The sequence below is a fragment of the Squalius cephalus genome, assembly GCF_949319135.1.
Source record: "Squalius cephalus genome assembly, chromosome: 4".
Classification (NCBI taxonomy): domain Eukaryota; kingdom Metazoa; phylum Chordata; class Actinopteri; order Cypriniformes; family Leuciscidae; genus Squalius; species Squalius cephalus.
Window position 1 is genome coordinate 29,836,810 of NC_137125.1, and position 68,364 is coordinate 29,905,173.

Consider the following 68,364-nt stretch of genomic DNA (forward strand, 5'->3'; position numbering starts at 1 on the left):
TATAAACAGTATTTTTTTTATATTTTTCATAAAAACGAACTATAAAATAAATTATATAATGTAGGATGATGTTTAACCCTCTGGGGTCTGGGCTGTTTTTGGGGCCCTTGAGATGTTCTGACATGCCCTGACATTTGTGCTTTTTTCAGTTGCTTATAAACATATTAATGGCAAAGGTGTAAATTCACTCTATAAAGCACAAACAGGGCTACCATAATATGTGAGCCATGTGTATGTACATGTTTTCATTTTTGAGAGAATAATGTTTATGCGTGGTTATTGAAAAAAATAAAAAATAAAATTTCTGAAATAAGGCCACAAAACACATAGTAAATATGTGTCAATAAGACTTTTGACAAATGGATGTCCTCGCGTAGTGTTTTTTCTTCAAAATTATGTGAAAATAGTCTTGCTTTATCGTTCACATAAAACCATACATTGATTTAAATTGATGTAAAACAGGTTTTGCTTGGAAAGCCAATATGCGAGGGGGAGGAGTAGTTTACACCTTAGATTACAATGCCCCACCCACTCTGCATAATGACTCTGCATAATTAGCCATTCATTCAGGTGTGAAACTGACTGAGCCACAATGCAAGGACAAAAGATATATTTAGAAGAAGCCTTATATTGACCATTTAAGATTTTGCTTACATCTATCTTGTAAATATGTTTTGCTATTTTATTAAAAAGGTTACAATTACAACAATAATTACAATTTCAACAATATTTCAAGTGTACTCTTTCTTTGTAAAAAAAATTATTATAGGCCTACATTTTATCTATGTATTCATTAGTTTGAATATAGCCACATTGGAACAGCTAACATCTTAGTTGATGACTTTATTTTTGACAAAAATAGTATTTTATATATAGAAATTGCTAAACAAATGCTTATTTGACGAGGCAGTATATTCTACAGTAAAAACTGTATATTTCTTAAACTTTATAAACTTTCATATTTCGCCTGACTGTAACGTTGTTTTCATGAAATATTAGGGCATATTGTTAATTTGCAGTTTAATACGTTGCTTATACAAATAGCCTACATTTTATTTCAACATATTTCAGTCGATTTTTACTCATCTCAGTATAGCAATACAGTTTGCTAAAACATCATCATTCATTCACACACGCGATTTAAATTTAAACTGTCTTTGCCAGCTGTGGTAAACAGCGCGCATCTCTGCCATTCATTCATTCATAAACAGAAACCCACGTGAAGAAATTCACGTGATAAGGAAAAAAAAACTTACTAGTATTCCTCAGCTCGCTCCTCGATATACCCGCACTTCTGAGGGACATTTTTCATTATTATTCCTCACAGCGCTGCAAGACGGTGTAAACAAGTAATGATCTGAATAAACTTGTGTTTCTCGAGCTGATATGTGGGCGTTCACAGGATTGCAGGATTGCCTCAGACATTTGCGTTTGAATAGCGCACGCTCTCCGTGGGCGGAGTCACATTACATCTGAATCAGCTGTAATTAGGTCGACTGGAATCGCTCTCTTTTAATACAGATTTCACAAGATGAGAATATTTGTTTTTTATATAAATTACTTCATTTAAAAGAAGAGATTTCAAGCTTCATAAAGACATATCTCACGTGCCTGTTTGACTGAGTATTCGCTGAGTTATGATTCATTTTCGGACGCGTTTCAGAATGGACTACACGGACAGAGAGAAGGCAGAACTCGCTTCGTGTTTATTTTTCTTTATTTGGCGAAAAGCACAACACTTTGTTTTTATTGTGAGTATACACAAAAATAATACACATTTAACAGAATCGATTGATGTATGAAACTTGTTTGTAAAATCAAAGTCAAAAGAGTATTTCGGGTCTCAATTCAACTGATAAGGAAAAAAGCGAGCAGATCACGCCGGCGTGATTGCCGACCTCAGAGGGTTAAATTAGGTATGGTTCAGGTTAGCCAATAAGGTTCAGGGGAATCCTGTCCAATCGGACTTCAAGTTTGATTGGCGGGTTGTTTTAGGCTAATCGTTCTATTCGTTATGTCGTCAAAACTGCATTTATCATCATCATTCATCATCATCATGCCAAAGTGGGGTAAATATAAAAAGTCCTACAGAAAGGAATGGGAGAGCAACCCGTCTCTGAAAACATGGATTGCACCCGTGGTAGGCGATGAGTCAAAGGCATTTTGTAAATACTGTCAATCAGAAATCAGAGCACAGTTAAACGATTTGAAAGCGCGATTTGTGTTTTTTTGTGTTAGCATGCTCTGTGCACCAAGTGTAAAAACTATTACTGTGCCAGCGAGAGCAGCAGGGCAGTGTCTGATCAAAGATGACCAAAAGCGCCGTGAAATTAGAATCCCTGCCTACATTGCTTGTCACAGTTCAATAAATGCGGTGGACGATTTGTCAGACATTTTGAAAAATGAGATGGGAACATTCCAAATGCACAGGACAAAGTGCACAGCTATTATAAAATCTATCCTTGCGCTACACTTCAGAGAAGAACTTGTGGAGGATATTGGTGAGTCTCCATATTCCCTGTATCTCGATGAAAGCACTGACAACAAACTTCTTTGCATTTGTGTGAAATACCACTCAAAAAAACACAGCAAGTTTGTCAGTACATATCTTGGACTTGTGGAGCTGGCAGATGCTGATGCTAAAGCCATATCAGACACTGTTGTTGCTTTTCTATTAAAGAATGGCCTGCAGATTAAAAACATGATGGGCATTGCCACAGATGGTGCCAGTGTAATGGTTGGAAAAAACCACTCGGGTTTCACCCTACTTAAACAAATACAGCAAAACCTGCAGCTTATTCGCTGTGTTTGCCATTCACTTGACATTGTTGCAAATAAAGCAATGCAGCTTCTTCCGAGCATAGAATACATGGTTAGAGAAACCTACAACTGGTTCGCTCATTCAGCAAAGCGGCAGTATGAATACAAGAACATATACGAGACTATTAATAACGGGGGCTGCCCCTTGAAATTAATAAGTCCAAGCTGTACCCGTTGGCTTGTGATGGCTGACTGCATTAACCACATTGTGGATCAAAAAGATGCCCTCACATTGCACTTTAACATGGCTTCAAGTACAGAACGTCTCGGTTACGTATGTAACCCTCGTTCCCTGAGTAGGGAACGGAGACGTTACGTCGGATGACGACGAATGGGGTTTCGCTTAGAAAGCCTCTCACCTTCGAGTATATAAAACGAGCCAATGGCAATGAAATGCCATGGGTCTGCGGAATTTGCATAGCGTAAGTCCGCCCCACGTCGTGGGTATATAAGGAAGTACGCTGGCTACATGCAGATATGTCTTCGCTGAGGAGCCGAGACTGAACTCAGGCGTTCCAGCGGTACAGCGGAAGTGGCAGGGAGACGTAACATACGTAACCGAGACGTTCCCTTTCGTAGTCACTCCGAGTTACGTCGGATGACGACGAATGGGGTTCCCAGTGTAATCACGCCACCTCTCGACTGTCTTCCAGTGCCCTGCATAAGTCTGAGCTCCCTGTCGTAACTAGCACGGACGAAGGAGTCCTACTTATCACAGGAATACCAAGGTACACTGGGAAGCATATCTCAGTGGAAATATGCAATTATGCCCAGCCCGAAGGGGGGGACTTGGAATACAATATGACCCCGGGGGGCTGCAAATGGAGTATCACTGGGGTGTCCAGCCGCAGGTGGAATCTTTCAACCCCAGGGGTGGCAAGGTGGCTTGCCAAGGGAAAGACACATGCTCAGAGAGGCTTACAGTGGAAATACACATGTGGGGTTCGCCCGGAGGGGGAACCATGCACATGGAGGCACCTAGCCAAGCGCAAAGCTGCCGGTGGCATAACTCTGGCGTTGACGTCGTCAGTGCTGGAGGAGACTCAGGGCTTATTAGGCTCACCTGAGGAGAATATCGCACGTATCCCGTCCGTGGAGAGGAATGGCGAGCAAGCGAAGACACCTGAGCAGAATCTAGCACCGGCTAGTTGAAGCGAGTACATGAGAAGAAACTGGCTCCACTCGGAGATTATAGTTTCTCGCGAATGTGTTAGGTGTCGCCCAGCCTGCAGCTCTGCAGATGTCTGTTAGCGAGGCGCCATGCGCTAGAGCCCAAGAGGATGCCACACTCCGAGTGGAGTGGGCCGTCACACCAAGGGGGCATGGTCGACCTTGCTGCTGGTATGCCAAAGCAATGGCGTCCACTATCCAGTGAGACCTTTGCTTGGAGAGAGCCTTTCCCTTCATCTTCCCACCATGACAGACAAAGAGCTGGTCTGAGGTCCTGAAACACTGCGTTCTGTCAACGTAAGCACGGAGTGCGCGTACTGGACAGAGCAGTGCCAAGGCTGGGTCTGCCTCCTCCGAGGGCAGCGCTTGCAGGTTCACCACCTGGTCTCGAAAGGGTGTGGTGGGAACCTTGGGCGCATATCCAGGCCGGGGTCTCAGGATCACGTGAGAGTTAGCCGGTCCGAATTCCAGGCACGCTTCGTCAACCGAAAATGCCTGCAGGCTAGCCACCAGGAGCGCTGTCTTCATTGACAGGAACTTAAGCTCCACTGATTGCAGAGGCTCAAAGGGAGCACTCTGCTGGGCAGTTAAAACCACTGAGAGGTCCCAAGAGGGTACGAGTGGAGGACGAGGAGGATTCAGTCTCCTCGCTCCCCTCAGGAACCTGACGATCAGGTCGTGCTTTCCCAAGGACTTACCATCAACTGCGTCGTGATGTGCGGCAATGGCGGCAACATACACTTTCAGGGTGGAGGGAGACAGCCTTCGCTCCAACCCTTCTTGCAGGAAGGAAAGCACGACACTGATGGGGCATTTCGTGGGTTCTAGATGTTTAGAAGAACACCAGTTGACGAAGAGGTTCCACTTCAACGCATAGGCATGTCTCGTGGACGATGCTCTAGCGGAAGTGATGGTAGCCACCACCGCTGGTGGTAGGGTACTCAAACCTACCTCGTCCCGTCCAGGAGCCATACGTGGAGGTTCCAAAGATCGGGACGAGGGTGCCATAAGGTGCCCCGTCCCTGAGAAAGCAGGTCCTTCCTCAGAGGAATTGGCCAGGGAGGTGCTGTCGCGAGGAGTACTAGTTCTGGGAACCAGGTGCGGTTGGGCCAATACGGTGGCTACCAAAATTACCTGCTCCTCGTCCTCCCTGATCTTGCGCAAGGTCTGCACAAGAAGGCTCACTGGGGGAAACGCATACTTGCGGAGGCCCCGCGGCCAGCTGTGCGCCAGTGCATCCGTGCCGAGCGTGCCCTTGGTCAGGGAATAAAACAGGCCGCAGTGGGACGAGTCGTGGGAGGCAAACAGATCTACCTGTGCGTCCCCGAACTGGTCTCAGATCAGCTGGACCGTCTGGGGATGGAGTCGCCAATCTCCAGCGAGAGGCCGAAGCCGAAACAGCTCGTCGGCCGCCTGGTTCAGGTCTCCCGGGATATAAATGGCTCGAAGCGACCTCAGAAGCTTCTGACTCCATATGAGGAGGTGGCGGGCGAGTTGTGACATACGGCGGGAGCGCAGACCACCTTGACGGTTGATGTACGCTACAGTCGCGGTATTGTCTGACCGGACTAGTACGTGTTGATCCCTGAGCAACGCACGGAAGCGGTGCAGGGCAAGACGTACAGCCAACAACTCGAGGCAATTGACATGCCAAAGGCGCTGGGGTCCTGTCCAGGAGCCCGCGGCAGCATGTCCATTGCACATGGCGCCCCAGCCCGTGGTGGAGGCATCTGTTGACACAACAACATGCCTGGAAACTCGTTCCAAGGGCACTCCGGCCCGAAGAAAACTGAGGTTCGACCACGGGGTGAAGGTCTGACGGCAGGTCGGAGTCACTGGAACTCGGAGCGTGCCATGATGCCATGCCCACCTCGGGACTCGATCGCGAAGCCAAAGCTGAAGCGGTCTCATATGAAGCAATCCGAGCGGCGTGACTGCGGCTGCGGATGCCATATGCCCCAGGAGCCTCTGAAATAGTTTCAGTGGAACCGCACTCTTGCCCTCAAACTGACGAAGGCAAGTCAGCAGTGACTGCGCGCGCTCGCTCGTAAGCTGCGCGCACATGGCGACCGAGTCGATCTCCATACCGAGAAAAGAGATCCTCTGCACGGGGCAGAGTTTGCTCTTCTCCCAGTTGACCCGAAGGCCCAGACGAGCTAGGTGCCGGAGCACTAGGTCCCTGTGTTCGCAAACCTGGTCTCGAGAGTGAGCTAGGATCAGCCAGTCATCGAGATAGTTCAGGATGCAAACCCCGTGCTCCCGAAGAGGGACAAGGGCTGCCCCGACGACCTTCGTGAAGACGCGAGGAGACAGGGCTAGCCTGAAAGGGAGAACTGCGTACTGGTATGCCTGCCCCTCGAAAGCAAACCGTAGGAACGGTCTGTGTCGAGGAAAAATGGAGACATGGAAGTAGGCGTCCTTCAGGTCGATCGCTGCAAACCAATCCTGCGGCCGTATGCATTCGAAAATGCGTTTGGCCATGAGCATCTTGAACGGCATCCTGTGAAGGGAGCGGTTCAAGGCGCGCAAATCCAGGATCGGTCGTAATCCACCGGATTTCTTTTATTAAATCTTTTTATTGGAGAATCAAAGGTGTTACATTTTACAGGAAATGAAACAGTTCTCCAGTTTCATTTTATCTTAAACAACTACAACCTTATACAACCCCCCCCCCCCCAAAAAAAAACAAAAACAAAAAAAACCAAAAAAAAACACTACTTAATGGCAACCCTACCCACCCCCCAAATTTTGACAACATTCTGGGAAAACAATCTTTTTCCATTTTGTTTGTTACACAGTACTTCAAAACATTTTAGGGATCTACACATTGAAAACAAGCACACAGCTGCATGCCCACATTTCGCCCCAAATTGATTAACAGGTCTTTAAACTCAGTTTCACAATTGTCAGTCAGGCTACTCAGTTCCCACCACATCAAGGTAATTGACCATTGATTTGAATAAACATATATAGAAAAAATAAAAATAAAAAAGGAAACAGAGAGAAGAAGTAGTAAATTGTAAAATATAAAGGAGTCTCATACTTCAGGCAATACTTTGAGATTCTCAAAATATGTCACAAATGGTTGCCATTTTAAGTAAAATTTCTGGACGGACCCTTTCAACGTGAATTTAACTTTTTCTAGTTTGAGAAAAAATAAAACATCACTTAACCATGCGGCTACCGCTGGTGGAGTAGCGGATGTCCAAACCAATAAGATTCTACGACGGGCAAGAAGTGATGTAAAAGCGATAATGTCCGATTGGTCTCGGGTTAAAGTTAAGGTCTCCTTTGAAATACCAAATATTGCAATCAACGGACAGGGCTTAATTTGAATTTTTATGACTTCGGATAAAGTTTGAAAAACAGATGACCAATATTGATTTAGACGGGGGCACAACCAAAACGTGTGAGTTCAATCAGCTGGAGAGAGGGAGCATCTATTACAACTCCTGTCTGTTCCTGGATATATATCTGCTAACCTAGCCCTACTGAAATGAGCCCTATGCACTACTTTAAACTGAATAAGCCCCAAGCGTGCACAGGATGAGGATGAGTTAATCCTTCGTAGTGCATCCTCCCAGTGTCTGTCCGACAACTCAACCATCAATTCGCCTTCCCACCCGTTCTTAATTTTTGAAAGGTCATGGTTTTCCAGAGACATAAATTGAGAATATAGTTGTGATATCAGTCCTTTTTTTGGATGGAGGTGGGTCATTTCTTCCCATGCTGCCTCAGTAGGGAGGACCGGGAAGGAAGGGAACAGTGCTTTGACACAGTGGCGTACTTGGAGATATCTAAAAAAATTACTGCGTGAGAGATCATATTTCTGGCATATATTATCAAAACTATCGAACCCTTCTTTACAGTACAAGCTTTTAAAACAGGAAAGCTGCTTCCTTCCCTACTGAGTAAATGTTAAGTCGAGAGAGGAGGCTGGAAATAAATGATTCTTACAAATAGGGCTAAGGGGGGAGGGAGAGGTGAATTTGTAATGGTTTCGGAACTGGGCCCAGATTCTAAGGGTGGACAATACTATAGGATTAGAGGTAAACTTGGACCACTTTGTAGGCAGGGAGGAGTACACCAAAGCAGGGAGAGAGGACGAGTGGCAAGAGTGTGCCTCAAGTGTACACCAGTCGGTGTCTGGCACATGGAGCCAGAATAAAATTTTCTGCAAGTTAGTTGCCCAATAGTAGAGGATAAAACTGGGGAGAGCTAGTCCCCCCACATCGCGACCCCTCTGAAGTAAGCTTTTATTAACTCTTGGAACTTTATTCTTCCAGATGAAGGAGGTAACGGATATGTTAAACTGATTTAAAAAATGATTTAGTCAGGAATAACGGTAGACATTGAAACAAATACAAATATTTTGGGAGTACGTTCATCTTCACCGATTGTACCCTCCCTGCAATAGTCAGAGGTAGGCAGCTCCACCTTTGAAAGTCAGCTTTCATTTGGTTAACTAAAGGTGTAAAATTAGCCCCAAGAAGAGAGGTGAAAGAACGCGTAATGTTTATTCCAAGATATTTGAAACCGGAGTGTGTTAAGTGAAAGGGGACTGCTTCTTGTTTAATTTGCATTGCCAAATCATTAATGGGAAAGCATTCGCTTTTCTGATAATTGAGTTTGTAGCCAGAAAAAGAACCAAAATTATTCAATAGTGATACAATTACAGGGATGCTGGTTTCTGGATTGCTTACATAGATCAAGAGATCGTCTGGATACAGAGAGACGCGATGTTCCTCAGTCCCACGTCCAACCCCCCGAAATAACAATGACGACTTTAAAGCAAGCGAAAGAGGCTCGATTGCCACTGCAAACAGGAGCGGGGATAGAGGACATCCTTGATGTGTCCCACGTGTCAAGGGGAAAAATTTGGAATGAGATTGATTAGTTTGAATACATGCTTGTGGGGACGAATAGAGCAGACGAATCCATGCCAGAAACGTGTCACCGAACCCAAACCTCTCCAATACGGCAAACAATTATTTCCACTCCACCCGGTCAAACGCCTTCTCTGCATCCAGAGAGATTACAGCTTCTGCAGTCGAGGAAGGACCGGGGGAGTAGATGACGTTAGCAAGGCGGCGAATATTTGAGAAAGAGTGGCGGCCCTTTATGAAACCAGTCTGATCCTCGGAGATTACTTTGGGGAGAACGGATTCTAAGCGATGTGCCATTACCTTGGCTAAAATTTTTATATCAACATTTAGGAGGGAGATAGGACGGTAAGAGCCACAGTTGGTGGGGTCCTTGTCCTTTTTGAGGAGTAGTGTAATCTTAGCTTGTGTGAGGGTTGGGGGCAAGGAACCGATTCCCAATGATTCATTAAATACTTCTAGCATAATAGGTGCAAGTTTATCTTTAAATTTCTTTAAAAATTCGGGGGGGTAACCGTCGGGTCCTGGAGATTTACCAGTTCGCATGTCTCCGATGGCTGCAGCGATCTCTGTCAGTGCAAGAGGCCGATCTAACATTTCCCTGTCTCCAGGCTAAATATTAGGTAATTCTAAATTATCTAAAAAACTGTTCATATTCGTAACATCTAATGGAAATTCAGACGTGTAAAGTGTAGAGTAAAATGTTGCAAAAGTATTATTGATTTCCTTTGGGTTGGTGATGGTATTGATTTCCTTTGGTTCCTATGTTTTGATCCTGATCTCTCACTTGGGGTATGAGCCGTGAAGCAGCCTGACGTTTCAGCTGGTGAGCCAGCAATCGACTAGCTTTTTCTCCATACTCATAGTAAGTGCTCCGGGTCCGCAGTAATAAGTATTCAGCCTGGTTGGTGGATAGAAGATTGAGCTTAGACTGTAGAGCTATCCGTTCTTTATATAATTCTGGGGAAGGGCTTTCAGAATATTTGCGGTCTAAATTAAAAACTGAATCCGTCAGGTCTTGTATTTGTTTGCGGTGTTCTTTATTGACATGTGCTACATAGGAGATAATTTGTCCTCTTAAGTACGCTTTTAAGGTTTCCCAAAGTAGGGAATATGATATACCTTCCTTCTTGTTTACTTCCAGAAAAGTATCTATATTAGTAGCCACATGTTCGCAAAATTTCTCGTTTGAAAGCAGCAGGGAATTAAGTCTCCAGAAGGGTTGCTCTCTAACGTTCAAAGTGAAAGAAAGGTCTAAGATGAGTGGTGCATGATCTGAAATGATGATGGCCAAGTATTCAACTGATTACACTGCAGGGATGAACGAGCTATCTATAAAAAAGTAGTCTATCCTTGAGAAAGAATGGTGAACATGAGAAAAGAAAGATAATTGTTTGGAGGTTGGATTTTGAAACCTCCATGGGTCTACACAGCCATTTTGTCTCAAGAAGTCTGAGAAGACCCTCGACATTGCAGAAGGTGAGGTAGATTTAGGGCTAGATTTATCGAGCAATGGGTTAATTGTACAATTAAGATCTCCTGCAAGGATCAGTCTATGTGTATCTAAATTAGGGAGAGATGACAGAAGCTTATTGGCAAATTCAGTATCGTCCCAGTTAGGGGCATACACATTTACCAAAAGAACGGGTGTTTGAAATAGGAGGCCCGAGACAATGACATATCGACCATTGGGGTCTGCAGTAATTGCATTTAGTGAGAATTGAATTCGTTTATTAATCAAAATTGCCACCCCTCGCGATCTATTATTAAATTTGTAATGGAAGATATGATTAACCCATGATTTACGGAGTCTGGTGTGATCTTCTAACCTTAAATGTGTCTCCTGCAAAAACAAAACATCAGTTTTCAATTGTTTAAGATGGGAAAAAATCCTAGAACGTTTCACAGGACCGTTCATCCCCTTAACATTCCAGGACAAAAACCTAACTGCAGCTCCCCCTCCTGGGCTTGTACCGCCTGCGTTATTTATCATAGGAGACATCCAAAATGTGTATGATTAGCCTGAACCACATTGTGGAAGTGCATTTGTGGTCATAAGTGATGTCAACACAGTTGTGTAGAAGTAAAATGAAATAGTAATAATAATAAACAAAAAATACAGTTTAACATAGCTATGTGCATCCTCAGAAGATAAGGTTTTGCCATGTAAATAAAATGTTCCCCAGTTCTCATGAAACTTAAGTTGATAAGTTGAAATAGAAAAAAAAAAAAAAAAACCTTGAACACCCCAAACCTAGATCTTCTTCCCCAAACGAAGAAAACCGCAGGAATTCCCAGACGGAAAACTTCCAAGACATCTAACGTTGTCTATAACTCCTATCCTAACCTGAGAATGGCTCCTCTCTCAGTAAGTGATTTGTGTTCTACCATAATTATCTGTTCAGCTCACCTTGAGAATAAAGACAAAGGGGACCAAACTAAATAAATAAATTTGAAAGTAATATGATATATCCCTGATTTGCATCTGTGCAATTACACAGAGCACAGTTGGACTGATAAAAGTATGTAGAATAATTCGACCTAGTTATGTATTCAGCTCACTTAATTTACCTTATTAAATTGACCAGTCTGTGAAATGGTAATATGCCAGTTATGTGTGAAAGCCACATTAACTAAAACAACCCTGCCATGTTTAAAAAAAAAAAAAAAAAAAAAAAAAAAAAACTGTTGCATATTTAAATCACAGAGGCCACTGCGTTGTTATTGTACCTTAAACTTAAACATGTACGAAAACAAATAGTCCCAAGGAGTCAAAGTATCTAAGCTGAAAGTTAGGCTTACTTTCATCTTCTCGTAAATATTCTGTGCTCCAGCATCATTTAGGCTACTTTCCCCAATGAAGCTCGTAAAACTCTCTGGCCTTCTCCGGAGTCTCGAAAATCAACGTCTGTCCGTCATGAAGGACGCGGAGCCGGGCGGGATAGATAAGAGCGAACCTGACGTTCTTCTTATACAGGAGGGATTTCACTTCTTTAAAAGCAGCTTGTTTCTTGCCGAGTTCCACGCTGACATCCTCGTGGAAAAATACCTTATGTCCCCTGAAGAACAGCTGCACTCATTTCCTCGTTATTATGCAGTGTTTGTTTTGGAAGTTGTGGAAGAGAACGAGGAATATCCTCGGCCGTTTGGAGCTAGCGCCGGGTTCGGCGGTCGGTTTGGGTCCCACTCGGTGCGCGCGGGAGATAATGAGGGGATGTGGGAAGAATTCCTTACCCAGGACTTCTTCGAAAAATTCAGTCATGAATTTAACTGTGTCCGGCCCCTCCATATTCTCCGGGATACCGACCACTCGCAGATTGGACCTACGGGAGCGATTTTCCAAATCCTCCACTTTGTTTTTGAGCCTCTCGTTTTCAGCTAGAAGTGCGGTGCATGTTGTTTCGATAGCCTCAATCCTGTCGCTGTGGTCGTTTAACCCTTCCTCCATGTCATGGATACGTTCTTCGTGGGAATCAAGCGACGATTTTACCAGTTCCAGGGATGCCGAAATTGGTGCCAGTGCATCGCCGAGTGCTTTTTTCAGGAGGGAGTCTGTTTGCTGTGCAAGGTCGGATAGAAGCACCGAGTGAAGCTTAGCAAGATCAGCAGGTAACTCCGAGCTTGGACTAGCTTGTGTAGCCATGTTGTCTTCACTTGTGGCATCTTCGTCCATCTCGGTCGTTTTTTGCCCACGGTCACGTCTCTTTGGTCTCATTTAGTTGTGCAAAGTTATGCTTAACATACACGTAGTCAACTTAAGGTGCGCCAAACTTTATGTCGAAAAAATGAGGTAGAAAATAAAAGAGTAATTCGGGAGCCACTTCTCACACGTCTGTTCGCTACATGCTCAAACCGGAAGTCCCAATCCACCGGATTTCTTCGGTACAATGAAGTAGGGGCTGTAAAAGCCGGACTTCATTTCGACTGGAGGTCTCGATCGCACCCTTCGCCAGTAAGGTAGCGACCTCCGCTCTCATGACAGGGGCATTGCCACCGACCATAGTGAATCGGACTCCCCTGAAGCGGGGAGGAGACTGCGCGAACTGAATCGCGTAGCCGAGCCTGATGGTCCTCGCGACCCAGCGGGACAGCCTGGGTAGCTCTAACCAGGCTCCCAGGAACTGTACCAGCGGGGTCATGCGGACCACAGACGTACCCTCGGTGGAGCTGCGAGGCGGAATGACCGGCCCAGGCGTGGGTGGCAAAGCGGCCCGGAGCGGGGGCACGGTCATTAGCCGCGTCCTGCCAGAGGAGGCCAGGGAAGGACCAGCGTTCCACGGGGGCGTGCTCTGGTAGGAGTCTGGCGACAGAGGGGGACAAGAGTGGCGAGTCTCGAGAGTGGCGAGGCTCGTGAGCGGCGCGCACTGTCATCCACGGCCTCTTGGGCTCGGTGAAAGAGGGATCAGTTCTTCAGCAAGAGATTCTCCCCCGGCCCTCCAGCGGGGGAGGCGCAGTCCTCAACCACACCGCCGAACGGGCTGCCCGTCTCAAAAGTGCTGCTTAGGCTGGTGTGGCAGTCTAAGGGGCGGAGACAGGCAGCGCCACCCTCGTGCGACTTCCTCTTGCCCAGGGCTAGTGAAGGCCCGAGGGGAGGGGTCGCATGGAGGGGGCCTTGGCGGGAAGCAGACTAAGGAGACCGCACAGATGGATGACCATCGGTGCAGACGGACCCGAGTCTATTTCTGGTGGTCGAAGCCACACCGCCAAGGAGCCTAGCCCGGGACATGGGGGAGCTGAGAATATGAATTCCCAGACCCCCCCATCTCAACCTGGCTAAGCCCATGTCTGGACCACACTAGTGGACATCACCTGACCCAGGATCACGCAGGTACCGATGTCGCCCGAGAGCGAGGTCAGTAGTGCGCGTGGCGGAACAACCAGGCCGGCATGGGAGGCAATAGCGTCCCAGCATGGGGGGCGTGATTGAGTTTCCGCGTTCTGTCAGTGCTGGCCAGGGAAGGACTAGCGTTCCACTGCGGCCGGTTCGAACAGAACTCCCGGGACAGCACTGCATCGAAGGTGAAGGCGACACACAGTACTGCATGACTGTGTCACGATAGTGACAGAGAACATACAGACCATAATCGCCGCGCGATCGAAAGCAGCGAAGGCGGAGGACGCCCGCGACCCGCGAAAAGTCACTTGGACTCCCGCGGACCGGAGGCGTCCTGATGCACATCCGGGAGAAGCCTACAGCGCTCGGGGGGAGGGTGGCGCCACTCCAACCGATGCTTTCAGCTGCCTGGGAAAGCATGGCTGTCAGCTCTGGATCGGTCCCGGCCACGATGGCACTCCCACGGGAGGCAACGCAGTCGAAACTTCATTTCCAGAGGAATCAAGCCTGCCTTGTGATGCTGTGAGTGACATGGTACCATCCGCCGGAGCCCCGAATGAAACACTGGGTCCTCGAGAGAAACCAGGCACACACGGAAGCTCCACGGTCTGCGATGTGGAGGGGGGTGTGGCCCGAGGAATAACTTGTCGGTTTTTGTGCCACACCGTAACCCTCAGATCACCCTGGCCACCAGCCAAAGTATCCCCTCTCGAGGAAGAGATAGATTGGGGTGTGGCAGAGGGGACTCTACTCATATGGAGATCATTGAGTCTCGATCTATAAACATTGCGATGGTCATGTTCCCGCAATGAAAACATGACTCATCCACGAGCGCTGTTGAGTGTGATTAACCCCAACACTCAAAACAGCACTCGTGACCGTTAGGCAGATGAATCACGCGCCCACATGCAGTAATTACACGGGCGAGCCGTCTTGAAAAAGACGTGCCGCGTGCAGCTCTCTTAGAGAGAGGAAAAAGCTCAGCAGCGTGCTGAAGTGCCCAGGGAGAAACACACACTGTCGGCAGATCACTGCACAGATCAGCAGCAGGCAATGCGATCTAGCTGGAACGCGCCGTCACACCAACACACTGAAGAGCCGCTCGTCTCGTAGAGTGAAGATGATTCAGAATAGCTTGCAGGAGTGAAGAGAACTCTTGGCTCCGAAGCGAAAACATATCTGCATGTTGCCAGCGTACTTCCTTATATACCCACGACATGGGGCGGACTTACGCTATGCAAATTCCGCAGACCCATGGCATTTCATTGCCATTGGCTCGTTTTATATACTGGAAGGTGAGAGGCTTTCTAAGCGAAACCCCATTCGTCGTCATCCGACGTAACTTGGAGTGACTACGAAAGGGAACACTGTTATACTGTTCGGCTTTTAAAGGAAATGTACAATGACAAAAGTAATCTCCTTTACATGTACTTTCTTCAACCTGTTCTGATGGAAATCAAAGCTGTAAATAAATGCTTTCAATTAGAAACAGGAAACACTCTTGGTTGTTTAGAGACTTGGAAAGGCTGTACATGACAACTGTTAGACGCATTCTCAAACCGAGCGTCTTGCGTAATCACAAGTAGCTCCGTGAACTTCACCTCACACAGTCTGGCATATTCCTATCCCCTCTGGATGCGGACCTGGGTACCACATTTATGGACAAACTGAAGGAAAGTAGGTTAGCCCCAGACATGAAGGAGAGAATTGCTTCGCGTTTGTTTGGATTTTCTGAAAGAACTTGTAAAGCAGTACCAATTGCGTTTACCTGCTTCAATGGAATTCCTGCGCAAACTGGAGCTCATCTGCCCGAAATCTGTTATGTCCACTATAAATAGGCCTGGAGTAAAGGACTTGCCAGCTGATCTTTTCTCGTGCCCCATTGGTACATTAGAATCGCAGTGGAGGAATGTGACAACCACAAGCTTCTCCGATGATCAGGACATTGACAAGTTTTGGCTCGAAGTCGAAGCGTTTAAAGATGCAGGGGGGCACAAGTGTTTCCAGGAATTGGCACAAGGTGCCATAAGACTTCTTGTTCTGCCTGTTTCCAATGCCCATGTTGAGCGAGCATTTTCCCTCGTCTCGCTTTTAAAAGATGACACTAGGAATCGTATGGGACTACCGCTACTCTCCAGCATCATGGATGTGCGCACTGGCCTGGTCAGAAATGGCTTTACCTCGGCAACGTTCAAACCTCCCAGGCAGTTGCTGGAGAGATTTGACTCAACGATCTATTAATCTATCTGGTTGTGACTGTACAAAGTTGGTTCTATAATTTCATAGTTCTATAACTGTTCTATAATAGAGACGTTTTCATCAGTTCTGCGGAGATTCTATACGTTTAACTCCATATTAAAAGGTAAGTGTGTTTATGCTATTATAGCACACTTTTATTTTGCTGTACAATTCTGATGTCATGTTTGATCATTTCTTAAACCTAATAACATATAGGCTACAGGTAGCTGATGTAGTGTCTAGTGACGATTCAGTGTATCATTCAGCCGTTATTTTATTTAAAATTAAAAGAAGGAAAAAAAATGAGAATTCATCTTGATTCGCCCAGTGGTCTATAAGTTAAATAATAATAATAATAATTTTAATAATAATATAAAAAATTTAATTAGTTGTAAATAAAGCACACATTTTTAAGCACTAATACAAAAAGTAAAGTGTAATGAAATTATTTGAGAATTGGCCTATTAGAGAAGAACTGTAGTTCTGACAATAGTAGCACAAGAACAATAAACAATGTTGTCCCCTTCTGAGGTTTCCGATGTAGACCTTGTGTTTTATTAAAATTAAAACACAAGACAAAACACTTTCAATTTGTTCCCATTTTAGAAAGCTTAAAAGCTGTCTTGAGCAATGAAAGTATAGGGCATCAAATTCTAAATCCTATTCATGCCGACGAAAGCAAGCTATGTGATATTGGAGATGGCTGTGTCTCTAAATCCAATGAATTGTTTGCATCTGATCCGCATGCTCTTCAGATCATGTTGTTTTAAGATGCTTTTGAAGTCGCTAACCCTCTAGGGTCTGCTAGGCAAAAACACTAAGTTCTCGCTGTGTATTACACTTTGGGTAATGTCTATGCACACAACCGATCCACAGTTGACTCAATACAGCTTGTACTTCTTTGTCTGGAGAAGAACTGTAAGCTGTTTGGATGTCAGACTTGGGTGACCTAGAGTCAATAGGCATTTGCATTGAAGGGAAAACCTTCAAGTCAAACAGTGTTTTGAACAAACTGACACATTTCCATGTTTGTGCACCAGGACCACCCTGCCTTGACCATGATTTATTTGAGGGCATAGTTGACTATGATTTGGCCATGGCCAAGGAAGTGGTTCAGTTACGATGTACTTAACAGCAGAATTGTTAATTTTTACATATGAGAGTCAGAACAAGGCTAATGTTCTACCTAACAATGGGACAAAACTTGGGGGGCATGCTGCTCAAAATTGGTGGCTTCTTCGGTTCTTGCCAGTACTGTTACATGACAGGATCAGAGACGTTAAGGATGAAGTTTGGCAACTCATAGTGCTATAGGCAGGTGGTTGAGCTTGTATGTGCTCCCGCACTGTCAGAATCACAGGCTGCCTACATGAAGGTCCTCATTGAAGAGTACATAGAAACAAGGCATCTCCTCTTCCCACTTAAAAAGCTTAGACCCAAACATCATTAAATTTTACATTATGCAGATCTCACATTACAGTTTGGGCCATTAATTTGCACATGGACAATGAGATTTGAAAGCAAGCACAGATATCTGAAGAGGTGTATTCGGGCAAGTAAGAACTTCAGAAACATCACAAAATCCCTTTCAGAGAGACATCAGTTGTTGCAGGCCTACTAAAGCCTACTAAAGCAGAGGAAATGTGTTCTCCCCTAAGTTGATCATGTCTGACTGTACAAGGTTTTACCCAGAGTTGTATGATACTCAGATTAAGGGTGCATTGAAAGCATTCAATGTCACATCATCAAATGCGGTAGTGACAGACAGAATTACTGTACAAGGCACATGCTATGTAAATGACATGCTTGTCATTTTGAGCTGTAATATTTAAGAGTTAATTCTCGGGCTGATTGCATGCATTGTAGTGAAACAACAAAAGACTGTGCTTCTTGTGCTTAGACAGAAAAAAGCAAGTCTTGATCCAGGTCATGGTGTTTTTGAAGTACAGAGTGAGGGTGGCATTTTTATTTGCAAAGGACTTGGTAAGCTTCTTGATTACATCCCACTCAGACACTACAGCAGAGGTGGCAGACTGCTGGTTGCTCTTAAACACAGTCCACCATGGAGTCTGTAAGGGAGAAGATCAGAAGCACACTGCATTCACTGGAAGAAGAGCAACTGGAAACTACTATTACAAAGTTGACAGATGTTGGAGTCACAAATCTGGAAGACTGCACATTTTTAAGTGCAGCAGACTTGGATGGGATTTTATCATCTATACAGTCCAGGTGGCTGATCAGTGCATTTTCCTCAGGTATGTTATGGGCTTGATCAGACATTGAACAGTACACTAATTTCTTTAATTTAGTTAAATTCAAATAAGCTTTATTGCCATGACCAATCAGAAACCTATATGTTGCAGCTAATACTACACACTGACTTTTCTCCCCACATTAATATGGCAGTATCTGAGGATGAGGGGGGTGGATAAACTTGGGATACGTTATTTATTTTTTCAAAGAAAATCAATCTTTCTCTCTCTCACAAGTAAGGCTGCTCGATTATGGCAAAAATAATAATCAGGATTATATTGGTCAATAATGACATCATGATGATTTAACATTACTCAAAGATTTCGGAAACATGAATTTATTGAACTTTTTAACAGTGGATTTCCTTGATCTTTAAATATAATTTAATTGAAAACAAAAAAAGCTACAATTATCTTGTTTTCATAATCGTGATTGAAAATATAATTTTACAATTGTATTAATCGCCCAGCCCTACTTACTAGTGACATTTTGTTTGCTATTGTTCACCTTTTGGAGTCCACTTTTTAATTTTTTTTTTTTTCCCCCTAGTGTCTCAGAGCACCTTGGATGTGTCCTGTACTCCCAACCTTTGTAGTGTTACCAAGGATCTGATGGAGATGCCAACTGTGACGCATCCAGAGATGTTTCAAATCCCATGGCAGAAGTTTCCAGTTACAATGATGAATGCGCTGAAGGAGAAGAGGAGGCCACTACCAAAAGATAGAAGACACATGATCAGGATCATCATGCCATCGACTTGATGGCTAAGGACACCAGACCAGGCAGGCAGAAGCAAGCTGAAACAAGTTGCACAACAGCTGGTATTTTGCAGATGAAGGAAGATACAAAATATCAGTGGATGAAGTCACAGTAAACCACATCATCAGTTGTTCTCTGGTTGTTGTCAGCTATGTGTTCAGCCTCTTCTACGTGCTGAACATCATGTACCCCAAGAGAGCAGCCCTGACTCTGGAGTTTATCCAGAGGTAGGCCTATGTTTTGACAAAGTTCTTTGTCCATTTTATAGTATACTTAGTTTTGCAATGCCATGCCAAAGTGACATGATACATTTTTTGTGTTGCCACAGGAGCCTGATGGGTATCAATCCAGAACGTGGGTCTAAAGCAGAAAAAAAGAGCCCAAAACAGTACAACATTCCACCAAAACTGCTTCGATTCCTGTCGGACCTGAGTGACTTCCAGAATACTCGGAAGATTTAAAGGTCATTACACAAACTCCTTTGCTACTGTCTGTCTCCTTTGTTACACACTGTCTTATTCTGTTGAAATCTTGTACATTTGGCACAACTATGTAAACTCAGCTGCTGGCTGAGACAAACCGTCCGCTCCTCTCTACCAGGTAACGTTACCTGCAGGCAGGAAATAACAGCAGAGAGAGAGGAGGAGGAAGGACTAATGCCCGAGTTCTTCATTCTTTTGCAAATGTTGCCCAGTATTGTGATGTCAGATATTGAGTTTGTATAGTGACTTTGCTGTTGTAAACTTTATTGTTGCTGCTCTAGCAAGTTATGATTAAAATATGAAATTCTAGTCCTATTCTGAATTTAAAAACAACCCTGGAGCTAATATGCACACCTTAGTGTTTGTTTATTTATGGCAAGTCATATTGTCATCTCAATATATCAATGTTATCGCACATCACAGATCTATCATGCAGGCTGTCCTTACACCCTTGCTTGCTTCATTTCTCATTTGGTCAGTTGGTTGTTTGCTAGTGTAGCAGGGTGACTGAATCCACTAATGAGGATCTCATTCACCTGTGCTTAGTTTAAGCCCCCGCCCCTTTCTTGTTTGATATAAGGGATGTGTGATTGCCACGTGGCATGCGTCTTGGTATCAGCCTTGTGACGTCATCTGTGGTTGCCGCAGGCTTGGACTGTAAGCTGGCTTCCTCGTCTGCTGTGTGCTGGCTGCCCACGCCTCACAGCATATCATTGATAGCATGTGTTCCTGACTGAGCTGCTGTACTGCAATATGGTGCGCGACTGCGGAGCGGTTTGTGCGCCGGGATCATTCTGCAGCCCCCCCTGCATAACTGAGGGTCTCTTGGGCTATTCGTGAGAATCGAGTATCAATGCTGAACTGTGATCGCGTATAATTGCGACTGCGTCGCTGTTTTGCCTCGACGTTCATCACAATAGCAACTATTAACTGCTGTGACTCTGTCGCACGTTGCTATTGAGTATTGTGTATTCCTCTGACTGTGCGAGCTGGCTGGTTGTCTCATCTGGCCGCCGTCTATTGAATTCCATTGGTTTGAAGCATCTTGTATGTATGAATGTATGTTTAACTGTGGGTAATGTATGGTTGTATGTTTGATCATTTGGTTTATTTCAATGTCAACTTGTTTTTATGTGGTACTGAGTCCTAATCATGTCAAGTGGTTTAGATCTTTGAATTATTTGACTTGTTTTATTCTTTTGGATTGTATTCATGTTTTGTGTGTTTCTCAATTTTGTCTTTGTTGCAGGAGCTGGGGGTTTCTGGAGGGTGAAGGCGAAGCTGCCATTTGTGTGGTGTGTTCACACCTAGTGCTGTGTGTCTTCTGGCATTTAACCCTTCACGTGTGTGTGTGGGTATTTGTAGTGGATTATTTGGGCGGGTTTGTTTTCTAATTTGGCAGCCGGCCTGGACCTCCAGATACCTCTGCTCTTGGTTGAGTTTCTATAAATTGAGTTTGTTATTTACTGTGTGTGTATGAGTAGATGCTAATTGATGGTGTTCAGTTATTATAATGCCAATGTGAGTTTTTAACTTTGAAGTTTCTAGCTATTTTATTATTCAACATTGACGAACAAAATAAAACTTTTCTACTTCTACATATACGACTCGTGTCCTCTCACCCACCCACTCAAAACGAACCTGTGTGCCCTTAGGGCTATTAGTTTTCCGGGGTGGCGTAGTCAATCATATATTGCCATTTCTGTTAAAAGTGTGGTAACCCTTTCTCAATTCTCTTACACTCGCACCGCAACGCTACACTCGGATGGCTGAATGTGCGATGCAGTGAAAGGCTTGGCTTAATTTCACTAAAGTCAAAGATAAGGAGGAAGTGAAATGCCATTTATGTTCCAAGTTAATTTCTTGGGATACATGTTCAATGCTATTTCAAGCACCTCAGCAAGATCCATTTGCTAATTAATATTTTGTTTTTGTTTTACAGCCATAGAAGTAGCATCTGGAACAGAGAGAAAGGAGTGTTGTGTGTCTCAGTCTCAACAGGCATGCTATTGTACTCCCATCACCAACTAGGCACTCAAAACGATGGAATTGTTAAATTGTGTTTTGTTCTTAATAGTTCATTCCATTTACTGTGATACAACAAACTGTTATAGTACCTGTACATGTATCACTTTTTCTCGCTTAATCTGCACTCTGTTCCTGAACTGGGTTGGGTTTGTTTCATTGCTATTCTGGACAACAGGGTCAATTATTTTTTAATAGGCTATTTATATGTCAACTATGACGTCAAGTGTCATTCTTAACCCTTTAAAACCGGATGTGTCGTCGACGACACAGCCAACCAAGCTGTATTCATGTCACTGTAACTCTTCAACCGTTTGCACTATCAAAATAATTCAAATAGTTCCTGAAAGTAGACATCAAGCGCTTTTCGCCAATATACGGCTTATTACGGTAATGCCATGCTTTCCATCTGCAAATGACAGCAGCGCGGGGTGTAAGGATTTGAACAGAGAGATACGACGCGCGGCAGGTTAGAGTGTTTTGGATTGCATAAAATAATAAAAGAAACGAACAAATACATGGCGAAAGAAGTGTTAGACAGCAGAAAGGGGGATTGGGATGATTTTTAATGAAATTTGGGAGGCGGATGGCCGTTACTCTTTCACGTATCTAAGCATGTAGTGCGTGCATGTGTATGTGCGCGTGCCTATGAATGCGTGCATTTGTATATGTGTGCGTGTATGACAAAAAGCGTCCTAAATGAAAACTGTGCAACCCAATGTCACATAAAAGACTTGTATATATGTATTATAGTTCATTTTTCAACTTTAAAGTGTTAGTTTCTTTCGGTCATGATTTTTTTCTGTTTTTTTCTAAATAAAAATCAGTAAATTTATTCTCGTTTTTTTATTTTTGTCTATTTAAATTATATTTACAAACTCACCACACACAATAATGGTCAATAACTGTAATTTGTTGAAAGCTTATCTTTTTCTGAAAAAGATGACACCTTGCACATGAAGATAGCACATTGTTTTAGAATTTTACAGTCAAAAAATCTAATTATGTGAAAAACACCTATTTTAGCTTCAGGTTCTAAAGGGTTAAAAGAAAATGTTTATGCGTGTTTCAGTTATGTTAAACTGTGAAATTGGTCATTTTGACCCAAACTAGTGACAATCTAAAACAATGATTCAAAAAATATATTTTTTGAGAGATGTCCCAATGTTGTTGATTTATCTACACTACTTTACTGTTTAATATAACAGTGGTTTGACAAAATATTGGATATGAATAAATAATAAAAAATGAATTAATATTTACCATTTTATGTAAGAGCATTTATTTCAGCTTAGAAAACAAAATATCACTGTGTCTATGACCAAACTGTCTGAACAAGCCCTCCGTATTGCATTACATCTCCAAGATGACACCAAGAGCCAAGGAAATGGGTCTATATTTCTGTATGGAATGTTTTCAACAAGAGTTATTATCATTATAGGTACACTGTTAACTAACAGAAAAGTAAAATTTCTATTTGCTGTAGGTATATTGCCTAAATTCATAAGTTTTATTTTTACTGTAGGAAAAGTACAGTACAGTTTTATCTGTTTTTTTTTACTATAGATACACCATTAAATGACAAAGTGTCCTGTTTTTTTTTTTTACTATAGATACACCATTAAATGACAGAAAGTGTCCTGTTTTTTTTTTTTACTATAGATACACCATTAAATAACAGAAGATTTCTGTTTTATTTACTGTGGGCACACTGTGAATTAACAGAAAATTTCAATTTTTTAATTATGGGACAAAGTCCGGGTAATGAGCTGCCAGTACTTTTTCTGTTATTTTACGGATTTATTTCTTAGAGTGTACATAGTCTAAATCAGGGGTGGGGAACGTTGGTCCAGGAGGGCCACTGTCCTGCAGAGTTTAGCTCCAACCTTGAAAAAAACTCACCTGATTGTAGCCTAATGGGCCTTTCACACAGGCGCGGTATGCGCGGCGCTTGCCGCTGGATTCAGCGTTGCCCTTCAGATACAACGCGATTTGCGCTGCGCTATGACGTAGGCGGAGTTTTAAAAACTTTTAGCGGGAGCTTTATTACGTCTGTTGTTCCTCCTTTCGGTCAGCAGCAAACAATGTATCTGTCCCGTTCTAAGAAGCGAGCGATAGCGCTAGTCCTGCTAATGAGAATAAAGAGAGAAGCAAGGAAGAAGAGGTTGTGGGTGCATGAAACCCTCAGGTCCAGAGAACAATTCGGTGAATTCAGGCTTGCAAAGGAGCTCCGTTTCCACAGCGACCGGTTCCAGGTGTACTTTCGCCTCAGTAGGGAACAGTTCGACTGTTCGTTTGCTGGGCAGAGTTGGACCTAGAATCTCAAGGATCCATACAAGCTACAGAGAGCCAATTTCTTCATCCATTTTGATTTCCGTGCTTGTTTGGACCCCCCGATTCTATTGGCCGCGCTGGTAATCGTCACAGAGCGCAGCGGCAAAAGTTGAACTATTTTGAATAGTTCAACTTAGTTCAAGTTCAACTGCACCGCTGCGCTTGCGCTTTGGTCGACGCAGCAACAAAACGTCCTTGCGCGGCGCAAGCCATTGAGATGAATGGGTTTTATAGCGCAGCGCCGCGCATACCGTGTCCTGTGTGAAAGGCCCATTAGGCCCTGTCCACATGGAGACGTGTTTAGTGCCCTACAAAGGCTAAGAGCAGTATCTCCAATTTTTCAAAAAACTTTTTTTTGCACAAATAAAAATTTCATATGGCTATCTAATAAATTTCTTATATAAATTTACATTTTTAGTTGCAGTTTTGTATAGAAAAGTAGAGTGAAACCAAGGCAGAATGCAGTATCTGCCCGTACTGCCTTGGTTTCACTATGATACTGCAGTTTGCCTTTGTTTCAGCATGAACATTGTTGCAACTAGCTAAGTGGCATGAGTCAGGTTTTATAGCATACAGTATATGTATGCTATAAAACCTCTCTCAGAGAAGAAAGGAACTGTCAAAATGGCTTCACTTTTACATGGAAAAATGCTGGTGAAAATTGCCTTAAACAACAAGGCACCAAAAATTGGTAAGTTTTAAACCTCTTAACCCTTTTTTTGTCAATTTTGTCTGTTTAGCTCATTCTAGCTAGCATTAGCTTTTTTACAGCATTGGAATAGCAACAATACCTTGGGGAATACCTTAGAGAAATTACCTTAAAGGTCAAAATTAATGTGTAAAACTGACAGCTAGTGTTTAAAATAGTTACTGCAGTACAAATTCAAAATACTGGAGTGAGTCGTCTCCCCCGCCCCCTCCTCTCCAGACTCACGGTAATAAAAAATAATTTATGATTTATGATATAAGCAAGTGATTATGATCACTTGCTACACTTACTGCTATATATTATTTTATGGCCATGTAAGTATACACAGTAATGCAAAGGCAAAGCGCAGTATAGCCTATAAAACTACCAAATTTTGCCTGACTGTCAAAAAACTAAACGTTTAATATTCACCTCCCTTTGATCTATCTAATTGTACCCTTTGTTGTTAAATTTAATTGGATGCTTATATTTGGTGTAAGAAAAAGTTAAGTTTTGTGAAGTTGATTAAGTTTTCATCTCATAAATGAACCGAAACTCAGAAATACATAATAGAAAGCTTGAAATGTCTACTTTTAAACAAAACATTTCAAAACGAAAAGAAACAGACAACTCTCTTATGTAATCCGTGTGAAATGTGCATTTATCTCTATAGGCGCGTTCACCTACTGAGAAGATGGCGAGTCAGCATCGTCAACATCTTTCAGTTTCAGTGGTTTCGTGTGTATGCAGATATTTCTTGAGACGACAAGAACGAGGGAAAAAGGTTCTTTTTTTAGATTGAGGGAAAAAACATCGGATAGAGAAAGCTCTGGCTTCGTGTGGATGTGGCCTAGTGTTCCTGAATACATTGATTAGCTTGTTCAGGTGTGTTTGATTAGGGTTGGAACTAAACTCTGCAGGAGAGTGGCCCTCCAGGACCAACGTTCCCCACCCCTTGTCTAAATTAAAGGCTGTCTACCTAAACTGCTTAATATTTGAAACTATAGCAAAGAAGATGGTCAGATGTGGCCACTGGAATAAAAATGCAAAAATAAAAAGCCTCAAAGGAAAGAATAAAAAAGAGATGAAGGATATAAATAAAAAGTAATAATACAATAAGTTGTCATGAAGGCGGACAATCAGATTAAACCCACATTCAGCTGCAGAGTTAAAGTAGCCTTTATTTTAAATAGATTCACACTTTCTATTGCCATACTCTTTAACAAAGAACACAAACAGGGTCTCATATTTACAAGACGTTTCATATGTATGTGCAAGTGTGATGTTTTTATTAGACTGATCACAACTGAATTGTTTTTCTGCAGAGTGAATGCGCAGATGATTGTTGAAATTGCTCATTTTTCCAAACCTAGTCACACTGAGGAAGAAGGCTAGCCTGACAAGCCAGACCCACATTAAGATGTTGGGTATGGGAATACACCATTGGCAGCGCTCAATCCAAGGGGTGAGATTAACGGTTGTCTTTCAAATTCCCTCTGCATGCAATAGGATAGCGCTACTACCAAACAGAGCATTTTCCCACCAGCGGAGCTAGTTGATAGATTAAACTTTTGCCGTATCCGGTTGGCAAAACTCCAAACACATCTTCCTTTTTTAAGAATGACTTCAGTGCCGTTCTTCTCCAAGTCTTCCAGATTCGCGGCCGAAGCTGATTCGAAAGGCCGCTGTTCGCCAGCAGCAGCAGCTCTTCTTTGTTTTCAAGTAGCAGACAATTCACGCGGAACCGTCACAACTCTGCCATCATCATGTTAAGCCCGCCCACCGATTCTATACACAATGTGATTGGCCTGACTAGAGTTTGGTTTTTCCAGCTTGCAAGCCAACGGAGAGTTGCTGGACGACACTGACTGCAAAATAAAATTTGCTGTCGCTAGGGTTCGTCTAGATTTCTAGACTAGAAGACGGCAATTTCTTTTCAGAATGAGTTTGCAAATGCCGTTTCAGGTCTGTGTGATATGTGAAACTTTTCTCACACTGAAGACACTTGTAAGGCTTCTCTCCAGTGTGAACTCTCATGTGAATCTTAAGATTTCCTTTCGTCGTGCAGCTCTTTCCACACTGGGGGCAGGTGAAAGGCTTCTCTCCAGTGTGAATTCTCATGTGATTCTCAAGGTGTGCTCTGTGTTCGAAACTCTTTCCACAGTGATGACATATTTGGTGCTTCTCTCTATTGTAAATTATCATGTGATTCTCAAGGGTTTTTCTGTGTTTGAAACTCTTTCCACAGTGATGACACATGTAATGCTTCTCTGCAATGTGAATTTTTGCATGATCATTAAGATGATTCCTGTCTGTGAAACTCCTTTCACACTGATGACATACAAAACAGTTCTCTCCTGAATGAATCCTCATGTGATGATTAAGGCTTTCTTTATATCTGAAACTCTTACCACACTGCTCACAAACGAATGGCTTCTCTCCAGTGTGAATTCTCATGTGAGTCTTAAGAGTTCCTTTTACTGTGAAACACTTCCCACACAGTTTGCAGGTGAATGGCTTCTCTCCAGTGTGAGTTCTCATGTGGACAATAAGGGTTTTTTTCTGTGTAAATCTCTTTCCACACTGAGGGCATATGAACTGTTTCTCTCCAGTGTGGATTTCCAAATGGACTTTAAGGCTTTCTTTTAGACTGAAACTCTTTCCAAACTGTTGGCAGGTCAAAGGGCTCTCTCCAGTGTGAACTCTCATCTGGAGGTTTCTAGTTTCTGTTTTATGAGTCAGTGAGTACGTAAAAGATTTCTCTTCAGTCATGAAATCATGGCATTTTTCATACTGATCTTTCTTTCTCATACTGTTGTCACTCAGTTCTTTACTCTCCTCTTTTAGCACTATCAGGTCTAGGGTGAAAAGAAACAAAAACAAGTTAACACCAGTTTAATGGCACAAATACATGAAAACCTTTAGACATGTAAAACATCAAATCCAACATCTACGCTGAATCCTAAACCCTCTAAACAACTAAAAAAGGTGTTACCTGTATTCTCAGAATCTCTTGTCAATATTGTTAATTCTTTGCTTTCTTTAGGACACATCCCAAATACTGCGCTCAGTTTCTCCCTCCCACCTACACAATTCTCATCTCTGGATGTGAATACCACAATGGACACTTTGTTTCCACTTTAACTTCTTGTCAAAACAACATATGTCCTCTCTCTTCCAGGCCAGTGTGTGCTACTCCCTCTTTCCCCTGGTTATCTGATGTTCTGCGTGAACACCAGACAAAATTCGAAATAGCGCTAATCAAAAGACCCATCTGACCTGAGTATGTATCAGTCTCTGCTCCCATCCTTTTCAGTCTTCATGCTGCAAAATCTTCATATTTCCAAAACAATATCAACAGTAGGCGCGTTTCCATTACAGATTTGTGCACAACTTTTGGGATTTTTTTTTCTAAATGTCGATAAAAAAAATATTGTGAAATGACAGCATTTCCATTAACTGATGTTATGCGACTAAAACATTTTTTTTCCTCTCGCGATCAGTCATTCCAAAAATCATGGCAATGGATGTTGGTAGGTTTATATGGTTTATATCCCAGCCATCGCACCAGTCATTATTTCTAATTGAAGGAGACGTAAGCGTGTTATCCATTAAGCATTAATGGTGAGGAAAGCCCCTTATACTTGTGAGTGGCACATATGAGGTGTTTCTCCCTCCTATCTGCTTCAAGCTCTTGATTGTGGCATGTCTTTGAGGTTTAGAATCCAGTATTCCTGTAATTCTTTTGTCTTTTATGAATTTAATAAAGAACTCGGTCTTCTGTCCAAAACATACTGCGGCATCTACGTAAACTGACCTGTAAATGCGGAAAAAATGTTTCCTTTTTTCCAAATTGCCAGAAAAACCACCTCATGTGAGCATAAAACCTTTTTTACGATAAATGGGAGTTTTTGCGCAATTGACGGTTTTCCATTGGGTGCATTTTCAATTTCAATTTGCACAATTTAAAGGGTAATGGAAACGCGGCTAATGTTTCAAACACACGCAAACTTCTCAAAACATCCTACTGTCTCCTCTGTCCCCCTCCACCACCCCTTTAACTGCTGATAATTTTGCTAGTTTCTTCACTGACAAAACTACTACAGCAGTCAGTTCTCAGCTCCAGACGCACAGAAACTCAGATCAAGCATCGACAGCCAGAAATCTTCTCTCCCCTCACTAAGGCAGATGTATCTAAACTTCTTCTCTCCAGTCATCCTACCACATGCCCTCTAGATCCCATTCTGTGATGGCCAGCGATGGGGCCACACAGTAAGACGGTAACTAAACAACACCCACATACATACATCCTTCTCTTTTGTTTGTTTACACATTATTCTGGTTATCTTTTAGCATTTCATGGTTAAACGTTTGTTGCAGTACATGCTATAGATTTCATAATGATGACAGATTTGGTTCGTTTTCAGTTTTATTTCCAATTTGTTTTTATTTCATACGTGACTAGTTTGGGTGCACACTTTTTAAAAAAGTTATTAATGGTATATTTTGTTAACATTTATTTATTTTGAGTTTAAGTTACCTTTGTGAGAAAAGTGGAGGTTTGGCACAGTCCGTTTCAGTGGAGGTCCGTTCCAATAAAAGACAGGCTAACAACATTACTTTTGTTCTGCTGTATCAATCCATGCTGCAAATTAGCTATGGGGGGTGTAGGATTGTTTGTTTATTTGATTAATTATAATTATTTGAAATGTATATTACTAATTTGTTTATGACCCATTTCTTTCTTTTTTTTTAATTAATTACTTTATTACAATTGTGTTAAATGAACAGTTCACTTCAAAATAAAAATTCTGTCATCATTTGCTCACCCTCAAGTTGTTTCAAACCTGTATGAATTTAATCCTTCTGCAAGACACAAAAGAAGATATTTTGAAGAATGTCGGTAACCAAACAGTTGATGAACCCCATTGACTTCCATATGGAAGTAGGTATCCAACGCTCATCAACTGATCACAGGGGTTCCCCAGGGTTCAGTTCTTGGATCTCGGGTTCCGGGATAGCCTTGGATCCAGGGGTCTCAATTCCCCTCCCCTTCTCCATTTACACTACATCACTGGGACCCATCATACAGGCACATGGTTTCTCCTATCATTGATATGCTGATGACACATAGCTCTACCTTTCATTTCAACCAGATGATCCCACAGTAGCTGCACGAATCTCAAGCTGTCTGGCAAACTTCTCGGCATGGATGAAAGAACATCACCTGTAGCTCAACCTGGCAAAGACTGAGCTTCTCGTCCTCCCTGCCAATCCGTCTCTACAGCACGATTTCACTATCCAGCTAGATTCATCAATAATCACCCCATTAAGGTCAGTCAGAAATCTTGGAGTAATCTTTGAGGACAAGTTGACCTTCAAAGACTGCTCGGTCATGCAGGTTTGCACTACACAACATCAGGAAGATCAGGCCTTTCCTAACTGAGCATGCAACACAACTTCTTGTCCAGGCCCTGGTCATTTCTAGGCTTGATTACTGCAATGCTCTTCTGTTTGGACTTCCATCATGTGCAATCAAACCTCAATTTTTGTCTTCAACAAGCCCAAAAGTGCCCACATCACACCTCTCTTTTTCTCTCTGCATGGCTACTACTTGCTGCACGTTTCAAGTTCAAGGCATTGACACTTGCTTACAGATCTAATACAGGCTCAGCACCCTCCTTCTTCCACTCACTCCTACGAGTCTACATCCCTACCAGAAGCATGCGATCTGTAAATGAGCGATGGCTCTTGGTATCATCACAGAGGCACAAAATCACTTTCCAGAACATTTTCGTTCTCTGTTCCTTGCGGGAGGAATGATGTTGTTACTCAAATAAACTGTAAAGAATTGCATTTGTAAGTTGCAACAAATATTCAAAATCATTGATATATAATTGGCACAAATCTGCCAATTCTGGGTTGAGGCGACATCTCTGATCCATTCTCCCGGGTTGATTGAAATTCATATATATTTAAATTCAATTAAAGATATATTGCACTGAATGTTAGCTTGTGTTGTTGTTATTGTGCCTAAGAGCATGATCTAGTCCAGGGGTTTTTAAACTGTGGGTCGCAGATTGGGAAGAGGTGGGTCGCGCAGTCACTATTGGCTGCAGCTAAATTTACGTTTCATGAATGACACACACAAACATTTTGCACGATGTACCAACGTTAAATAGAAATCGCTATGAGATCGCATTACACAGGAGAATTCAAATGTCACGAAAGGCGCTGCGTTTCCCAAAAGCATCGTATGCCTAAGTAGATCATAAAACCGTTGCCACTTATGGTCTCTACGATCACAGGGGTGATGGTAGAAAAAAATCCTGAGCCTGAACTTTTTTCCCTGGGAGGTAAGCGGACCCCTAAGCCAAGATATATGCACTGATTAACATAATTGTCAAGCGGGATCCAGGGGTGTGCTCCCCTAGGAGAACATTTTGATAAATAGTCCCTTAAATGATAGAGTCTTGTGACTTTTGTGGATATAAATGGACATCATTCAGACATGAGATGAACAAACCCAATACAAGCCTATATTACAGTAGCAGGTTTCAGTAAGTCAAATTTAAGACCATTTTAAGACATTTTAAGACCATAAAGATTGAAATTTAAGACCTACGACGCATTGCCAAAAAAATATTCAAATCGAAGAATTCATGATATTTCAATGAATTCAGTCATTGAAAAAGCATTTATTTAATTTACAGATAAAGCAATCACATTAGTAACCTTCCACAACCAACAACGCGTGTCAGAGAAAAGAACAGAATCAGATATTATTATTTTTTTTTATATATAGAAAATTGTACTTTGCATATTATACTGTAAAAAACACATAATTAGTTGATTTCAGTTGATCATAACTAGAGATGAAATGGCATGAACATTTCATTTCATGATTATAGTGACAAAAATTATGACGGTTATCACAGAATCCTGTACAAAAAGTACTAATACTACCCAATGAAATCAATTCACCAAGTTTTATGTCGAAAACCAGCAAATAACAAATAAAATAAGCATCAATATGCACTTTTTGTTTACATAAACATTAAAATAATACCATTAAAAATGATAGCCAGATTTTAAAAGTGTCTAACATGTATAAGTTCATACTAACATGTACAAGTTCAAAAAGTTTTGACAAAATTTTTTTTATAAAAAGATAAACCTCACATATTTCAGACTTTAAATGATTATTTATGAAAAGAATGAGTCAAAAAAAGATAAATTACTGACATTTACGATGCACTTTAGCTTATCTTTTATTATTAATAGTAAAATTAGGTTCGATTTTCCCGTGGCGTCTCCACAACGACAAAAAAGTTTGAGTGACTAATGGATTTCCACCGCCGAAAAACATGGAAAAAACGAGCGCGTCGCTTCAATTATGAGCGCGCTTATTACCGCTTACCGCGCGCCTACATTTTAATGAACTTGAGCGCGCAAAAGACGCAATATATGAACGGCCTGTTGGCGAGCTACCTCAAATCAGGCCACAATCATTTTTTCATCAAGTTTGATCTACCTTTATCGACAAGTTTGGTGTCTTCCCCTGGCTTCATAAAGTTGCACTCCATGACTTTGGCTATGTTTCGCGCTGCCAGTGTGGGAAACACATTCGTAGTGTATGGGAAACACAAAACAAATTCGCACGTGAAGTGACTGCTGAATCAATCTGATTGGCCAAAACCCAAGACCAGCCCCTGCCTACCCTATTACCGATTGGCTGAAGTAGGCTTACTGGTGTGGTTTAGTGAAAGCAAAGCGCCTCTCACGCGAACCTGATTTTTTTTTTTTTTTTTTTTCGCAGACACGTCTGTACGCCGGAAATCCGGTGTGGCGCCGGAGCGCTATCAGGCCTGCGATCAGCTCAGCTCCCGATGCTTTTGGGAAACGCAGCGGAGACCTGAATCAGCCTTTCGTGACATTTGAATTATCCGGTGTAATGCGATCTCATGCAGAATGCAGAGCAGTGATTTGAGTAAACGAGTTTCTTCTTGTTAATAATGCGCACATAACCGCTTAATGAACCGCGCCGCTCTGAGATGCTGAAATTGTTAACACAACATGTCACAAGCGCGCGCTTCATGAAACAAATCGCACTGATTTCTCTGTCGTCTGTTCAACACAGCACTGTTGTCTTTCAGAGATATGGTCGTCGTAAGAGTGCGTTGTTTGCGTTCCCTTGCATGCATTTTGCTACAACGCAAAAAATATAGCCTATATATAAAAAGTATTTCACATGTACACACACGAGCACGAAAGCGTTTTCTGCGCTGAACAACGCAATGCGTTTAACAACACTCGCAGCATAAACTGCATTTTCTATCTGAATATAATTTTTTTTATATAGAAAATTGTACTTTGCATATTATACTGTAAAAAACACATAATTAGTTGATTTCAGTTGATCATAACTAGAGCCCTCAATTTAACTAGTATTGAAATTCTAGGTCCTGGGCCTACTGTCAAATAAAATTATTAGTCTATTATATTTTTTTATATTCAGATTTTTGTCATATCAAACCTTTGGTTATGATTAAGCTTACTTTTAAAATCGTTTTTCATTTCTTTAAATTTGTTCTGCCATGTCTGGTAAATCAGTTGAGGCAGCAGACAAAAACTACTCAGTATTCTTCACATTATTTCAACAGCCATTAGACTGTTAGGCTCTCAATTTTTGATAATGTGCCAAAAGTTTGTATTGCAATTAAACTTGTCATTCATACTATAACAAGGAAAAAAAACTGCTCCAAAGAGAACTAACGCCTCCCACCCCACATTCATGCTTTAAAATTATTTTATATTTTGGTGGGTCTTGAGAGAGATTATTCTTGTCTAGGTGGGTCCTGGAATGGAAAAGTTTGGGAACCCCTGATCTAGTCCACATGTAACACTAACAAGAAACTATACTTCTAACCATAGCTGGACATCTGTATTTCCAACCACACAAGTTTGCAATGCTGTTTGCTAATGTGCATTGGAAAATATAGTTTCAGCAAATGGCAAATTGTTAAATTACGTTAATAACCATGGAAGATGTGACCATTGTTGTTAACAATGCTTTTGGGAGCTGCACCCCTGAATGTTTAGTTTAGCCCAATTCTGTTCCTGGAGATCTACAGTGAGGAAAATAAGTATTTGAACACCCTGCTATTTTGCAAGTTCTCCCACTTGGAAATCATGGAGGGGTCTGAAATTGTCATTGTAGGTGCATGTCCACTGTGAGAGACATAATCTAAAAAAAAAATCCAGAAATCACAATATATGATTTTTTAACTATTTATTTGTATGATACAGCTGCAAATAAGTATTTGAACACCTGTCTATCAGCTAGAATTCTGACCCTCAAAGACCTGTTAGTCTGCCTTTAAAATGTCCACCTCCACTCCATTTATTATCCTAAATTAGATGCACCTGTTTGAGGTCGTTAGCTGCATAAAGACACCTGTCCACCCCATACCATCAGTAAGAATCCAACTACTAACATGGCCAAGACCAAAGAGCTGTCCAAAGACACTAGATACAAAATTGTACACCTCCAAAAGGCTGGAAAGGGCTACGGGGAAATTGCCAAGCAGCTTGGTGAAAAAAGGTCCACTGTTGGAGCAATCATTAGAAAATGGAAGAAGCTAAACATGACTGTCAATCTCCCTCGGACTGGGGCTCCATGCAAGATCTCACCTCGTGGGGTCTCAATGATCCTAAGAAAGGTGAGAAATCAGCCCAGAACTACACGGGAGGAGCTGGTCAATGACCTGAAAAGAGCTAGGACCACCGTTTCCAAGGTTACTGTTGGTAATACACTAAGACGTCATGGTTTGAAATCATGCATGGCACAGAAGGTTCCCCTGCTTAAACCAGCACATGTCAAGGCCCGTCTTAAGTTTGCCAATGACCATTTGGATGATCCAGAGGAGTCATGGGAGAAAGTCATGTGGTCAGATGAGACCAAAATATAACTTTTTGGTCATAATTCCACTTAACGTGTTTGGAGGAAGAAGAATGATGAGTACCATCCCAAGAACACCATCCCTACTGTGAAGCATGGGGGTGGTAGCATCATGCTTTGGGGGTGTTTTTCTGCACATGGGACAGGGCGACTGCACTGTATTAAGGAGAGGATGACCGGGGCCATGTATTGCAAGATTTTGGGGAACAACCTCCTTCCCTCAGTAAGAGCATTGAAGATGGGTCGAGGCTGGGTCTTCCAACATGACAATGACCCAAAGCACACAGCCAGGATAACCAAGGAGTGGCTCTGTAAGAAGCATATCAAGGTTCTTGCGTGGCCTAGCCAGTCTCCAGACCTAAACCCAATAGAGAATCTTTGGAGGGAGCTCAAACTCCGTGTTTCTCAGCGACAGCCCAGAAACCTGACTGATCTAGAGAAGATCTGTGTGGAGGAGTGGGCCAAAATCCCTCCTGCAGTGTGTGCAAACCTGGTGAAAAACTACAGGAAACGTTTGACCTCTGTAATTGCAAACAAAGGCTACTGTACCAAATATTAACATTGATTTTCTCAGGTGTTCAAATACTTATTTGCAGCTGTATCATACAAATAAATAGTTAAAAAATCATACATTGTGATTTCTGGATTTTTTTTTTTTTTAGATTATGTCTCTCACAGTGGACATGCACCTACGATGACAATTTCAGACCCCTCCATGATTTCTAAGTGGGAGAACTTGCAAAATAGCAGGATGTTCAAATACTTATTTTCCTCACTGTACCTTCCTGTAAAGTTAAGCTCTAACCCTAATAAAACACACTTGAATCAGCTAATTAGGACCATCAGGACTCAACTAAATTTAATGTCATATAGCTTTCAAAACCATACAAATTGCTCTACATAAGAGCATAAACAAAAGCATAAAACTAACAATATAAGAGCAAAAGCATAAAACTAACAATCTCAGAGCATACATTGACAAAGTAAATTAAAAAACAAAAATAATAATAATAAATATATACATTTTTTCATATATTTCATCAGAAAAACTGAACTTTTTCCAGAGAGATTGAGTTCAGTTTTAACCTCATTGAGATAAAGAAAGTTAATTGCCAAACCACCCTTTAGAGTTTAGTCAAACACTTGTCAAAAGGGAGACAAATGAATAGTCACCATACTCGATGGAAAGATACTATTTAAGGTCATCAGCATAAAAATTATAACCTACTCCATATTTCTTAAAAATTACCCCCAGAGGCAACATTTACAATAATTTGTTTTGTTCTTTTTTTTTTTTTTTTTTTTTTTTTTTTTTTGAGTTGGACCAATAGTCGACCCTTGTGGAATCCCTCAAGAAATATTAATAGATGATGAGGTAGGGCTGAGCGATATGGGCAAAAAAATTATCACGATAAGATTTCTTTCAAATTTAAAGGCAGATTTCTGCTCCTAAGTGAAACCAGACCATTAATTGTGGTTTTAAACTACTCTTTATTGTCAGAACATAACAAACACTCCACGTTTTTGAATTCTTTACACTTTTCCAGTAATTTTTCCTTAACAAAATTAATATCTTAATAGAAAAAATAATTTGTTAGTTTCTGCATGCTCTAACGGCTGATATTGTTTAAAGTCATGAAAGGTTTGTGTTGCCTTCAGCACAGTTTGCAGACAGGCTGCAATATTAATAAAATTACATGTTGTCTCTTAGAAATGCACATTTGACAGTGAGTTGACAGTTGTAGTAGCTTGAGTTATAATGCAGATGTAAATTAACAAAAACAGTAACATTTGTAAAAATTGTAACAACCTCATTTTTATATGGTAAAATTGAGATATTCTGACTGTTTGAGTTTTATCAAATTTAACCACTGGTCTTCTAAAGTAGCATTCATTTTGATCACGATAACCGCAATTAAAACCATGCATATAGCACCTCACTACCATGGTAAAATGTAAATTTTACTAAATAGGCTACATTTTGTATAAATGCACAAATGCTATAGCTTAATCACAAAAATACTGTATTTATATTCCATTAGGCTACTCCTTTAATACATTTAATACATCATATACACAATAATACAATTATAAACGAATATCCCATGTTTCTGCCACAATATCATGGAGCAGTTGGTGTTACTACACTAGCCTTGAAAAGCTTATGACTGTATCTTACACACAGTGTTTCTCTTGTTTGTCAGCGCTGTTTCACCTGGCTTTAAACTAGTTTAAATCACAGACATTTGTGTTCTTGCTGAATTGAAGCACTTCTCTGGATCTCACAATGCTGTTTAGTGCTTGCATGATCAAGAACAATCATCGAGTGAACACATCTGCTCTAGTAAGCTCGCGCTGCCATTTGAGCTTTGAACCGAGCGGATAAACGGTCCGTGTGCACGGTTCAAATGAGTATATAACTGAATTTGTGCTTTTTTTAAATCGAGAATTTCATCATCTTTGGATGATAGCTCAAGGTCAGTTTCACTTTTACTTTCGCCGCCACTTACACATTTTTCTTCCTCGGGTTTAGCTTTCTTTGCAGTAGGAAATGGGCATGTACATTGCCGTGCAAGCTAAAAGCTGTACGCTGACTGGCTGTTGTCACATTTATTTCTGCTGTGTGACTGACTGTTAGATTAATCCATATTGAGTAAAAATGGCCAGAGCTTATCATCGTTATCAACATAAATTTTAGCGCGATTCAATATGTTTACCATGTTTTTTTTTTTTACTTGAGGGTGAGTAAATTATGAGATAATTTTTGGGTGAACTAACCCTTTAAAGCGCTTTTAATAACACTGTATAATATCAAACACATCCCACAGTTTAGAAGTTTATCTTGAAGCCAAAATTGAAATTGAAAATCAAGCCCTAGCGAGCGGGATTAAGAAAACAGCCGAGTGCAGGGCTATAACCCACAGTCTGACCCAAGAGAATTGGTTAATTACAGAGAGATCTGAAGTCTGCCATTATTCACATATAAAATATTAGAAAAATAGTGTCCTTGAAACTATGGTCAGTTTTGCTTAACATTTTTTGTGAAGAATTTTGAATATTGAAAATTGTTAGCTTCCATCTGCATCACACGAAAAAAAAAAAAATTGATAACATTTCTTACTTAGAAGGAGAAAGTATATATATATATAGACAACAACTGTCTGCTTATGACCACACTTAAGCTGATCACTCACATTTCAGGGTTTGCATTTGTTGCTACATAAATGTATTTATTTAGAAACGGTTGCATAATTTAGTCATAGAAATTAACGATTTTCAATGTTTTTAATTCAGAAGTAGTTATTGGGTTAATGTTGATGGCTTGATGTTACCAAAATAACTGTTTTGGCTATTTCTTTGTTGTTTTACTAATTTAATTTGTGACAAGTTGCATCTATGAATGGAGATAACGCAGAATGACTGAAGAAAGACTTTAATGAAAAGAATGAAACCAACCTGTTTGTTCCTCAGTATCTTCTTGTTTCACTCTGAATGTTTCTTCAATCTCAATGTCTTCACTCTCTTCTTTAATAAACGCCATCTTTATAACAGTGTGTCACATGGATCTTAATCGCTTCACCAGGAGTTTTTCTGTTTGTTTTGACACTCTGTCCTGTTAAAGATGAGAATAATTAACAGAAAGAAAAATTAATCCAAGCAAAATCTTTGGGTGCATCTCAATCAGCTCCCTAGTCAAGAGACAGAGACAGTCAAGAGGGTATGGCCTTAAATGACATAAAGCCACAAAATACTAAAAATAGCACTATAAATTAATAAAAGAACACAGATTATTAAACAATAATAATTAATATTTAGACATTTATTATTTACATGTGGTTTGTATTGATTTGTATATTACATTTAATACATTTACAGTTACACCGTCTTGAAAACATTGGCAGTTGATTTGTAGTTGTCATTACACACTTTTGTGTTGTTGTTCTTGTTACATTTACACTTTTGTAACGCAGCTGATGTCAGCGTGCTGTGATTCGAGCACTCACAAACTGTCAATCATTTTGAGAAGCATTTGACGCAATTGAATCTGAATTGGTTTCAAAAAGCCAGTTTCTATATAATTTCTTGACAGCGACCAAACAGCGTGTTAATGATGAACTGATTTACATGCAGGGAGCGAAATGAGACGCACCTTTTCTGTTACTCATGTGTGGATGTGCTTTACTCACAAAAAAAAGAACGTTTATTAATGTTATTAGATATAATACATTACTAATGTTACCTTCATTCATAATTTACTTATTTCACAGTGCTCTATGTCTGAACGGGTTGAACTGATTATAACACAAACCTTTTTTCAGCCGAATCACAGACGCAGGAGCGCGGAGCAGCCTTATGACATCATGTCGCCACACCATAATAAAAGTCCTCCTCACACGCTAAAATAATAATTGAAAATCACATAGAGAAAACACATTCAAATGAAAAAATAAAGGATTGATTCAAAGGATCAATCGCAGATTCCCAAAGCTATCAATACCACTGATATTTTTTTCTTCTGGCTTATATCTAAATATAATCATACCATGAGCATTTGTGAAATAGGCCTACTCAATCATGAATAAAGTCAAGTATCTTGATCTTTGTATTACAAAGGATTGGAAAGAAGTTGAGTATTTAAAAATCATTAAGAATATGTAGTTAAAAAACAAGTTTATCGCTGCAGAGAAATATCTACTTTAACTAAAACTGATCCTTATCATCTTATTCCATCTTAGTTTCTCCGCAATAAATAAATTAAAATTTCAACTTTGTTTTGTTAAAGTGCATTGACTAACTCTGATATTATTCACAATTATATTTAGTACCTGTTTATGATGATGTGGTGTTAATTATGTATTCAGTCATTGAGCTTAATTGGTTACAAATGGATCTTCACGTTGATTGGTCATGATTATTTTAAATGGGATTGAGTTTGAATAGTTGTATGCCTGATGAAAGTCAGATTTTGATACTCATTTGCAAGTACTGATAGTGTGCGGGAGTTCCTTGTTTTTTGTAGATTTTTTAACCTACTTATTTGGTATTTTTTTCCCCGTGCACCTATCACCTGCAGGTGTGCAATGGTGTTTGCTAATTGACTGTCTGAATGGAAAACTTACATTTAAATAGTTAAAGTGTGCACAGGTTTTTGGTCCAATAATTAAAAACTCAGTTTTTTTCAGAATTTAATAGTAGGAAATTACTAGTTATAAAAAAAGAGTATATCCTCTCCCTTGGGAGATACCATTAGAAAACATACCAATTCACAAACCTAATGAAATGCATAGGCTAGTCGATATACTTTTAAAAAAATATATATAACTAGTAATTTCCTACTAATAAATTCTGCAAAAAAATAAAGTTTTAATTATTGGACTAAAAACCTGTGCACACTTTAAACATTTAAATTTAAGCTTTCCATTCAGACAGTCAAAATGAATTGTTTTAAACCCACCATCAGTGTAATCCTTTACAGTCATGGCCATTTTAATACAATGCACTTTAACAAAACAAAGTTTACATTTTATTTTATTTATTTCCTTTATATTCTGCAGAGATACTGAGATGGAATAAGATGATAAGGTTTTAGTTAAAATAGATCTTTCTCTGCAGCGACAAACTTGTTTTTTAACTACATATTCTTAATGATTTTGAAATACTCAAAACTAAGTGGCACTCAATACAATCACACTACTGTAATCATCAGAGATTTAAAAGCCAATATCAAACTGGAAATTGTCTCTCTTTAACAGTTTTATCAACTATTTCTCCCTCCGTGTAACTCTCTTTCAGTCTGACACACACTATCTCTCTTTTGCGCATGCACAAACTCTTACAGTAATCCTGGACCTGGCCAGTAGACCCGTTCGCAATTTGGTGTTGGGGGAATTTCTCACTTGAACTGAGTTAGTGGGTCCCTAGACATGAAAACTCACTGAGGTGCTCGTCCGCCATAGTGCCACGAATGGTCAAATCAAAATGGCCACCATCGGCCGATGATGAAAATCCACAACTTCTTTGTTTCCGAATGTTTATACACGTGCAATACTTCAATTTTGACTAATGATGGTATGTGGAATTCATTTCTACCATTGATATATTCTGAAGAATCTCAAAAGACATGTACATGTGAACTAACTCAAATTAACAGTCTGCCCTTATACTGTGTATTTGTACAACACTAGACAGAGTTCACAGAAAATAAGAGGACAAGGTTTAACTTTTCTTGTATTTTACCAGGAGTATCAAATTTAAAAGATTTCCAAGGTTTCTAAAGTTTTTGTTTCATTATTGTGCATCACACATATTGATCAACATGGAGCATTCTAAAATACCTGGCCCCAAAAGCTTGAATTTGGTTGCTTCAATGGCAGATAAGGAAAATCTTAATCAAAGGTTATGCATCATCTGTCAAGAAGATAATAAATTGCCTGTAACAAGTGAAAAGACAGGACGTGATAGAATCAAACAAGCTGCTAAAATCTGTAATGATGTGGTTACAAATCGTATCAAAACTCTGATGGGGGATGATGTTGTGGATAATGATAAAAGCATGTTTGTTTACCATAATACCAACAAATGCTACAAGTCATACACTCATTCTCGCAAACTGACATCTATTGAGAAGAAAATAATAGAAGAATCTAAGGTGTGTGAGACAGAAGATGAGGCTTACAAGTGTTAAATTCATGACAACCTTATGGAGAAGTGTTACACCTTGTGCACCTCCAAGTTCTGACAAGGATGCAAGAACATTGCCCTGTGTTATATGTGGATATATGGAATACAAGAAATGTTGTGACAAGTACAGAATTTGTGAGAATGATAGTGCGAAGAAACTCATTGCTGCAGTAAAGCATAACCAAGATGTAGTTTTCACACGAATTGCAGATCAACTGAAAGACGATGAAGATAGCTTTATTAAATCAGTCATATCAGCTGATTTATTTTGTCACAATCTCTGTCACCAGAACTACATGCGAAAATATGAATGTGGCATCAAAGCCAAAGCACTAGAGAAACCGGCCATACCACATAGGAGTATGGACATTACTTTAGTATTGCTAAGGAGCGGGGCATGAGTATCCAGAAGATACTTTCTTATTATGTGCTTTCAGCATTTCCCCTGTTTGATGGTGACCTTCCAGCTCATGTCAACAAGTCAAAACTTGTCAGTGAGATCGAGCCTCGACTTGATCCCACCCAATGGAGTCCTGAGTCTACTTATGCCACTAATGTTGTGGTAGACTTCATGTCTAAGATGTGACAGATGCCTCTAGCACAATTCCCTACTTTAGGTGTTGTCATCAATGCCATCATCAGCTCAACATCATCCCTCTGCCAAGAGCCGGAGTTCATCCATCTTGTACTAGATTCCTACATCGAGATGTCCCTGAAAGAAGGGGAGTGCATGCTGCGTACAGACTCAACAACAGGCATTGAAATCATTGGCATGAACAGACACACACCCATCCCTCAGCAACTTGACAAGTTCTGGGAGTCTGAGGAGAACAAGCGGAATCTCCAACTGTTAGCTCGGGAAATGGTGTGCAATCGAGCCAGTGCCAATGCTACTGTCATTGTCAGCTCTATTGTCATTGATGATGAGGTGCTACCAGCAAAGGCAGCTGGGGACAAAGAGATCCCAGACCTCTTGAACTGGATTGAGGAGGCTGATGCCAGGTTGCTGGTGCATGTTGAGTGGGCTGTCCGTGTGAAGCAGTGCAAGAGAGTTGTCATAGTCTCCATTGACACAGACAACTTTGCATTGCTTCTCCACTACAGCAATTTCTTTGAGACATGCAAGATTTATTGTATTAAAATTTAAATGCAAAAGAAAAGGCATGAGAGTTGGCTGTTTTTGTAAATTTTAAGTTTTAATTTAAAATGTTTGCATTAAAATGTTATATTTTAATATAAGTAGGCTACATGGTTAAATATTTGACCACTTGCTTGAGCAACTTAATACAAGTAAAAGTAATGCATGGAATAATAGCCCTACGTTGTTTAAATTGTGTTTAAACGTGCATACGTCCATTAAAGAGTGTATATGTGTACAAAGAGAATCGCAATGCTGACAAAACTTTTTTTTAATAAAAGTTGCTACATAACTTCTGGATTTGAAATAAAAATAGTAAGTATGTGTTTGTGGTACAGCCGTGGATCAGTTATGCACTGCAAACGCAGCATATGTGAAAGCACTATAGCGCGTGCTGCTCCTGCACCGCATACGCACTGCACACAGAATATGTGTTCATTTTTGGTATAAGTCCAAAATGTATCAATTTCAAAAATGCTGAAAAAAAACAAAACAAAAAAAAACTTTGATTAATTTTGTTTGTTGTAATGAAACTGGTCTTGATAAATTCCTTGAGTAATACTGAGAACAGTGACAATACCAATTATGCCACTGTCAGTCAAACTTGCTGTCTGCCATTTTGAATTTAGTTGAAAACTTACCTTTTTAGAACTCCATCTAGACTGTTGGTCTGATTTTCACCAAAGTCGAGCTGCACAATACTAGCCTGACAAGCCAGACCCACATCAAGATAGGTCTGGGAACACACCATTGGCAGGGCTCAATCTGCGGGGTGGGATAAAAGGTTGTCTTTCAAATTCCCTCTGCACGCAATAGGATAGCGCTACAACCAACCAGAGCATTTTCCCACTAGCGGAGCTAGTTCATAGATTAAACTTTTGCCGTATCCGGTCGGCAAAACTCCGAACACATCTTCCTTTTTTAAGAATGACTTAAGTGCTGTTCTTTGTTCTTTTCTCAAAGAAAAGCTTAACTCCAAGTCTTCCAGAGTCGCGGCCAAAGACGATTCGAAAGACCGCTGTTCGCCAGCAGCAGCAGCCATCTTCTTTGTTTTCAAATAGCAGGCAATTCACACGGAACCGTCACAACTTTGCCGTCATTATGTTAAGCCCGCCCACCGACTCTATACACCAGCGGTTTTCAATAGGTGAGGCGCGCCTCCCCTGGGGGGCGCCAAAGAGCCACAGGGGAGGCGCGACACGCAAAGAAAAAATAACTGTATGCAGCTCTCTTGATATCGGTAATTGTGTGTGCGAGTATATTAGCTTTAAAATGCGTCGTTTCCTTGTCCCAAGTCAACAGAAGTCAGCATTAAGGGAGGATACGGAGCCTGCAGTCACCTGTGTGAGTAAAAAAAAAACAATCCGTGGCGACGGTTTTGCAATCCGTCCGCTCAGTTTATAAACAGTACTCACGAATTCTCAAACTGTTCCCTCGGTTTAACAAATCGTGCCGACGGATTAATAAACCGTACCCACGAGTTTCTAATCCGCGCTCTCAGACTTGTAAACCGTGCCTTTAGTTTTTGCAATCTGTACCCACAAATTCATAAACCGTGCCCACGCTTTCGCAATCTGTTCCCACGGGTTTGTAAACTGTACTCACGGATTTGTGGCTCGCCCTCATTTTAGAAGAACACCAGGAGCTACGTTGTTAACAAATCATATTGTATATTGTTTTATTGTGTATTAAGTGGAATCATAGACTGTAAAAAAATATGGACGTAGTGTCCGTGACGTCACCCGTAGGTTTCTGAAGAGCATTTTTGAAGCCTAAAGTGGGCGGAGCCGGCCGTCGCCATCTTGGCCTTGCGTCACTCCCGGATGGGCAGAGGCGGGGCGTGAGCTGGAGCCTGGCTGTATCAGAGCCCGTCTACTGGCTGTATCTGAAATCACCTAGCTCGACGTGATCGAGTTTTTAGTTCAGGCTGGGCATAGATATATGTTTATTTCTATGCAGGCTGGGGAAGTAATTCTATAACGTTATATGCAACTGACAGTACCAAGTCTGCGACTGCACAGGGCCTCGCGCTAAAGTGACAGTTGATGACAGTAAAGCCAATTAAAAGTTCCTATTTTTGCGCTTCAAAATATTATAATAGTTAAAATACACGGCTACAAATGAGACTGTGTATCATGATTCTGTACTATTCTGCTAGTTGAAAATGTATAATGCAGGAACTCTTAATATTACTCTGAGAGAGAGTGTGTGACAGTGCTTTATGTGCATAACGTTACATGTCAGTCACTCCTTTTTTATAGTCTATGGTCCGTCAGCGCGGCATCGCTCGTCAAGTTCGTAGAGAGCTTATTCAGTCCATTTTAAATTCTGATTTTGGCCGCCTCTCAAATGGGTTAAACCATAGATATAACGTTATTGCCTATGAAGTTCAAGTAAATGCGCTATAAAATCCGCGCTCATTCAAGGATGTGCATTTATTGCATGGACGGAGAAAGCGCCGACGCCTGCAGGATTTCATCTGACGGTACATAAGCATATTATAATCCATCTGTTCCGTGAGAGCAGAACGAACGAGCCTTTATTGACGTTTTTTAAATCTGAAAACTCCAAAAAGCAACAAAATTGCCAGACATCCATTAGTGCATGTTCACAGAGGAAAACAACTGAAATACAGCGCTGGTTGTTCTCTCGAACGATACTCGACGACAACGACGGAATCCTAAGCTGTGGGCGAAGTAATGGGTGTATTAAATTGTATGAAATAATCCCGAAAAAAAGCACAAAACACTGCAGAGAAGGCAAGTTCAGCAGCAACACTTGCTGAGGTGAAGAGACGGCTAGTAAAAACAGACGAAACGGCTAGCATTGACATCAGCACAACCCGGCACTGTCACTCAAGTGGCCACACCCTTAATTATGCAGAACTTTAAATATTAATCAACTAAACAGATGAGTTATAAAAAAATTCACCCCCCTCACAGTTGTCATGAAGGGCAAAATTAGCTGTATAGACCAAAACCACATACAGACACCAGGCTGTAAACACGTTTTTTTCTGCTGTAAAATTTGGTATTTTAACATGGGGGAGATACAGATTTGACTCACTTCTGACATCAGCCTCAAGCGGCCAGTCAACGAATTGCAGTTTAACTCACTTCCGTGTTGGTTTCAAGAGAGAGACGGGGAGGTTGCCGCTTGAGTGGAATACATCAAATTGTCTTAACAGCGTCTGCATGTTTAAAGTGATTCTCAATTGTAGCGGGTATGGGGTGGATACGATTTAATATGATTAATTTTTTAATAATAATAATTATTATTTAAATATTGCATATATTGCATAGGTATTGCGTTACGAGTTCATAATGCGGTGAATTCCCGCTCCCATTCACTTCACAATCTCATTATAGCGCGCGTCACGATCTGTGCACTGCCGCGTCTCGCGCTCGCCATGCCGCCAGATTCAGTATGCAGTGCACCTTATGAACCATGGCGTTAACTTGAACTGCATTTCTGTCAGTGCGTGACTACAGCTCGTTAATAAACAACGTTTTTTTGATTGATCCATTTCATACAATCCGTCTTCATTTGGCAAGTGCACTTGCTTGTGTGTGTGTGTGTGTGTTTGTTTGTTTCTTTAGTAAAAGTTTCCCGGATATAACTTCCCTATTTAATGCACAATTTTCCTTACAAATTATATTATCATCATTACAATGTGAGTAAATGTAGCCGTGTAAAATGTAAGGGATGATGCCACCCTTCTATATCAATGTGCATTTACGTTTAAATTGTAACATATTTAATAGCATATGGAATTACAGTGTAATTAGTGTTAGCCTACTATCTTAGCCTTTTTCAGTGCATTAGGTGAGGTAATCTGATAATATTAGTGATTCGCATTTATCAAAACACTAAAACTGGCACCGTTTTGGAGAGAAATTGGGTATTTTTAATCTCTCTATTTAACCCATCTCATGGTGTGTGATGCTGAACTATCATATGAGTTTCTAAAGGTTTTTGAATTCTTTGCACAGTTATGAACATAGATATTTTATGTGCAACAATAGCTTGCTCAGGCTCAGTGGTCTTTCGCCTAATTTTAAATTAGGCTTTTTTTTTTTTTTAAATAATATGATTTAAATGGTGATGAGTGTACTGATTTGATGCATTTTAATTGATGCATTTTAAAAAGATGGATGATATTCTTCAATCTTTCTGACAAAGAACAAAATATAATGTGAATTACAGTAAGTGCAATTTTTCTTAAATTTATAAATTGTAGTGCACAGTGTTTATTATAAGGGGGTAGAATCCGTAGCTCAGTACTCACTACTCATGAGTATTTTTAAATAAGCTACTTTTTTACTCTTACTCAAGTAGTTTTTTGGACAAGTACTTTTTACTCTACTCACACTACATTTTTTGGAATGTAATGGTACTTTTACTTGAGTATGTTTTTTCAGTACTCTTTCCACCACTGCTGATTTTGTTCGAGATGATGTGCATCTCCTTCAAATGTGCGCTTAAAGCCCAGACACACTGTGCCGATTTCAGCCGTCAGGTGTCGTCGGCGGTAGCTTTGGCGCCAATTGCACATGCTAAGCATGCTTTGTTGACTTGTGGTTAGGCCTACTGATGTTCAGTGATTTTAAAAGTAGCCTCAATTAGGCCTGCATGAAGTTGGAAATGATTTGCTGTTGCAAAGAATCGTTTATGAATGCACTTTTAAGAAAGTTGTGGAAATAAAATAATATTTATATTTTATCAGTTGTTATTGAAACTCATCATTGCCTGGAACACACAAAAGATGGCATTTACTGCAGAGGCGTGTGTGGGTTAGGGCAGGCGGACGGGATTTTGGGGAGGGGGGGCTCGTCTGTCCTTACCTACTCTAAGGGGAGGCTCACATTCACCCAATTTGAAAACCCCTGCTATACACGATTTGATTGGCCTGACTAGAGTTTGGTTTTTCCAGCTCGCAAGCCAACGGAGAGTTGCTAGACGACACTGGCTGCAAAATAAAATTTGCTGCCGCTAGGGTGCGTCTAGATTTCTAGGCTAGCACAATTCTGGATAAATTGAGAATCATGATTCTTTTGTTTAAAATAGAGGTCACAATTCTACTAAAATTCTAAATAGACTGCAATTAACATTTTGTTACATGCTATTTTGTTTAGTCTATGTAAAACTATTTAATTTGAAATCATTTAAAAAAAAAAAATCATTTTGAATGAATGATTCAATGACTCACTCATGGGCTACGTTTACACTGTCAGTCCAAATCTGATTATTTGTGTATCCGATTGGAATCGGATCTAAAATTATTGACTGTCCACATTGTGTATCGCAAATGTTCAGATCCGATTTGTGTGTCCATACCAATCTTTAATTTTCCGAAATGTCTGCATTTGTTTCTATGGCATTGATGTTGTGTTGGTAGATATACACAAAAAACAATAACAACCTTTAAAAAAAAGATAGAGTTTGCAATACATATGTCGTCTTATTTACAACATGACAATGTGTAGACGCAGCTCTGGATTACTGGGTCTTCTGAGGCAGGAGCAGAAACATAGGAGGCTGGTATGAGCGGCTTCAATCTGGTCGTCTCCGCTGGTTTCATAACATGTCTCCATTATGTTGTCATTTTCTACTCATCCAGCACTTTGCAACAACACAGCATTGTTTGCGCAGCAACTTTCAGCATGTTTCCTATAACAACGTTGGACGTTTACATGCCGTGAGAAATTCACATAAACATGAAATCCGATCAGAACAATCAGACTGAAACGGAAATGCAATTTGAATAGGATTTCAAACCACATATGAATGTAGCTTGAATCGGATGTGTAAAAATGCATTTCATGTGATTTTTGTTCGTTCACACTTGCTAAATCTGATCAGATTTCAATTTGAATGTACAGTTGGTGGTCAAACCAGAATACCTATAGAGCTGGTAAGTTTAACCGTATCAAAATTCTATCCGCTAAATTGTAGCATTCTTCACACGAAAAATTATATTAAAAACTCACAGACAACTTATGTTCACATTCATGGCACAATTCAAACGGGACCAGAAAATAATTATTTTCTCACATTCACTTGCATTGACGATTTTTCAACCTAGAGGCAGTGGCGTTTTCTTGCGGAGGCCAAGGGAAGCCAGGCTTCCTCACTTTTTCAGAATATAATCGTCATTTAATAAACACTTTTGTTCTCACAGTTTACGTAATCCTTCTGTCATCTCCTCATCGTCTCTCTTCATTCATTACTGAGCGTTTTATGATGTGTAAAACAGCGCCCCTATAAAAGTGACATGGTGAATGAGCGTTGAAAACATGGTACTGCACCCTGTGTCTGTGAGGAGGCCAGGCTGAGTTGGCATCCCTTGATAGAAAAAAAAAAGAATGATTAACCAATCAGGTGACGCTATTGTCACGACACTGCTCCCCTGTGATTGGTCAGGACAGTGTCAAGGGAAGCCATGAACTTGTTGGCATCAGGCCAATCACATCACATTATCATCGTCAATGAATGAATGAATGAAATAGCGGAAGATTTGTGGATTTGTGTTGACATCTTGTTTAGCTAGTTAGCTAAAATTATTAATTGTAATTATGGAGGGTGGAGATTTGGAGTATTTGATAAAAAAATATTTTACTAAACTGCCTCTACAGCAGCAACTCAGTTTAAGAGGACTGACTGTGTGTGTGTGTGTGAGAGAGAGAGCGAGAGAGAGAGAGAGAGCGCGTCTGGTCTGAACTGCCCATTTAGCGATGTGTTATTTTTTTAATGTGATTATAGTTCTTCTTACTGTTTCTTGCGTGCTTTGATTAAGCAGCATGTGAGTGCACTTTGTTGTTTATTGTTGTGATTGTTTGTGAATAACCGCTATTGTATATCCTTACATGAGCGTCACACCGATTTAAGGGTGTATTAAATGAAAAAGGTTATCTTCTTGTTGCTTACCGTTGGCGTTTCCTATCTGCGAATGTTTTAATAAAAAACACCATGAAAGATGTTTAAGAGGACTGACTGTGTGTGTGTGTGTGTGTGTGAGAGAGAGAGAGAGAGAGAGAGAGAGAGAGAGAGAGAGAGAGAGAGAGAGAGAGAGAGAGAGAGAGAGAGAGAGAGAGCGTCCGTGCTCAAAGTGTTGGAGTGTAACAAGCGTAAGTCCCGGTAAGATGATGCTGGGCGCTCTAATAGTTCATCCAAATAGCAACATATAAATGGTAACGTATGATTTTCTGCCCCCACCCCTTAAAACACACAGCTTAGAGGTTGTGTCTTAATTGGCTTCCTCAGAAATTTTCCCCACGCCACGCCACTGCCTAGAGGTCCACTTGGGGTTTTACGGATGGGCGGGACTTACCAGCTCTATTACCGCCCTATTTGAATAAACCAGTTGCATTTCAAAGTCATTCGCGAAATGACCGCCAGGTGGCGCAGTGACATTTTGCAAAACAGCTGCAATTGCCGCATTTTGAAATGTAAGTGGAGCTGTGAACTGATATACAGGTATATCTCTGTTTGAAAGCTATCTGTTTATTATTATTTTTTAAACACACAGCACAAGGTCTTTTTATTATTTCAACAAGAATGAGACTAATATGTAAAATATAACCAAACGAAACAGAATAGAACAAACTTTTAGAACAGAAAAAATAATAAAACTTTTTAAAATATTACAGAATTAGTTAAAGTTCACAAAAGCAAAAATTACATATGTAAAAGTTATTTTAAACAGAATAGAACAAACTTTTAGAACAGAAAAATAGAATCAAAAGTTTAAAATAGAGACGACAACAATAGCCTATTTAATATTGCAGACAGCAGCGCAATCACTGATCAGGATTGAATCACGGCCCCCTTGCACTATACCAAACAAAAAATACACCACAAGACAAGACCATCATATCTCGCAGTCAGTGAAAAAAATTGGGTGCAATGAAGCTGAATATTTGTACTATTGCAGAATAAGACGAGTGAAGAGCGATTCTCTCTCGTGTGTGCGGACACTGCAGGGAAAGGAAACTTCTGGGTGTCTTTCAGAGTCAATTCGTAGGCTAGTCGAGTGGTAGAGCACTCACTGTTGGACAAGTTTAAATCCCGAACAAACAGTAGCTGCGTTTACATGGCTCAATCGGAATGAAATCAATCCGATTAATGAATCGAACAAGGTGTTTACATGGACGACAAATAAAGTAATCGGGTTGATGTGCGCGTTTACATTTCACAAGCTTTAAATCTGATTTGATCTTTAGACATGCGCAGTTACGCACAGACAGTGCACTAGACGATTCCCGCCGTTCCACAATGCACATAGCAGCCACCCTCTTACCATTGCTTATTTTTTTTGTTTTAAAAGTCAGAATTAACATTTACGTACTTCAGCTGCTAATTAGGAGACGACAAGCATGTGATGTTTTGTGCCGTGCTGCTTGTATTTATCAAGCAATTAAAATGCCTCTGCCAGTCCGAAGCAAGGACTGGTGGGACAACGTTGTCTTGCACAACTTCACGGACGAGGAGTGGAAGGAAAATTTTAGGATGACACGACAGTCATTTATGACCCTATGTTCAATGGTAGAGGGTTACATGGCCCCCGATGAAATTACGGTGAGAGCACCAATACCATTGACAATGCGAGTCGCAATCGTACTGTATAAACTCGGCAGCTGTGCGGCCGTGTCATCTCCAATCAATTTGGCGTCCATAAAAGCACAGTGAAGAAATTTATCTACATGTTCTGCAAAGGCATGGTGAGAGGTTCGATAAAACAGCTGATCCAGGTGCCAAATGAGGAGGAAGCATTGGAGATCACCACGAGGTTTCAGGAGATGCACAACATTCCTCAAATAATGGGAATTATAGACGGAACACATATTCCCATCCTTCCACCTTCAGACGGATACAAAGATTTTGTTAACCGTAAAGGCTGGCCTTCTTACGTTTTGCAAGCTGTTGTTGATCACAAATTATGGTAAGCCAAATTATTATTTAGCATGAATTATTTGAAATGTATTTTCTCAAAATAATTAAAAATGTAATAAATAATTAAGAGTAATAACATATCATGCTTGTTTTAAAAACTGCATTTATGTAGACAATTTTATAAACTATATGCATACTTTAAGTGGATTTAATATACATATATATACCTGTATATATATATACACACTTCTGTATAGTTTTTGGAGCATCAGCTGTAAAATGCCAGGCAGTGCTCACGATGCCAATGTTCTACGCCAGTCTGACCTCTTCCAAAGATCCCACCTGCTACCAAAGGTGAGGCAGGTGACAGCTTTACTTTTTAAAGGGAATATTAATTTAATAATACTATGTAATTAATTTTTATTTTTAGGGTGTGAAGAACATCGAGGGACAAGACACTAGGCTTTTAATAGTTGGGGACCCTGCATATCCCCTCCTTGACTGGCTCTTGAAAGGATACATAAATTCTGCACATTTGACCCCTGAACAAGAATCTTTTAATGCCTACCTGAGCTCACTACGGGTGGGAGTTGAGAACACGTTCGGGATTTTGAAGTCAAGGTGGAGGGTGCGGTTAAAAAGAAGCGATTTTCACTTCACCTTCACACCAACTGTGATTGCTACCTGCTGTGCACTGCATAACTTTTGCCAGACCGAGAAGGACAATGCCAACAGCACGTGGTTGGAAGAGGCTTGTGACCTCAATGCTATCTATCCTCAACCTAACCACTCAGTGAATATGGAGTGCAATGCTACTGGTAGCAATGCAAGAATAGCTCTGACCAATTACATGTCCACCCACTTTCCCCTTCGTACAGGACATTTCCACTAAATGCAGCCTTTAAAAAACACCTCTGAGATGAAAATATAACTTTTAATGAGAAACAGTTTCACACAACAAATACAAGTGTGGTGAAGTGAGTGACTCGTTGCCACGTCACCCTCATTACATATATGGCCAATAGGGTTCTGTCCCTTGGTGTATATAGACTCTTTGGATGCTCCCTGGGATACGTCATTGAAAGCCCGCCCCTTTGTCATTCATTCCAAGAGACCGCGGAGGTATGTGTGTCAGCCGTGCAGCCGGTTGTTTTGATGTTAGTATTAAGTGATGTTTCATTGTGCCTTCATCTGTATCTGTTTAGTGTGACACTCGGCCATCGAGGCTGTGCGCGTTCTCGTGGCGACACCCACATCGTGGTAAGTTCTAATGTTAGTTTTTAACTTTTTGTGTAGTTTGTTTGTTTGAGCGACCTGCAATGCGTTTTAGTGTGGCATGCCTTCGGTCTCCCATTGGTGTGACGTCTCCTCATAGCTGCGTCGGAGTATCAGCTGTTTATTGACTCGCTAACATCAGATGACTGTCATATGATTTCCGTGTGCCTGTGATTGTGTGTGCGCGCGCCGAAATTGAATCAGGGTGAGTACATTTACGATCGTTTCTTTTAATCTGCAACTGTTTTTAATTAGATAGTTAATGAATATTTGTGTTTAGGAGTTCTCTTTTGCCTGTGTTAAAGCCAGGCTGAGCAGCTACTTTAACAACTTGCTGTCAGCAATCCATGCTTCATTGAGCCACGTTTGCTGCTTTGTGGAAGCCAAATATTACTGCTGGACTCCACTTTATCTATTGCTCAGGCAATTTATTTGTTCTTTCGGGCTCAAGTGGGCCAGAAGGATTACTTTATTTGGTCTCATAATTTCGTGTTTTTTTGTTTGTCGTATGAATGTGGCTGGTTTTGTTACCAGTCCTTAGCCGCATGATCATCACTGTTATAACTGTGATTTATTACATGGAGTGATAATTAGCCTACCAAACTGGTCCCATCATCTGTGTAGGTTGGACTGATTGTGTGATGTTTGTGTTGTGACTGTTTGAATGGTTTATATTTATTTTCTTTGTCTTTATTATAGATGACCATTTATCTCATAACTTGATTTTTGTTTTCATTATTTGTCTCATTGTGATTTGGTTTATCTCTAATCATCTCTATATTTATTTCTTTTCTGTATTCTGCAGGAGCTGGGTTTTCGTGGAGGCAGGCTGGTGGTTTTAGCTGCAGGCCTTCACCCTAAGTAGGGGTTATAAGTGTGGTGTGATTTTTAATCACTATTTTGTAGTGGAGTGATTCTTCAAAGTGTGTTTGATTGCCATATGCAGCTATAGCTAGCCTGCTTCTCTGTGGTCTCAGCCCCTGCAGTGATCATATTCTTTTTGTTTTGGTTGCCTTTTTGATTACGAAATGACACAATTGATTGTGTTATCTGTTTAATTGCTTTCTTTAATAAAAATTGCCTGTTTCAATGTGAACTCACGTCTCTTGCCTCTCCTGAGTAAACAGACTTGTGTCCTATTTATTAGATTATTTCCCCGGTAATTCGGGGTGGCGTAGTCACTACTAGACGGCCACGTATTGCTACACAAGGTAGCTCTTAAAAGTGCCAGTGCAATACTTATTGCAATAGTTTCAACAAAAATGTTAATGTTAACAAGTGCAATAAAAAAGTGAAGTTGCAAAAACAAATTTGTTAAACTTAAACACTTCACTGAAGTGACATTTAAAGAAACAAAAAAAAAAACTGTTGAATACTCCAAAAAACAATGGCTTACATTACTTTCTTTACAAATAGCTTAAACAAACTGTCTCTACACAACTAAGACCGTCTTTGTTTTATTTAGTGCTGTTAAATCGATTAATTGCATCTAACACACACACACACACACACACACACACACATATATATATATATATATATATATATATATATATACACACACATATATAACAAACTTATGTTAGATGCAATTAATTGATTTGACAGCATTAGTTTTACTATTCTAATCTATAGGTCATGCAGGCTGTGATCAGAGCTACTGGTTTCATTGCCGTTTGGAACATCAGCAGAGTAGTGCACTGGCCTATTGTAAAATTGGCCTGCGGAGGCTGCATATAAGGATTGAGTAGTGGAGCCTGTGCCTGGAAATGAGGAGCTGCTTCATAGGGTTGCAGAATAATACTCCTGAGACCATCAAATATTTGTCCCAACAGACGTTCAGTTGAGCGAGTGCTTTCTTCCAGAAACCTTGAGAGTAACATCTCATCACGTTGTTGATTTCTTTCTTGGTGTTGTTCAATTCTATCCAAGAAGGCTCTTTGTTCAGCTGACCAAACGTGCATTAGTTTGGCATAACCAGATGAGGTCTTTCGTCCTAAATGAACAGAAAGATATGCATTATTTCCATTCAACCTAATGTGAAAGTTACATTACTTAAAGACCAAAGTTATCAGATTTCAAAAATGAAAGTAACCAGAGATAAAGAAACATGATGTAGATGTTGTTTTTACTGTACAATCACAACAAAATAAATGTTCCACAAACCCCAATTTCTAGACTGTGAGTGTGTGTTCTTCTTTAAACACAAGATATGTAAAACTCTAGTTTACATGCAAGTTTGGTGGGGCATGTTATTTATTTTTATTTTATTTTTTGGAGAAATTACTAACAAAACATGTATCATTCTATTTAACACTTAACAACAAAGAAAGGATGTTCCCATGTTTCAAAATGTGTTACTAAAATGTTCCTGTTGTTAGATTACTAAATGCCATGGGTCTAGCAATGCCAAATGTTATGGGTTTGATTGCTGGGCAACACAGGAATTAATAATGAATAATGCATTAATAAAAGCATTTGTTGAATGCATAAATCCAAATCCATTTAATTAATGTAAGTTTAATGCACTGCAGTCAAGTTATTTTTTTTCATAATGAATGATTTGGCATGAAACTCTTTTTTGCAGCGCTTGGTAGAGCAGTGCCTTCAGCTGTCTCCTCTTCTGGGTGTACAGAGCTGCTCATTCCCATTTCCTCAAAGTTGCTCTCTATATCTACATATCAAAATCATTATGAATAATAGCTAACTATATGACCAATAAGTGTACATGTAATGTTAGTGTGTACATCTCTGCATGCGTTACGCTGCGGTGAAATTATCACAACTTACCAGACGCGTCTTCCGGGACGGTAGAAGCACTCGCATCAAGGGAATCTTCTTCTGGGAAGCCGACATCCACACCATGTGCTGTGACGTTCACCAGTGGTCTTCTTCCCATTATTTCATCCATAATGGTATAGAATGGAAAATTAGCCGGGGATTCGCCACTTTTGTTGTTTTGGTTTTTCGCCTTGTAGTACCCACTTTTAAGCCCTTTCCAGCGTTTTTTTATTTGCTCGACTGACCTGTTAATTCCAGCTTCTTTAAGTTTTTCAAAAACCTGCTTGAACAAGTCATTATTGCGTGACTTGCGACCGTCTAGTCTTTCAACTACTTTTTCTTCCTTCAAAATATTCAGCAACAACGTGGTTTCTGCTACAGACCAATTTTGCTTACCGCACGCCATCTTCCCTTCAAAAACAACCGTGCGTCATACGTCATTACGTCATTTCTACGTCATTGCACATGCGCATTCCTTTCAGGTTTGGTTTTCAGTCCGATTAAGTGTTTACATGTTCTCTTGATCGGATTAGAAAAGGAATAAACCACCCCTTTCAATCTGATCGAAAATTCAATCGGATCGAGCTCAATCGGATCAATTAAGGTGTTTACATGAAGGTTTTTCAATCCGATTGAGCCTTCAATCCGATTATAAGGGTCCATGTAAACGCAGCTAGTGTCTATATACTTTTTTTGTTTGTTTTTTTTAGTAATGCAGAGAGATTTGTCTCCTGCATTTCTAAAATGTTGTTACAACATTGTTTTTTGCTTACATTTATAAAATAAAATTACCATGCATTTCCATTTTACACTAAGGAACAAATAGGCTATTATCCAAAAGTAGGCTAAGACCCAATCGTAATATAAACAGCAGTTCTGTTAAAAAAAAACACATACCAAACCAAAAAGACAAAAGAACATGAGTTTGTAGTTTGTACTATTTCGTTTTGCTTGGAAAAAGCTGGCCTTGTAAAACAAAGTAGCTAAATCATCTCATCATCTGATCAAGCAAAAGCATCTAATTCTGTTTTAATTCTTCAATCCTTGAAATAATTAAATATTTAGTTGATAAACTTTTATGACATGTAGCCTAAATTATTTAATTCCTTCATTATCAACACTTTAATAATGCTAATGTCTAGAATAGTGATTTAAGTCTGAATTGCAACTTCTCTTCGTTTTAAGTCAGCCTCAGACGCTCCTCTCCTCTCCTCTCAGATAGCATGTGGGGGGTTGGGTGGGGCAGTTCGGACAATGAGGTGTGAATTGCTGGAGAGTGTCGGATAGCAGCCTGATGATACATTTTTTTAACTTATAGAGCAGTTACTTTCAGCATAAATCTCAATAAATAAATATCGTAATGTATTTAAAGGTTTTTCACGTGAATCATTAGACGTCTTCAATCCATTTGTTTCAACTGGTTTATTTCTTTGGCAATACAACTTTGAAATGTCGCAAGAATAAGAATACAATTCTGTATTCCTCATTTTGCATCACACAGGGAATAAACGCTAAACTCGATGCAAACCTGTTTTAAATAAATAAAACCGACACTTTATTTAAACCTTGAAATGTGCTATGGGGTTTTAAAATGAATTGAAATTTTAGTGTTCTTTTAAATGTTTTTATCCTATCTAAAGTAATACTATTTAGTTGGTAGCCTAGTCTTTTTTCCCCCTTTTTTGTCCAGCCAACATTTTTAGTCTTTTTCTGATTTGTTCAATGTATGGATCTGTTTTGAAATGTGTTGTATGGGTATCACTGTCAGTCATCTTCATTTCGTGAATTGTGAGTGATTCACAAAACAATAATCTAGCGAATTAAAGACGAGCTTCTTCAGGCCATTGTGACTTTCTGGTGCGATTGGCTGACAAACTGCCTTCAATAATTCTAAGCATCAAGAACGGTAAAAACATAAACGCTGTCGCCCAACATCGGTTAACAGCATGTGCAATGTTATCGTCTTAATTAACGCCTACTAATTAAAATGACAGACAATGAATAACAAAGCTCCTAAAAGTGTTTTGAACCAATAAATGTACATTTCAAACTAGAGACAAAATTATCAAGTTAGTTCATAGAGCCGGGACGTGAACTCGAAAAGCTTGAAGCACCGCGAAGCTCAGGTCGAAACGCTGTGCACCAGACTACAGGGTCTTATCACAACTGAAACGCTCATGCAAAGCCTCATTAATGTAGCATTTTTCTATTAAAATGTTATTTCATACTTCAATGTTTTCATTATTAACGAAAACTATGCTGATCATAACAACCTACTGTAGGCTATTTCATTCTTAATATCACAAAGAACGCAAAAACACAAATGCTGCCGAGTCCGACTAACATCGGTTAGCAAGTCCTGATAATGTTTTAATTTTACGATCATTTAGTTTCATTTCAGTGCTGTTTCAGTTAAGAAATCTACTACAAATTAAAAGAACACAATGTAAGACACATAACCTATTGGCATGCATAGCTTTCTAATTATAGAAAAACTGGGCTCACAGAGTGACGTTTAATTAGCTTAAATTCGATGCAAATAATAAAAGCCTATTAATTTATTTTCAGTTCTAAATTTGTACTGTAATTTCAGTACTGTGATTATAAATTTGTTAAACTACAATGTTTCACTTGAATTTATATGCTACAGCTGTCAATGAGCCATGGCAGATTACGTAAAAGAGATAATAAATTGACACTTTTCTCAAAGTCTGTGATTGTAGCGCCACTTAGTGGTAAAAGGTAGCAAATACACATCCCCAATTTTACCGCCGCCATTAATAGTATTACTCCGGTTGACTACCAACTGTAGCCATAAATACTTGACTCGTTTCATTACTGGATGAATCTCCATTTTTGAAAGATTCTCTTGAATGCATTTTACAAAAAAGAAAAAACGTTTTACTTGTCACCACTCACTGGTGTAACTATGTAATTTATACAATCTTTATTTGAAGCATTGTTTACAAATCAAACTGCTCTCAATCCAAAACTGCACAGCTGATTAAAGCAAGGCCAAATGGCCTTCCCTATGCTTTGCTTGCATTTTCTGAGCTTATTACTTGTTGGTATTCTTCATTGGCATTTCAACTTCTCTGGCTACAGAAATCTCTTCTTTTGATTGGATTGAACTAGATAATGACATAATTATAACTTGTAGAGGTTCTTTATAGCTAAAAGTGAAATGGTTTCATAACTGATTAACTTTGCCACTGATGTATTTTCATATGCTTTACTGTGAAGCTACTTTTAAAGGATCTGAATTGTATAAAGTGCTATATAATAAGTGTGAGTTGACAAGATGAATCAAATAATTTTGTGAAATGTTCATCATTTCATTCAGTTTGTCATTTTATTTATAATATTTCAGTTACATTCTGGCATTTCACAGCAAGATTCTGAGGTGTTAATCTATGGAATGTAGCGACGCATCTATACAATCAAAATTAGAGACTGTCTTCAATAACCACTCGATATTTGAATATAGCAATGGAGATGGTCAGATGTGGCCACAGGTGTTCATATGTACATGACAAAAGAAAATAAAAAGCCTCAGGAAAATGTATAAGGAAGTGAAGAATGCAAATAAAAGTGACCATGAAGGTGAACAATCATATCTGGTCCACATTCAGTTATGATGTGAAGATTTGAAATGCCTCCTTTTTTTAAACCTAGAACATTGCAATTTCTTTTCAGAATGAACTTGCAAATGGCATTTCAGGTCTCTCCGATATGTGAAACACTTTTCACACTGAAGACAAGTGAAAGGCTTCTCTCCAGTGTGAAGTCTTATGTGAGCATGAAGGTTACCCTTAACTGTGAATCTCTTTCCACACTGAGGACAGATGAAAGGCTTTTCTCCAGTGTGAACTCTTATGTGAACCTCAAGGTTTGCTTTTTGCGAAAATCTCATCCCACAGAATTTGCAGGTGAAAGGCTTCTCTCCGGTGTGAACTCTCACATGGACTTCAAGGGATGATTTATATGTAAAACACTGTCCACACTGAGGGCAGTTGTGAGGCTTCTCTCCAGTGTGATGTTTCATGTGGGCTTTAAGGTTTTGTTTTTGAGTGAACCTCTTTTCACACTGTTGGCAGGTGAAAGGCTTCTCTCCAGTATGAATTCTCATGTGGACTTCAAGGTTTTGTTTTTGACTGAAACTCTTTCCACACTGACGGCAGGTTAAATAACTGTTAGATTCTGTCTTCTGATCTCTTTTTTGTGAGAAAGTCTTTTCTCTCTGTGTGGATTGTTCTCCATTTAAAAAATCATGATGTTTCTCATACTGATGTTTCTCTTCCATTTTACTCGGTTCTTGACTCTCCTCTTTCAACACCTTCAGACCTAAAGTGAAAAATAAAATACAAATCAACACCAGTTTAATGGCACAAAGCAACAGCCAATATAGCAATTAAAACCAACATGTAGATCCTATAAGCAATAAGCAAGTGAAAGAGGTGTTGCATGTAATCTTAGAACCTCTTGTCAATATTGTTAACTCTTTTCTTTTGAACACATCCAAAAAAAACAACAACTGGCAGTTATCAAACACCTTATAAAACACTGGGCCCTGGAGAACTGGTTTATAATAGACAGATCCAAAATCTGTCAAAGTGACAAGCACACACAAAGTTGAATCAAACAAACCAAAATTGACCGGAATGAGACCCAGGCAAGGCAGCAGTGCGTTACATCACCAGCCACTAGACATAAGTTCCACCCCATAACACGGCGATGAAACCCTTGGTCAGGCAATCAACCTACATACATACCAGGAGATGTTCACAGCGTGATACTATGCGTGGTCGCTGAACATAACGTGCAGTTAGTTGTTCGTCAAACTACACATAAAAACTCAAAAAGTAAACCCGGGGCAGCCTGCACACAGCAGCATAACGCGGAGACGGCACACCAAACTATTCCATTCATAAATGTAAACGTCCGCAAAAGGGGCGGTACACATGACAACACATCCCAGGGAACCAAAGCCCTCCAATTTTATACCATAACACCCGACTACTGATAGGTTCATCGCTTTCATATGACACTGGCCAATGAACAACGAGCGCACACTTTAATCCTACTACATACAGTTTTGCAGAGAAACAACAACATAGACCACGACATTCTCTTGGATAGCTTGAGAATTATTTAGGCACAAGCATTAGCAGTGTTTAGATCCTTTTTATTCATTACCACTTGTGTTTGATAAGCACAAACACAAATAAGCACTGGAGCAATTACCAGGTCTGTTTTGCCAATATGATATTATTACAGTGTCCTCTGAGGGTTCCATAGAACTGGCCCTGCCTGTATAATTTGGTCTTTCTTCTTCTGAATCAGTTTCTGGTACAAAGATATACGGCTGAATTAGGTCAATATTTCCACTTGCCATTGTGTAGCGCTCACTACAGTTGATCAGGTATTCTGAGCTGGTGTGAAGTGGAGGCAGAGACCAATTTGCATATTCATTTCTGTGTATACTAAATGAAGCAAGGATTTAGAGATACATTCAAATTATTTTGAGGCATGAAGAAATTATCATCACAGGAAAAAACAATAACATATGCAATTTTGATTATCAAAGATGAGTTTTAAGGGATAAAATTATTGATTGCAGGGGGACTTAAATGCTTTTGAAACTTGATATATACTTGTCTAAATGTTAGTCACACAAGTATTTCCATTTTGCATAAAGGCTCATACTGACAGCAAGGAAGTCTGTTAAACTTCACAAACTTCAAGAGGATGTGCAGAAACAGACGGTGTGCAACTGAATACAGTTACTATAGCACAATAATTCTCCTAATAATTCAATCATTCTAAACTAAAATAATTATACATGTACGTGTTTATGTACACATTGCAGGATCTGCAAAACTTTAATAATTTTAAGGTATTTTAAAAATCAAGAGCTTTAAAGTATGGACCTTCTTGAATTATTGACTAAACAACTGGTAATTCCCCATGTGTAAAATGTGTTCTGCTAATAATGACAGAAATTAGGAAAAACCTGGCTTTAAGATATTCCAAGAGATGACAGCTAATTAACATTTTTCAGCATTAGAAAAGTTAGTTTGACTTCCCATGGCACTTTGTAAACAACTGATGATTAACTAGTACTATATTGCAGTTATGTTATCAGCCAACTTTGCATGTGTGGATAATAAAACAAAATATAATTTTGCAATGGTAATGTTAAAACCAAAACTATGCCCTTCCAAATTAGGAGAAAACCAATCCCTCCTCCAGGGAGTATTACCACTTTTTTCCCCCACTTCAACCCCTGGCTACCTCCGATCAGGCCACAAGCTACTGGTAGATGTGTTGAAGACCCCTGACCTAAATGCATAAATGTAAATTTCAGCCTTCCATGATGGACTTCGCCTAGGATGAGCTGCTACCACTTCCTGTCATACAGCTAGATAGATTTCACCTTGAAATGCCTACACATCAGTCTTAGGATGGACTTCTCAGAAAGTGAACCATGGCAAACTACCACCTATACTGCAAGACATATGATGACCATTGCCGACATCACCTAGGAAAGACTGCACAGAGAATAAACTGTTACTGGCAGCAGCATTTACCAAATTCAACTGAAACAAAAGACGCTGTATGTAGACCCTGGATCACTTGGAATCTCCTATGAAGCTCATGTAGTATTTACAATTATTTACTTTTTTTCATTTAAATTCCTGCCTGTATAGGTAGACTTAAATTAAACAAACGGAAATGATAATACAATTATTATTAGTATTATGAGTTATTTTGAGATTTAACTGCATAATACACTAGAGTTGTGTGAGGTCTGGGTGACTTAAGTAGGGATGCATGGAAATTAAAATTCTGGGCCAAAAACGAAACTTCTGGATGCACTTGCCCAAAAACCGAAACTGCTTTTTAAAAATTATTTAGATCTTATTTTAAAGGATCTTTTCTGGTGACACTGGTACAGTGTCATTATTACACGTTACATGTAGTTACTGTAATAATAACTATAAATTAAGCATAATTACATGCAATTAACCCTAAACCAAACACTCATCCTAACCCTATAGTAAGTACATGTAGTTAATTAGTATTACTCAGTACTTAAGTGTATAATTACATTGTAACACTGACACCTTAAAATGTGTAACCGCTTTTTTATATATATATAATTGAATTGATATTAGACTTTTTAATAAAATTAATTTATTTTAATCATACTGAGTTAAAACAATACAAGCCAATAAAATAAAAATAACCACACTTTTATTGAAAGTAACCCTAAAATTGGACATTAAATACATTATTTCTAAATATCAATATATATATTTATTCAGTTCTATGCAACAGAATCAGATTTAAACAGATTTAGTTTTTGACCAAATATCCAAATAATGTATAGTCCAACAAATCTATCATTATCAGAGCATTTGAGCAGAGCATAGCGGGGAGTGGATCAGTATAGTCATTTTACCAGCGTTGCCCAGCACGGATCGTAAAAAACACACCATGTTACAGTACAATACGGGTACTGCAAACATACACAAGTATACTACTACATAGAAATTTCATGTTGGCGCGTTATTTGAGCTGACTTTGCTTTTCCAGTGAGCATGAGCAGTTCATGAGTGGAGCGTTCACATGGGCCGTGATCAATGATCCCTTTATCAATGGTTAATGGTAGACCCGAGTAACAGAGGCCTCACTGGAAGTGGGGCCCACAGAAAGACTATAGCCGCTTTTCCACCGAAATTACCCGGAACAATTTGTCCCAGGAACTTTTTTCCCAGGAACCTTTTTTGCCCCAGACCGGTTGCTTTCTGCGTTTACACCGCGGTCTAAAGTACCGGGAAGGTAAACTGCGCGCAACTGCTCCTCCCAGTCTGCGACGGACAGTAATCAGTTTTGAGCGCCACATTTATAAGTATGGAGGAGATTCAAACTGTGCTGCAGTTATTGGTTTACTAACGAGGTAGGCTAATTAACATAACAAAATAGACGAGCACTGATACTAAAGCGTGTTCAGAAAGCTCGTATGCGTATAAAATTAGACAAGGTACGTTGTGAGATGACTGGGACGAACGCGCAAAAATTTCCTTTTGCGCAAATACTCTTAAAAAAAGCCTGAACCCCGTCTATCAATCATAAATAGTGACAGTCTTGTAAATAGTTGTTTGTTACCAACCTCAATGCGCTATTTCAATCCTGTTATAGTAAATTTGTAACATGGTTTGCCTTGCAATAGATGACAATGTGTAAACATAATGACTTAATATTAAAAGCTGTGGCAGAAAAGAGACGAGCACTGATAAAGCGTGTTCAGAGCTCGTAATGCTAACGTTAGATATAAAATTGTATGTTATCAGCTATTGCGGACATTGGCCGTGAGATGGCTGTGACGAACGCGCAGAAAGTTTCCTCTTCCACAAATACCCAAATAATAAAGCCTGAAACTCGTCGCCAGTCCCCCAGTTTTTTTTATTAAATTCCATATTTGCAGACAGACAACTTTACTGCATGAAGCCACTTTTTAAAAGGGAGGTTAAAAATAAAGAAAATGCTGCGTGGAGTCATCCAACCAAAATGCGGCGTGAACACAACCAATCAGCTTGTGCAGCGCACAAGTCCCACCCCTGAAAGTTCCTGAACTTTGAAAAAGTACTACCTCGTGAGCAGGGACTATCGGAGGGGCAAATATTTACCCGGAACTTCATTTAGACCCTGGTTCCTGCGGTGTAAACACATCGAGTACCAGCCCAAAGTTCCTAGTTCCTGGGGAAAGTTCCTGCGGTGGAAACGCGGCTTATTTCTATAATACTAATCTTCTTCTTGACTCCTCATGTTAGATCTCCTAAAAATCTCCTAAAGAAAATGTTTAGCCAGCGGTGGAGAGTAGACACAAACATTTGATTCGTAACTTACTTGGTGTCTAATCTTTAAAGGCCGACTGAAGTGCTTCTCACTTCCACCAATATGGATCAATGATTTTGATGACATTACCCTAGTCTAGTGCACTATAGGGGATAGGGGATTCAGACAGTGTAAATATGCTTTCCATTGGGGTGAATGAAGTGCACAGAATGAAATTTTAAAGCGATATGGAGGAGATTAGGAGGAGAAACGGTTACATATTAGGAGGAAACTGTAGCCTGGGTGCCAGCCCAAACCCCGCCCGCAACATTTTTTGGTCGGGAAGTTCGGTCTGGACTCGATCCGTTGAGGAGTAATTATGCTCGGCTCCCAAAAGGCCGAGCCAATCAAATTGCCAGGGCGGGCTTTAATCGATGATGGACAGATGATCTGCGGTTACGTAATCATCCACGTCACCAAAGAGCGCTTGATTTGAATTAGTTTACAACAAAGACGACTGCAGCTGGAGAATTGAGATTTCACGAGTTCACACTTACAAATAAGTCAGATAGAATAAATGCGTATATGAGATTTCACGAGTTCACACAAATAAGTCAGATAGAATAAATGCATATATGACGTGCTGTCCGAGGAGAGGGCTGTGGGCTCGGTAGCCATACTCCCCCCCGTATTCCTGGTTATGAGAGAACAAGCCAAGACAAGAGTGAGGATTCGGGGTGGTGGAGAGATGCTGAAAAACTGTCAAGGAGTGTTAGGTAAGTTGACAGAGTGAATATGCTTCCTCATGCTGATATAGGGTAACGTTAGACATGGTATTGTTTGATGACAAGTTGATATTGGATTGATTATTTGTACGTGCTCCTCCCGAACTTGGTTTATGAAACATCATGTGTAGATTCCGCCATCGCGTCTGTTATAGAAGATATCCACAGCGCATTCATTTTAAAAGAGGAACAGACAGCCGCGACATTTTGTTGGTTGAAAATATGAATGAAGAACATGCGTCATTTACTCCGTTGCTCTGATTGGTTGTAGGTCTATCCAATTGAGTGCAGAGTTTTTTTTTTTCCTGGTTCGGTTGAGACACGCCCCATAATCAAATCTCTATGGAGCAGTATCAGACTCACATTCTGACTAGAATATGAGTATGACGAAGTCAGGCTAAGGAAACTGTGGCTTTACTGAGCTCAACGGCTCTGGCCAAACTGTGATATAAACAAAATGCTAATAGCTATTTCAAAAAGGGAAGAAGCTGATTGATATGTCCCACCCTGTCTTCCTGTTTCAGCGGAAATTACGTCAACACATTGAATAATGCAGCACATTTCAGGGCACTTCAGTGGGCCTTTAAATGAAGCTACAAAAATAATGCTAAAATCCGGATTTCAAAAAAGAAAGGACCGAAAGCTACAGACAGGGCAGGGCAGGGCACAAAAACACCTGCCAACAGAGAGTGAAATGAGAAAATGTACAGGGCAAGACATGTATTACTAGTCATTAAAAAGTATCTACAAAATTTGCATTAAAATAAATTTGACATTATGACAATAGTATTATTTAGCTATAATTAACAAGCAGCATTCACTCGAAGCATCATATACGAGCTAGTCTCAGTCTCTCTGTAAAAATCCACCTGTTACTAAAGATCCATCAAGATATTGTTCCTCACATTGACATTGTGGGTTTTTATGTTAAGAATTTCCACACTTGTTGCTGCCACATGGAGTTCAGGGGGCGCATTACAAAAGATCCTAACTTTAGAATCCTATCTTATCTGTTTGGTAACCATGGCAATTTCAGTTAGGACCTCATTTTAGGCATCTTAACACTTAACACTTAAGGCATCAACATTAGGCAATTTTTAAAAGACGGATTGGTTTGGAGATTGCACAGCTTGAGCCCCACAAAGAAAACGCCAAGGATTGTTTGACCTCCAAGACAGAGGTCCAAAACAGACCGTCTTTCCAAAAAGACCTATATGGTGACAGGCTGACGTTTTTCACATATGACTTTAATACTGCTTAATTTAATTAGGGCTGCTACTAACGATTAGTTTTTCAATTGATTATTTTTCTGATTAATTGAATAATTGTTTATTTTTTGAATAGTTTATTAATCCTTTGGTTAATTTACCAATAAATAACCATACCTAATCTTTGTATGAACTTTTACTTGATACTATTTATGACAAAAGATAAGGCTTACGTGTAGAATTAATTGGGAAATGTAAAGTGGAAAATACAGGAAGGGTGGAAGCTCGGAAAGAAGATGGTTGCATAGGAGTGATTACGGGGGTGCCAATGAATGTTAGCATGGGCGAATCGAAAAAGGAGGAAAAGTACTGAACGTTCAAAGACTGAAATCAACAAAGGAAGGAGTAATGAGGGACTGTGAATCGGTGTCAATAAATTTGAAGGAGAGAATATGCCAAATAAAGTATTCTTGGGATTCATGAGTTATCCAGTGAGAATGTATGTACCAAAGCCAATGAGGTGCTTCAACTGTCAGAAGTTTGGACACTCTGCAAAAAACTGCAATAGACAGAGAAGATGTGCTAGATGCGGAGGGGACCATGCGTATGGAAAGTGAGGAATAGGGGGTTCCACCAAAGATTTGCAGCTGTGGAGGAGATCATAATGTGGCAAATGGGGGATGTGAAATAATGAGGAGGGAGACCAAAATTCAAAAGATAATAGTGGAAAGAAGGATAACCTATGCAGATGCTGTTAAAGTGTCAAGAGAGAGGGAAGGTAGATGAGGTAGAAGATGTGGGAGTGCAAAAGCAACAAAAAAGAACAGATGACAGAGTGTATGTGGTAAAAAAGAGATTTGGTAACGTTTATAGCTGGAGTGATTAACAGTACCACAGAAGTAAAATCTAAAAATGACAAAATTCAGTTGGTGGTCAAATCCGCAATAAATCATTTAGGATTATTAGGACTGACATGGGAGGAAGTGAGGGAGAACCTTGCTAATCAGTCAAGTCAAGATACATCATGGGTTGGCTAATATTAATGGTAATCTTTTTACAATGGAATGCTAGAAGTTTAATGGCCAATGGTCAGGAATTTAAGCATTTCATGAATTAAAGGGACACCAGGCAAGCCTGAGTGTTTTTTCTCTACGAAGCTCCCCCTAGCTCCCCCTAGTGTCTGGTAGTAAATGCTTTCAAACACACTGTCGTAAAAACGAACTGTTGTTCCTCCCCCCTCGCCACGAGCAACCCAGCTGAGCAGAGGAACCGGCTATTTCAAAACCAGTTATGTCTACCGAGGCAAGTAAAGCAATATTTTCTTTCCAACTGATGGCGAGTTTTTTTTTTTTTTATTGTGTTGTCATGCATACCAGTATTTTTACCGGGAACGAACGATATGAACGAGCGAACTACTGCTTTCGTGTTTTGTTTTGTTTTTTGGAGAGTGGGCATGAGCATAAAAAATATATATATCGGAGGCTAATATTTGTCTAAAGTTATATTAGCAAGGCCTAAACAGTAAGTTCATCTGGTAGAATGACGGTTTACCTTTGCTTGTAAAGGTCAGCATCCGTTTTGCAGGCTTCTGTTTCTCTCAGTTCTCGCCATTCTGAAAAAGCCGGTCCGATATTTAATCGAGTCTGACTTCTTGCTCGATCAGTCTCCTGTTTCCTCTTTCTTTGGTCCTCCGACAAAGATTTCCTAGCTTTCTGCTTCTTTTTTACAGGCTCAGCCATGACGAAAATGTGAAGAACTCAATCTATCGTTGCCCTTTGCTTATAGCTAGCCGGTGCTTGAATGGGGGCGTGTACGTGTGCAGTGCCGTCAAGCAAAGCAAAGCCCGCCGGCCCAAAGTTGCAAGTGAGTTTTTTCCGCTCTCGGGCACCAGGGGGTTCACCACTATTCAACCCGAAATAAGTAATATAACCATTCCACTGACTCCGAAGCTGTTCAGTTAAGGTAAAAAAGTTACTTAGATCACCTTTAATTAGATGAAAAACCAGATGTACTATGTATTCAGGAAACTTGGCTGAAACTACATCTAGAGTTTGTAATACATGAATACACAACAATTAGGAACTATAGGACGGCAGAAGGAGGAGGAGGAAGATGTGCCACCTTCATCAAGCATGGAATATCACTTAAATTACTAGAGGGAGAAGATCAGGAATGCATAGTGGTGGAGGTGTGGGAAAGAGGGCCTCCCCCTCTTAATAATCATAATTAATAAGGTATTATCAATTATAACCCATGTAAAACCCAATTATTATAACCCATGTAAAAGGTTGATGTTGAAAAATGTACCAAGAATAC

At 40.1% G+C, this 68,364-nt stretch overlaps 1 protein-coding gene across 5 annotated transcripts; it reads right to left on the reverse strand.

Annotated features, from left to right (window-relative positions):
- Positions 1–25,643: 25,643 nt before the first annotated feature.
- On the reverse strand, positions 25,644–38,818 carry LOC307157111 (uncharacterized protein). Of its 5 annotated transcripts, XM_079868878.1 has the most exons (4): positions 38,757–38,794; positions 38,598–38,624; positions 37,904–38,060; positions 25,644–27,344 (listed from the first exon to the last, which is right to left on the reverse strand). In XM_079868878.1, exons 3-4 carry the CDS (start codon positions 37,986–37,988, stop codon positions 26,389–26,391), a joined length of 1,041 nt encoding a protein of 346 aa, XP_079725004.1. In that variant the 5' UTR covers positions 37,989–38,060; positions 38,598–38,624; positions 38,757–38,794; the 3' UTR covers positions 25,644–26,388. The 5 variants fall into 5 exon arrangements, with proteins under 5 accessions (XP_079725004.1, XP_079725003.1, XP_079725006.1 ...); XM_079868877.1 differs by lacking the exon at positions 38,598–38,624 and having other exon boundaries at positions 25,649–27,344; positions 38,757–38,818; XM_079868880.1 differs by lacking the exon at positions 38,598–38,624 and having other exon boundaries at positions 25,649–27,344; positions 37,904–38,055; positions 38,757–38,800.
- Between the last annotated feature and the right edge of the window lie 29,546 nt (positions 38,819–68,364).

What these genes read in the sequence shown, in the direction of transcription:
- LOC307157111 (XM_079868878.1), bottom strand. Translation starts at nt 37,988, where the DNA reads ATGGCGTTTATTAAAGAAGAGAGTGAAGACATTGAGATTGAAGAAACA. An exon ending in AGATACTGAGGAACAAACAG is followed by an intron (nt 27,345 to 37,903) that starts GTTGGTTTCATT and finishes TTTTCACCCTAG; the next exon opens with ACCTGATAGTGCTAAAAGAG.